This window comes from Capricornis sumatraensis, chromosome 10 (genome assembly GCF_032405125.1).
Source record: "Capricornis sumatraensis isolate serow.1 chromosome 10, serow.2, whole genome shotgun sequence".
In the NCBI taxonomy this organism is placed as follows: Eukaryota; Metazoa; Chordata; class Mammalia; order Artiodactyla; family Bovidae; genus Capricornis; species Capricornis sumatraensis.
In genome coordinates, this window is record NC_091078.1 from 97,195,704 (window position 1) to 97,256,651 (window position 60,948).

At 46.9% G+C, this 60,948-nt stretch overlaps 1 protein-coding gene and 1 pseudogene across 2 annotated transcripts; one reads left to right on the forward strand and one right to left on the reverse strand.

Moving 5' to 3' along the window:
- Positions 1–5,379: 5,379 nt before the first annotated feature.
- On the forward strand, positions 5,380–26,356 carry CDC25A (cell division cycle 25A). Of its 2 annotated transcripts, XM_068982893.1 has the most exons (15): positions 5,380–5,549; positions 6,539–6,612; positions 8,811–8,853; positions 9,476–9,512; positions 9,963–10,064; positions 12,534–12,653; positions 14,709–14,840; positions 15,702–15,776; positions 17,735–17,911; positions 21,761–21,862; positions 23,667–23,729; positions 23,825–23,923; positions 24,823–24,953; positions 25,881–25,992; positions 26,216–26,356. In XM_068982893.1, the coding sequence occupies exons 1-15, from the start codon at positions 5,380–5,382 to the stop codon at positions 26,354–26,356; spliced, it is 1,578 nt and encodes a 525-aa protein (XP_068838994.1). The 2 variants fall into 2 exon arrangements, with proteins under 2 accessions (XP_068838994.1, XP_068838995.1); XM_068982894.1 differs by lacking the exon at positions 12,534–12,653.
- An 8,169-nt stretch (positions 26,357–34,525) lies between these two features.
- On the reverse strand, positions 34,526–37,846 carry LOC138087798 (serine/arginine-rich splicing factor 3 pseudogene; annotated as a pseudogene).
- Between the last annotated feature and the right edge of the window lie 23,102 nt (positions 37,847–60,948).

Consider the following 60,948-nt stretch of genomic DNA (forward strand, 5'->3'; position numbering starts at 1 on the left):
AATCCCTGGTCAGGAAGGTCCCTGGTAGGGAAGGTCCCCTGAAGATGGAAATGGCAACCCATACCAGTATTCTTGCCTGGAGAATTCCACGGACAGAGGAGCCTGGTGGGCTAGAGTCCATGGGGTCATGAAGAGTCGGACACGACTGAGCGACTAACACACACACTCTGCCTTGAATACACTCTCTTCCCCTCCTAAAGGCTTATCTTCCTGGACAGCTTCTCAAGGACTCCCTGATGGTACTAGACCAGATCAAATTCCCTTCTTAAACACTCTCAAAGCAGTCATACTTTTTCTCCACAGCCCGTATTCAACCTACAGGTACTGAAGGGTTCCCAGAATCAAGCACAATAGTAAAGGAAATGGGGGAGGGGTCCCTACCCTTTAGAGTTTATACTCCTTTAAGGAAAGGAGGAATGCACCCTGATTAAATTATCACAGAAACAAATGTAAACACTAGGTGCCTGGAGGGTGGATGGTTAACAGGGGAATGTATCAGTGAGGGTATCTGAGGGTGGAGCTTTCCTGAAAAGGTGAGTATTAGCTGGGTGAAGAAGGGTATTCCAGGGAAGTCTCCAAGGAAGAATTAATCCTGTCTGTTTGGATCTGGAAGATTGGCAGGCTGTCAGTAGAGATTCAGTGAGTAAGCAAATATCGACTTTCCTCAGAGCAGAGCTGGATCAGAAATCAGACCTCTCAGTTCATAGCAAGGTGTTCTTCCCATCCCCCAGGGCTGCTCCAGGACTTTGGAGAGCATGCCTGAGAGAATGGGGAAAAGGATGTGGTTCAATTATTCTTTTCCTTTTGCTTTCTTTCACAATCCATGGACCCAAACATAATAAAATCACCCTCAACACTTCATCAGTCTTTTAAAAAGGAAAAAAAGAAAATGAATAGTTCTTTTAACATTTCTGACATTGTTTTCATTCCAATATTCAGATTTGATCCCATTCAGGAAATGTCTGTCTGTCTGCTCAGCTGTCTTTCCATTCCTTTACCCATGAAATAAATATTGATTATAGAATAATAGTGCATACCTATACAAAAAGTTCAAAATGTTGACCACCGTTTCTTTGAAGCTGGTAGAATTACAGATGATTTTTTGAAGTATAACTATTTGTATTTTCTAAGGCTGTAATTATTTTATAGTATTTGCGTGATACAAACCTTTGACACAAAAAGCTTTTTGTTTTTTTAGTTGAAGTATAGTAGATTTACAATGCTGGATCATGGAAAAAGCAAGAGAGTTCCAGAAAAACATCTATTTCTGCTTTATTTACTATGACAAAGCCTTTGACTGTGTGGATCACAATAAACTGGAAAATTCTGAAAGAGATGGGAATACCAGACCACCTGATCTGCCTCTTGAGAAATCTGTATGCGGGTCAGGAAGCAACAGTTAGAACTGGACATGAAACAACAGACTGGTTCCAAATAGGAAAAGGAGTGCGTCAAGGCTGTATATTGTCACCCTGCTTATTTAACTTATATGCAGAGTACATCATGAGAAACGCTGGGCTGGAAGAAACACAAGCTGGAATCAAGATTGCTGGGAGAAATATCAATAACCTCCGATATGCAGATGACACCACCCTTATGGCAGAAAGTGAAGAGGAACTGGAAAGCCTCTTAATGAAAGTGAAAGAGGAGAGTGAAAAAGTTGGCTTAAAGCTCAACATTCAGAAAACGAAGATCATGGCATCTGGTCCCATCACTTCATAGGAAATAGACGGGGAAACAGTAGAAACAGTGTCAGACTTTATTTTTAGGGGCTCCAAAATCACTGCAGATGGTGACTGCTGCCATGAAATTAAAAGACGCTTACTCCTTGGAAGAAAAGTTATGACCAGCCTAGATAGTATATTCAAAAGCAGAGACATTACTTTGCCGACTAAGGTCCGTCTAGACAAGGCTATGGTTTTTCCAGTGGTCATGTATGGATGTGAGAGTTGGACTGTGAAGAAGGCTGAGTACCGAAGAATTGATGCTTTTGAACTGTGGTGTTGGAGAAGACTCTAGAGAGTCCCTTGTACTACAAGGAGATCCAACCAGTCCATTCTGAAGGAGATCAACCCTGGGATTTCTTTGGAAGGAATGATGCTAAAGCTGAAACTCCAGTACTTTGGCCACCTCATGCAAAGAGTTGACTCATTGGAAAAGACTCTGATGCTGGGAGGGATTGGGGGCAGGAGGAGAAGGGGACGACCGAGGATGAGATGGCTGGATGGCATCACTGACTCGATGGACGTGAGTCTGAGTGAACTCCGGGAGTTGGTGATGGACAGGGAGGCCTGGCGTCCTGCAATTCATGGGGTCGCAAAGAGTCGGACACGACTGAGCAACTGAACTGAACTGAATAGTAGATTTACAAGGCTATGTTAGTTTCAGGTGTATAGCACAGTGATTCAGCTATTATATGTGTGTGTGTGTGTGTGTGTGTGTGTGTGTGTGTGTGTATTATATATATCCTTTTTCAGGTTATTACAAAACATTGAGTGTAGTTCCCTGTGCTATACAGTAGATCCTTGTTGGTAATCTATTTTATATATAGTAGTGTGTGTATATGTTAATCCTATTGTCCTAATTTATCCCATGCCCCAAGGAAAAGCTTTTTAAAAAAATATTTGAGCTTATGGTAGGCCAAAAACAGAGGTAGTGGTCATCAGTTCAGTTTAGTTCATTCGCTCAGTCGTGTCCGACTCTTTGCGACCCCATGAATTGCAGCACACCAGGCCTCTGTCCATCACCAACTCCCGGAGTCCACCCAAACCATGTCCATCGATTCAGTGATGCCATCCAACCATCTCATCCTCTGTTGTCCCCTTCTCCTCCTGCCCTCAATCTTCCCCAGCATCAGGGTCTTTTCCGATGAGTCAGCTCTTTGCATCAGGTTGCAAAGTATTGGAGTTTCAGCCTCAACATCAGTCCTTCCAATGAACACCCAGGACTGATCTCCTTTAGGATGGACTGGTTGGATCTCCTTGCAGTCCAAAGGATTCTCAAGAGTCTTCTCCAAAAACACAGTTCAAAAGCATCAATTCTTCAGCGCTCAGCTTTCTTTATAGTCCAACTCTCACATCCATATATGACCACTGGAAAAACCATAGCCTTGACTAGATGGACCTTTGCTGACAAAGTAATGTCTCCGCTTTTTAATATGCTGTCTAGGTTGGTCATAACTTTCCTTCCAAGGAGTAAGCATCTTTTAATTTCATGGCTGCAATCACCATCTGCAGTGATTTTGGAGCCCCTAAAAATAAAGTCTGACACTGTTTCCACTGTTCCTCCATCTATTTGCCATGAAGTGATGGGACCGGATGCCATGATCTTCGTTTTCTGAATGCTGAGCTTTAAGCCAACTTTTTCACTCTCCTCTTTCACTTTCATCAAGAGGCTTTTTAGCTCCTCTTCACTTTCTGCCAGAAGGGTGGTGTCATCTGCATATCGGAGGTTATTGATATATCTCCCAGCAGTCTTGATTCCAGCTTGTGCTTCCTCCAGCCCAGCGTTTCTCATGATGTACTCTGCATATAAGTTAAATAAGCAAGGTGACAATATATAGCCTTGACGCACTCCTTTTCCTATTTGGAACCAGTCTGTTGTTCCATGTCCAGTTCTAACTGTTGCTTCCTGACCTGCATACAGGTTTCTCAAGAGGCAGGTCAGGTGGTCTGGTATGCCCATCTCTTTCAGAATGGTCATATTCTTAACCAAACACCCAAAATATTTAAATACACAAGCTAAAGACAAGTCATTTTCAGGACTGACAGCTGTACCTCTGCCTCTCCCATAAAATCATTCATTCTAGGAATCATCACTGGTCCAAGGGATATTACAACAGATCTGGTCACCTATAAAGTGGGGATAATTTCTCTTTCATAGAATTGTTGTAAGAATTAAAAGAATCATTAAAAAAAAAAGAATTAAATGAATCATAAAGGCCTTCAAACAGTGCGACATAAGCACTAGGTAAGTGTTTACTATTATTATATTTGTTGCTATTTAGACACAAAGTGAAGTGAAGTATTAGTCACTCAGTCCTATCTGACTCTTTGCGACCCCATGGATTGTAGCCCGCCAGGCTCCTCTGCCTCCTCCTGCCAGGCAAGAATACTGGAGTGGGTTGCCATTTTCTTCTCCAGGGGATCTTCTGGACCCAGAACCCAAGCCTCCAGCATTGGCAACCAGATTCTTTACCACTGAACCACCAGGTGTTGCTTATCCAGGCACTCTGAATGAAGCAAGAAAGGGTGCGAGAGAAGGAAATGGTTCTGAGAAAATATACCAAAGCTAAAATAGAGGTGAGCAAACAATGCCGAGGCCCACAACGGAGGCCATAGGTTAAGTCTTGTAATCAGCAGCTCAAGGCCAGGACAGCCGGCTGGACAGGAGCCTCAGTGCTCCAGAATTGGGCCCTGCGTTTGTGAGGCAAGGCCCAGTCCTTGGGTCATCCAGTTCTCTCTCTCTCGTGATAAAACTGGGGCCTGGAGGCCCGGAGCGGAAGAGGGGACCGCACAGCTTTTTCTACCCTCCACATTTCCTCAGCGTGTGGAACACAGAATAGAGGCCGATAGGGCTTTGGCCTAACGCGGTAAGAGCCGACTACACGCCGGCGCGCTGTGGGAACTACGCTTCCCGCCATGCAACGCGTCAAGAGAGGCCTTCCGGTCTCTCCCGGCATCTCGCAGGGTCAGCTGGGAGTTTTCATTGACCTCTGAGCTCCTCGGGTTCGGAGGGCCCTCTAGGCCCCGCCCCTTTCTGAGAGAGGGCCGGCCTCACAGTGTCCCGAGAGCAGCTTCCTTCTTCCCCTCTCATTGGTTCAGCCTAGCTGCCATTCCTGTGCGAGGAGGAGAGGTTGGTTACTGATTGGTGAATTCTGTTTGGCGCCAACTAGGAAAGGGAGGCGGGGGAGAGGCAGGCCGCAGTGAGCAGCTATTACCGCGAAAGGCCACCTTGGTAGCGACGGCCGGGGAGGGAGGTGGATGTCGGCCTGGTTGTCTGCACTCCGGGGCAACAGAGTGAAAGAAAAGTGAAGAGTGTGAGCCCTGGTCGTTGCCTTGCAGCTCTAGCCGCTCTCCCTCCCCGACGCGCTCCGTTTGTTTGGATTTAATCTTAAGGTTGCCGGCGCCCCCCGCCCGCTAGCCTCGCGGAGTGAGGGGACGCACCCGCGCCTGTGGCTGGCGCCTGCCGAGTCTGGACACCCGCCTGTCCGCGCCTCTTGCCCGCGGCAGCCGCATCCCTGAACCGCGGGTCGTGTTTGTGTTTGACCCGCGGGCGCCGGCTGCGGGGCGCGCGGCCGAGGCCAGTGCCAGCGGGGCGGGGCGGGCGCGGCGGAGGCGGAGGAAGAAGGAGCGGGATCCTAGGAGGCCCGGCGCCGCCATGGAACTGGGCCCGGAGCCCCCGCACCGCCGCCGCCTGCTCTTCGCCTGCAGCCCCCCGCCCGCACCGCAGCCTGTCGTGAAGGCGCTGTTCGGCACGCCAGCCGCCGGGGGCCTGTCGCCTGTCACCAACCTGACGGTCACCATGGACCAGCTGCAGGGACTGGGCAGGTGAGGAGGGAGCGAGGAGCGGTGTCTCAGGCTTTTGGCCTCCGAGACGGCTCTCGGGTAGATCAGGCCAGAAAACCGGCCGCGAGGGTAGCGCTTGCCTCTCTGCCGCTCTGGGGCGGCCCCACCGACCGGGGCCTGCCATGTGCACCCTCCCCCCAGGCCGAATGTTGGGCTGGAGAGGCCGTTCGGACCCTCCGGGGCCGCCCTCAGCCCCGAGACGGGCCGGGTAGGGGTGGGGTACGCCTGGGCTCCCCACCTTCGCCACCCCTTTTTAGATTGCCCTGTGCTCTTCTGTCCTTACCTCACGAAGCTCTTTGAAATCTGCCTCCACGGGGAAAAACAGGCCCTCCTAGTCGCTCACTTCTATCCTTTGCAGAACCACCTCGTAGTTATCTTTGCTTTTTGTGAGTTCTGTTTCCTTCTCAGCCAAGGGACGTGGCGTTTTCTTTCCTTGCGTTTGCAAAAATCGTCGCAATCCCTCTTCCCGGGGCATATTCCTGCTGTGTGACACCCCACACACACCCAGCCCCATGCTTTCCTAAGACCAGGTCTTTTAACTCAGCTTTCCACTCGTAAAATTTTCCTGCACTTTTTCCTTATTAAAAAAATGCATCCCACCTTTGTTTTGTTTTGTTTTTGGTAAAGCTGCTTTCTCATCAGTCTTGGACGTCCCATTTTCTAAAGAAGCACATGTCTTTTCCAATCTCTGAAGAACAGGAACTTGTCCTGTTCATCCCGGCTCCTAGCTCAGTACCTAGAACACATGCTCTCATTTCAGGAAATAGTCCAGTAGTCATTGTCCTCCTGTCTACAGTGTGACCACTGCCAACCTACTCTTTTCTCATCTCCTATTTTATGTAAGTGCTAACTGGGTGTTCTGGGTGGCCAAGTGTTTTGTGGTGTGGCCTAGAAGTAATGATAATTTATGGCAGTATGGCAACTTGCCATGTCATGGGCTATCTCCTGTGAGTTACTTTTCTTGGTTTCAGTGAGTATGAACAACCCATGGAGGTGAAAAACAGCAGTCTGCAAAGAATGGGCTCCTCCGAATCAACTGATTCAGGTATTCTTTTAGTCTTTTATCATGTGTCTGCCTTGTGGGGAGCAGTGCTTGGAATTTGCTGGAACATGGGCTTTCACCTAGAAACTCAGTTTGGTGAGTTAAGGTAGCAAACAGAAGTCTGACATTGAGTGACAGACACCTGTTAGAACAGTACAAAGGAGCCCCTGTGGCAGTTGATGAAGAGAGGAAACTGTCAAGTGGCCGCAAGGAGGTGGTTGATGCTTGGTCTTGAAGATGAGTAGTAGTATGAAATTAACCATACCTCTCTTTAAGTGGCGTTCAGGAAATCTTATTGGTTAAAATTCTGCATCAAGTTATTGGAAATATAATGAGATTATTTCAGTGAGCCTGCTCTGGAGAAACTGCCAGTACATCTAATTCTAACCATAAGTTCATGTTAGCTTCCCTGGTGGCTCAGTGTTAAAAAGAATTCGCCTGCTAGCGCAGGAGATGGGTTCAATCCCTGGGTTGGGAAGATTCCCCTGGAGAAGAAAATGGCAACCCATTCCAATATTCTTGTCTGGAAAATTCCATGGGCAGAGGACCCTGGTGGGCTATAGTTCATGGGGTTGCAAAAGAATCAGACACGACTTAACCACCAAACAATAACAAAGTGCATGTTGGGGCAAGGTTTATTTGCACAGATGCTTTAGAGTAAAGAACTACAGGAGCAAAAGTCTTAAGATGTAAGCTTCTTAAGAACCAGGGATAGGATTGTTATTGTGGCAGTGTGGCAAGGAAGAGTGTCCTGCCAGGAGCAGTAACACCTAACTTCTTGTATGATTATTTAGACATCGTGGAGGAAAGATGTGTGCTAGGCAGGCCCTGATGGCTCTGAACCATGCTAAGCAGCATCTCCTTTATTCTTTTGCCTTTGAGTTGAGCACCTCACTTGGTGTTATCTTGTTGAAGGCAATCAATGCTTGCTTGTCAAAGGACATAATAATATTTTCCAACACCCTGAATTATGTACATGATCTGACAGGATATAAGATATTTGAAATAAAAAACTATTCCAGAAAACAAATACTTCTCCTTTCTATGGTTGGAACGCACAGAAAGTTAGCCTGGGTAACCTCTAACTGAATTAATAACCAGGATTTAAGACCTTTTTTTCTTTTTTTGAAGTGTAGTTGATTTACAGTGTTGTGTTAGATTTTGGTGTACAGCAAAGTGATTTAGTTATACATATATAGTTCTTTTTTATTGTAGGTTATTCCAAGATATCGAATATAGTAGTATTATACCCCGCACTGTCCCCTTTACCCTTTGGTAACTGTAAGTTTGTTTTCTAGTCTGTGAGTCTGCTTCTGTTTTTTAAGTAAGTCATGAAGTTTGGTTTAATTCTGTCTCCTCATATCCTATTATCCGAGATGGTGTTTGCAAGGAGGAAAGCATGAGTAGACACACTATGAAAATGCTTAGACTTGTGCAGATATGGAGTTTTGGCAATCATGGAGGTTAAGCTTCAATTCCGGCAAAAGTCCAAGCCATGAGCCTTAGTTGGCTCCCTTAAAGAAACAGTACTAGCAGTTTTACATACTTATTTTAACGAATGAGTGGTGTCACAGTTACAGTTCAGTTGCTCAGTCATGTCCGACTCTTTGTGACCCCATGGGCTGCAGCACGCTAGGCCTCCCTGTCCATCACCAACTCCGGGAGTTTACTCAAACCCATGTCCATTGAGTCGGTGATGCCATCCAACCATCTCATCCTCTGTCCCGCCTTTCCCCTGCCTTCAGTCTTTGCCAGCATCAGGGTCTTTTCCAATGAGTCAGCTCTTTCATCAGGTGGCCAAAGTATTGGAGTTTCAGCTTCAGCATCAGTCCTTCCAGTGAATATTCAGGACTGATTTTCTTTAGGATGGACTGTTAGATCCCCTTGCAGTCCAAGGGACTCTCAAGAATCTTCTCCAACACCACACTTCAAAAGCATCAGTTCTTTGGCACTCAGTTTTCTTTATAGTCCAACTCTCACACCTATACATGACTACTGGAAAAAGCATAGCTTTGACTAGATGGACCTTTGTTGGCAAAGTAATGTCTCTGCTTTTGAATATACTGTCTAGGTTGGTCGTAACTTTTCATCCAAGGAGCAAGAATGTTTTAATTTCATGGCTGCAGTCACCGTCTCCAGTGATTTTGGAGCCCAAAACAATAAAGTCTGAGGTGATTTTGCTTTTCTTCCCCCACACACAGGCTTCTGTCTGGATTCTCCTGGGCCCTTGGACAGTAAAGAACAGTATGTATTCACCGCCTTTAAATGTTTGTGCTTTTAGAAAAATAGTTTTTTGAATGAAATTCTTCATGCTCTGGACGGAAGCTCTGGATGTAGTGATCCCGATTAAGGCTCCCGGATCCTATAAAGTCTGGTATCTCTTGAGATGAGTAGTTTGTGTCAGCAGTTTTTCAGAACTTCCCTCCCTTTATTTTAGCCGTAATTTTGGGGTTCTGTTCTAATATCACTCAAACCCTTGCTCTGTCTCCTGACATCATTGTCCTAAGAGAACTTAGGTTTGTTTTTTATTTTGTTTTGCCTCCCTTGTAGGATCTCAGTTTCCCAACCAGGGATTGAACCCAACCCATGGCAGTAAAAGCCTGGAATACTAACCCCTAGAAAACCAGGGAACTCCCTAGAAGGTGTATATTTTAAGAGAAGATCCATGCTTTTTCACTAGAAGCCCAGTTATGGGGCTGCTTGTGAAAACAGAACAGCTTCAGAAATCTATTCTTCCATCTTGCCTAAAACGGGAATAAGTTTGATGCTCCCCTCACCCCATCAAACAGTAGTTTAGACACTAAGTCTAATATGAATACCACTTTCTTCCTCGATTCTCATGATTTACTTTCTGATCTCATTGCAGCCTTGAAAATCCCATGAGGAGAATAAATTCCCTACCTGTAAGTTCGTTCCCTTGTTTCTTTTGAGCTAATAACTGTTATCTGCCCCTTAGCTACCAGTAACCTTGATCATAAACCTTAATTTAGACAGACTTAATTTAGACAGTAATTTTGCTTACTTTGTCTCATAAACATTCAAAACATTCTACCTAAACCAGCTTCAATAATGGTTGCCTCTTGGGGGCTTTTCCAATCAGGAAGGGGGTTCTTTTTATGCAAATGATGTTATTTGGGGGTTGATTTGGTACCTGAGTCCTTGCAGAGAGGGCTGTAGACCTTGTGAAGTTAGGTGTAAAGCCATAGAGTCCTAGTCACGTTGACTGGTCACCCACTGCACTGTGAGGAGCTAAGCCTCCCTAACCTGCCACCACCATTTTTTTTTCCCTTTTACAACTGAGTTTCCATTCCATTTTCATTGATGTACCCTAATTCCTTTTTTCACTCTGACAGCAGAAGCTCTTGGGGTGTAGCCCAGCTCTGAAGAGGAGCCATTCTGATTCTCTTGACCATGATGTCTTTCAGCTGATTGACCAGGATGAGAACAAGGAAAATGTGAGTGTAGCATTAACCTACTCACCTAGGGGCAGAGCTCACACCCGCAAGTGGCTTATGGAGAGGAGACTAAACCTTTATCAAAGTCATGATGGTATTTGGAGTCAGAGAAACCTGGATTGGAATCCTACTGCTTGGTAGTTCTGACCTTAGCTGCTTTTTTAGGCTTCTATGTTTTTTGTGAAATAGGAGTAGCACTCCCTTGTAGGACTGTTGTTGGAATTAAATGAGATAATGTAGATAAAGCATTTAAAATGGTTCCTGGCAGGTAGGAGTTGCTCAAAAAGTGGCTCTTAGGGGGAATTACATCCAAGAACACTTTATGTGGAAGGGTCTGGGCAGGCCTTCCTTGCCTCTTTGTGCTGACCGTGGGATGAGTGAAAAGTTTGGGAAAAGGCTTCTTGACAGTGTTTTCAAGAACAAAGCCAACAAATCCCAGGGAATCTCGGGGTAACTGAAATGGTAGCTTAGAGGGTGAGTTGCAGTTATGCAGCCGAAAGCCCAAGAACACCCTCGCCTGGGTTCTCTCAAACCTGCCGGGTGCTGTGCACAGGGCAGAGTTCAGTGAATCAGCTCAGCTTTCCCTGTCTTCTTTCTCACTGTATTTCCATGTCTGTTTTCTCCCCTTCTTCATCCTCCACTACAATGCTACAACGCATATTTAGAATCTTCTGGTCTTATTACTTACAGAACCTACTGCCTCCATGAACTTTCCTAATGATTCCTTTGGCAACAGGATGCCCTGAGGGAGGTAAAGAAAGGACAATTGAGTTCCTGTCTTGAGTGCTTGGAACACTAAGTCTGCCTCTGTGTAGTGCTTTTAACCAAACAGTCCAAAGCTATTATTACACTGTTGCCTGGTCTCTTTCCCACATTCCCCATCCCCTTACCCCCAGCTTGGCTTCTCCCAGGGTTGCCTGCTTATAGCTTCATTCTGAAGGGGAAATAGCATAGGTTAAAGAGCTTTTGCTCTGGAGTTGTCCCATCTGGGAAGCCAGACCTTAAGCACATCACTTAACCTACAGGCCTAGTTGCCTCATCTGTAAAATGCGGATGATTGGATGGATAAATGAGCTCATGCACTGAAAGTACTTAGTGCTGTGTGGGCAAGTAAATACTCTGATATTAGCTGTGCTTGACAAGTTCTTAAGTGGATATTTTAGGGAAGGGGAATTACGAGTGTTTCTAAACTTTTAAGTAAAATGAAATCATACAGTATGTGTTCTGTTACTTCTGGCTTTCACTCATCATCATGTGAGATTCATCCATGTTGAATAAACTAAAAGGATCTTTTTTCCCAGTTTTATTGAGAAATAATTGACATATCACTATAGATTTAAGGCATACAGCATGATGGTTTGATTTACATATATTGTGAAATGATTTCAGTAGGTTCAGCTAACATCCATCTTCTCATATATTGATAGATACAATAGAAGAAAAAGGAAAAAGGGGAAATTGTCTCCTTGTGATGAGAACTCTTAGGATTTACTATCTTATCGTACAGCAGTGTTAGCTACAGTTATGTTGCCATTAGTTTTTTTCTTCATTGCTTTTATTATGGAAAACAATAACATTAAATGTTTTCCACTTCATTGTCTCCTATTGGTAGGAAGAAGATGGAAAATATAAAGTCCTCAAATACAAGTCTGGACTGAAAAGTTTCGATTCCTGTTCAATTATATTGAAATGAAATTGCTTTAGACTTCAGAAAAAAATTTTTTAATTGAAGTATAATTGATAGAAAGCTGTTGATTTAGTTTGTTGTTGCTGTTGATTTAGTTTTAACTCTGTCTTGTGTACCTGGCAAATACTCATGTGTTTGTTAGGAAATAAAGTGTTTGTGATAAGAGAAAAAAGTTCTGTTATCAGAAGTTAGCTTTTGTCTATGGCCATACTACCCTGAACGTGCTGTGCTTGATCTCATCTGGTCTCAGAAGCTAAGCAAGGTCAGACCTGGTTAGTACTTAGATTGGAGAAGTTAGCTTTTGACAGAATCTTTAAAATACTTGTTTTGTTTTGTTTTTGTTCTGCTGGGCCTTCGTTGGCCTTCGTTGCCGCATGCAGGCTTTCTAGTTGCAGCAGGTGGGGGCTTCTCATTGAGGCGGCCTCTCCTGTTGTGGAGCACGGGCTCTAGGCTAGTGGGCTTCAGTAGTTGCAGCTTGTGGGCTCTAGAGCGCAGGCTAGGTAGATGTGGCACACGGCACAACTCTGTTGCTCCGTGGTATGTGGAATCGTCCCAGACCGGAGGACCCGTGTCCCCTGCATTGGCAGTCCGGATTCTTATCCACTGCAACACCAAAGAAGTCCTGAAATTCTTAATTACACAGATCCAGTGAATTAGATGAGACATGGGTTTGGAGACAGGTGATCAGTACCCACTCTTGCCTGCCTTCCGGAGCTATAGCTGAGACCCTAGAGCTGGTTTTCACAGACAGTGGATGATGTCTCATCTATACTGTCTTACAGGAAGTCTTTGAGTTTAAGAAGCCAATAAGACCTGCATCTCGAGGCTGCCTACATGTTCACGGACTGGAGGAGGGTAAAGATCTCTTCACACAGAGGCAGAACTCCGCCCCGGCTCGGATGGTATGTGCTTTCATACTCCTGGGAGTTCCCGATGGGAAGATGAAAGCCTCCGCAATCTTGAGTTAAAGACCCTGCAGCAGCTCTAGCTGTCTTTACCTTGACTTTGTCTTTTGAAACTCACATGTTTTGAGACTCACATGTTCGGTGTTTCTGCTGTGTCTGAAGAGCAGAGAGGCAGAAGCAGGGTGAGAGGTGGTGTGTTTGAAATACTGGACTCGAGCAAAGCATATTTGACGTTGTCAATCCTGGGTCATTCTTCTGAATGTGTGTATGGTGGGATTATCTGTCCTATTGAAAACTTGCTTTCTAAGTGCTGAGAGGTGCTTCCCAGAGTGATTTTGTTTGGAGCGAGCACATGATTTCTACCAAACTTGGTTTAATAAGAACTATTAGGTATTCCAGTGAACCCATTGTCTATAAGGCTATTTGACTGTATTTGGGCCCACTTGTCCCAGGATTGTTTGTTTGTCAGAGATGGTCATTACTTCCAGATTTCCTACTGGTGATCTGATAGACAGACAGCTATGGACTAGAGAGGCCCAACTTGAGCAAAATGACCGTGTTCGGTTTCCACATTTTCCCAGGAACTTGTATCTGAAAATACACCTTTCCAGTCTGGCTTTGGGCCTGAGGTTCGGGTTCAGCCAGTAAAGAGGCTACTCAGTATTGAAGGTCACTTGAGGATTAATGCATTCATACCCCAGCCTAAAGAGATTTACTGTTATGGAAGAGAAAAAATATCTATCTCTGGACTTTTTTACTATCTTTGAAAAGTACCTAGAAAAGAATTCATTATTAATAGTGTTTGTCTCTAGATGGTGGATTTTTGAATGGATTTTATAAATTTTCTATATTAAATATATTTTTAAGATTTTTATAATTTTCTGTATTTATTTTTTACTGTGCTGGGTATTTGCCGCTGGCCAGGCTTTTCTCTAGTTTCGGAGAGCAGGGGCTGTTCTTCATGGCAGTGTGTGGGCTTGTCATTGCGGTGGCTTCTCTTCTTGTAGACAGAGAAGATCGTGTCTGTCAGTCACACGGGCTTCAGTGATTGGCATGTGGATGAGATATAGTCTTATTTTGACTCCAGGAATGGTTTCTCCTAGGGAGAGTATAATGGGCAGAAAAGCTTGGACTTTGCAGTCAAATGAGTGAGCGGTGTAATCTTGGTAACCTCTCTTAAGCATTGGTTTCCTGATTTGTTAAATAAAAATGGAAAATAGAGGATTAACTACCCTTAGTGTGTTGTGAGGCTTAAATGGGATTTTACATAAAAGGTTATATCCCAGTCTGAAAACAGGGCTTCCTTCATAGCTCAGTCAGTAAAGAGTCTGCCTGCAATGCAGGAGACCTGGGTTCGATTCCTGGGTCGGGAAGATCCCCTGGAGAAGGAAATGGCAACCCACTCCAGTATTCTTGCCTGGAGAATCCCATAGACAGAGGAACCTGGCAGGCTACAGTCGATGGGGTCACAAGAGTCAGACACGACTTAGCAAATAAGCACACAGCAGCACACCCAGTGTCTGGCCCAAGTAATTCCTCAGTTAGAACTAAGCAACTGTCATTTAAATTGCGAATCTAAAGAACAAGGATGGATTTTCTAGAACTTTCTAGACTTTATATCCCTCTGTCAGAACTGGAGTTACAGAAACATTTCTCTAGTCTGTTTTGTGGTCTCCACAGGGACTTGGTATCTTCTCACTCTTCCTCATTTTAGCAGATTATCACCTGTCACTACCCTCATGCTGATCCCTGTTCACCAGTAATAATCCTCAGAAAAAGCAAGCCTTGCCCTTCATTGGAGGCTAGCCCCAGTTCCCACTATGAGGTGAATTGCTCCCGGGGAGAGTTCTTTGTGAAGGCTATTTGGCCTGACTCGAATCAGAACTGTGTGTGGATATCAGTTCATTTATAATCTTAGGTCTTATTTTTCCTTTGATTTGTAGCTGCTAAAACTTCTTAAAACAAATATGGCATATTTTCCTCATAAAAACTAGTAACCCATTCAGAGAAATCAAAGCTGATTATTAACAAGCCATGAATTCTGTCTTCTAGCTTTCCTCAAATGAAAGAGATGGCAGTGAACCAGGGAATTCCATTCCTTTTATGCCCCAGTCACCTGTGACTCCCACTTTGTCTGATGAGGATGATGGCTTCATGGATCTTCTTGATGGAGACAGTTTGAAGGTATGGTGTGAGTATGTGCTTTCCGATCCATTTTTACTAACTTTCCCTGAAGAGCCGTCATCTGATAAAGAACAGTGATTCCCCCAACTGGCTGATACTTTTTTAAGGTTTTGTTTACTTACTTAATTCATTTTTTGGCTGTATTTGCTCTTTGTTGCTGCACCTGGTTTTTCTCTAGTTGCAGAGAGCTGGGACTACTCTTGCGTGGCGGTGCACGGGTTTCCTCACGGTGGCGGCTTCTCTTGTTGAGCACAGGCTCTAGCGCACGGACTTCAGCAGTTGCAGCTTGTGGGCTCCAGGGCACCGGCTCTGTAGTTGTGGTCCACAGGCTCAGCTGCTCTGCCCCATGTGGAATCTTCCCGGGCCAGGGGTGGAACCTGTGTCCCTTGCATTGCAAGGAGGATTCTTAACCACTGGACCACCAGGGGAAGCCCTGGCTGATGCTTTTATTCATCTGTTGGGAATTTATTGAGACTCTGCTTCTAGTCTGCTTAAATTCTATGGAGGTGTTCCAAAGAAAACACTGATGTGATCCTTCTTCTCCTGCAGGAGCTGACAATCTTTTTTTTTTTTTCCTGGAAGGACATGAATCAGGGACTGAAAGAATAGCTGCCATGTGATGTAAAGCTGAGGAGACCAGTGGCTCCTCGTGGCCCCTCAGGGGCATTCCCTTAGCTATGTTCAGATAGCATCACTCTTACTCTCTTGACCTTAAAATGTTGTGGAGAGGGGAGGCATTGACCCTTAGAAGACTTCCTGTTCACGTCTTTCTGGTATTCTGCAAGAAGAAATCTAACGCACTTAAACTAATGTTGTTTCTACTGGACCTTTGGACCTTTATGACAGTTTTTCTTTGTTTAGAATGATGAAGAGACCCCGTCCTGCATGGCCAGCCTCTGGACAGCTCCCCTTGTCATGAGAAGAACTAGCAACCTAGTAAGTTCCAGTGTGTCTGGAGGGAGTGACAGGAATCCAAATTATTTCTTTTGAGATTCTGCGTTTGAGCCTATGGGCCTGTTTGGCTGGCCACTAGTGTTTCCTGGTGTTAATGTATGCTGTTTTTTCAAGGGTGTTTTGTTTTGTTTAATACCCACCTACTTGTGTAGACTGTAGACATCTCTTTCCATCAGGGACACTTTCAAAAGCTCTGCCTGTAGAGGGACACATCCTCATGTATGTAAACATCCAGGGAAAGTGAGCTCTTATCATAGTATACATACAGTTACACACTCTTAGGTATATGTATAGACGCTGAATACGTCTTTAATCCATGCCCCTGAACTATAAATATGGAACAAATGAACTAGTCTAGTCTTGAAGCCACTTACACATTATAGTAGACCAATGTGCAAAGCTTTGAGAGATTAGACCACCCCAATAAAATGGTATGACCAGATTTACTAAGTCCTTTTGAAAGAAAACATTATTAATATATATAGTGTGAGAATGCTTGGGAAATGGCTATCAGTTTTCTAAGTTGGATGGAAGAACCATGAAACAGTATGTGTAGGTCCTTCACAACGGTAGAGTTTCACAAACACAGTAGACTCATCGTAAGGGCCAGGGGCTGAGTCAGAACTGGGGTTTCTGCCCTTGAAGAGCTTACAAGTCCTCTGAGACCTTACTGAAAGCCGTAGACCCTTTTTCCAAAAATGCTTCCAGCTCTTCTAGGTTAAAAACAAACATACTGTGATCTTGCTTCTCTGAACAACATCCTATTAAAAGGAACTTCAGAAAAACAAGCGGAAAACCCTTGGTCTCTGGGAGAGGCAATGGGGGTGACACACTTGCTGCAAACTCTTAGGAACTTTTCCAAAGAAGAGGCAACACTGAAATGTTAGTATCAGCTTGAAAGGGAGTGCTTTACAGAGGAGAGGGGTGCGGGGTGTGTGTGAAAGGATACCGAGTTCAGAAGGAAAAGCCCAGCCAGAGAGCACTGAGTTGTGAATGGGCTGAGATGAGTTTAGGTTGCTGAAGTCAGACTGTCTCTACCACTAGTCAGGTTGGCTGCTCTCAAACCCCGAGAAAGTAGTCCTTAGAAGGAGTACTATAGCACATCTTCCTGTATTTCCTTTGGCTTTGTAAGTCTTGAATTTAAAATGTTCTGCTACAGTCCAGAAAGAAAAACAGCCAAGCAGAGAGCATGGCTTCTAAACAGTTTTGAAGACACCCCTGCCCACTGCAAACTCAAACTCAACTCTGTTTTATCTCCTTAACTGGCTCTAATATATAGTATAATCCAGATGCCACATACCTTCTGGATTTAGGGGGCTGTTAAAACCTCTTCAAGCTGCTCGAGCAAGGTGCAAATAATAAAGTAGAGGGGAAGAGGAAGCCAGAATTGTGGCCCTGGCTGGAAGGTAACACTTGCTGGGAAGTATATCAGGCACCCTTTGACTCTTAGGACCCTGTGCAGAATGTAGGCTTTTCAGGGCCTGGGTAGTCTTCCTCATTTGTATCCAGTGTCAGGTTTTGAACATGTTCAGTGAACACCAGGGTCTCAGTGTCTACTGTGTGCCAAGGACTGGATACACGGACAGTGTCTGTTTCTTAATTTAGGATCTGTGCTAAGTCCCTTTGGTCGTGTCCAACTCTGCGACCCTGTGGACTGTAGGCTACCAGGTTCTGCTGTCCATGAGATTCTCCAGGCAAGAATACTGGATGGAGTGTGTTGCCATGCTCTCCCCCAGAGATCTTCCTGACCCAGAGATCGAACCCCAGTTTCTTTTGTCTCCTGCATTGGCAGGCAGGTTCTTTACCACTAGCACCACCTGGGAAGCCCACTTTAGAATGGCTTGATCTTAAACCATCCCAGGAAGTCCTTGGTCTGTCCTCTTTACCATTCAAATCAGTGTATTTTAATGAAACATGAGTCTCTTTTTTCTCCCCCAAAGGGCAATCGCTGCAAGCTGTTTGACTCCCCTTCGGAGTCGTGCAACTCTACCATCCGGTCAATGTTGAAAAGACCAGACCGATCACTAGAGGAGTCCCCAGGTGGAAGCAGGAAGCGGAGGAAAAGCGTGGCTGGGGCCAGTCCGGAAGAGGCAGCTAGTCCAGAGAAGCCCCAAGAGGTTAGTTCTGCAGCTTCTTTTTCGCTCAAGGATGTTGTATCTGTCAGTTCTAAAATGCACGTTTGTTTCTTTTTCTTTGCTGAGACTGGCTGCTTTTATTTTTCGTTTGTTTCAGTCTTGTTCAGAATTGCCTGTTGAAGCATTTTTATGATGGCTACTTTAAAATCCTAGTCAGGTAGTTCCAGCATCTGCGTCTGGTGTGGCTTTCTGTTGATTGTCTTTTCCTATTCAGGTTGAGATTTTTCCTGGTTCTTCATATGAGAAGAGATTTTTTTTCAGTTGTTTCTGTGTACTTTGGATGTTATGAGGCTATGTAACTGCTCTTTTTGTAGTATTCTGATACTGCAGGGAAAGGGGGACGGAAGTTCAGTCTCCCTTAATGTGCTACTTAGGTAGGTCAGACCTCATGGCTGCTGGGCAGGAGTGGGAAAGGAAGTTCAAGCTCCCTTCTAGACCGCCACCAACACCATCCCAGTGAGGTCGAGATTGGGGCACTTAATTACAGCTGGGCAAGGGTGGAAGTCTAAGCTCCCTACTTGCTGTTGGGTCCTGGCGTAGGGCCATAACTTTTTTCCCTTGGTTGGGTTTTTTGTTTTGTTTGTTTGTTTTCATTTTTCTTGTGTCCTGACCTATTTAGGACTACTTTAGGTTTGTGTCCTGACCTATTTAGGCTACTTTAGGTTTGTCTCACAACTTTGATTATAGTGTTTTTCGTTGTCACTTAGTATTTTATTTCTTTTTATTTCTCTGTGATGAGAACTCAAGATTTATTCTCAACTACTTTCATATACACCATACATCCGACCTAACTATAGTCATCATGTTGTACATTACATCCCTGGTACTTGTCTCATCACTGGAAGTTGTACATTTTGATCACGTTCATCCGGCCCCCCTTCTCCATTGCTTACCTCTGGTAACCCCACAAATCTGATCTCCTTTTTTATGAGTTTGGTTTTTGTTTTGGTGGTTGTGGTAGTGGTTAGCATTGTGTGTTTTCAGTTTTTTCATTCCCCGTACAAGTGATGTCATATACTTATTTGTCTCTCTCTGTCCGACTTACTTCAGTTTCACTTAGCATAATGCCCTCAAGGTCCATCCATGTTACTGCAAATAGCAGGATTTCCTTCTTTTTGTATGGCTGAATAATAATCCATTGTGTGAATGTGTAGCCCAGCTTCCTCATCCATTCATCTGTCAGTGAACACTTTTTTCCATGTTGTGGCTATTATAAATAATGCTGCTGTAATGTGAGTGCAGATATCTCTTGACATAGTGTTTTCGTTTCCTTAGAATATGTTCCCAGAAGTGGTATTGCTAGATCATATGTTTTGTGTTCAACTTTTTAAGGTGCGTCCATACTGTTTTCCATAGCAGCCATCCCACTCTACAGCCCCACCAGTACTGTACAGGTGTTCCCTTGTCTTCACATCCTTATCAACACTTGTTTCTTATCTTTTGTTTCTTTTGGCCACTCCATGGGCTTGGGGATCTTAGTTTCCTTGCCAGGGATTGAACTCAGGCCCTCAGCAGTAAAAGTGTGGAATCCTAACAGTGGGCCACCAGGGAATTGCTCTTGTCTTTTTTTTTTTTTTTTTCAGTGATTCATGTTATATATATATATATTTTTTTTTCCTTGTTTGGCTGTGCTGGGTCTTCGGTGCTGCTCAGACTTTTCTAGTTGCGGTGAGCAGGGGCTATTCTACAGTTGTGGTGCGTGGACTTGTCATCGCAGTGGCTTCTCATTGCACAGAACGGGCTCCAGGGCACTTGGGCTTCAATAGGTGCAGCATGTGGGCTCAGTAGTTGCAGCTCCCAGGCTCTAGAGCACAGGCTCAGTAGTTGCGGCACACAGACTTAGTTGCTCCAAGGCACGTGAGATCTTCCCGGATTGGGGATCGCACCCACGTCTCCTGCATTGACAGGCGGATTCTTACCACTGAGCCTCCAGAGAAGCTGCATCTTGTCTTTTTGAAGATAGTCTTTCTTACAAGCCTGAGGTGATATTTCACTGTAGTCTGGATATTGATCATCTTTTCGTGTCCCTGTTGGCCATTTCTGTACCTTTGGGAAAATGTCTATTCAGATCCTTTTCTGTTTGTAAAACTGGTTTATTTAGGAGGTTTTTTTTTTTTTTTTTTTTTTTTTGCGGAGGGGTTTATTAAGTTGTATGGATTCCTGACATTTTGGATATTAACCCCTTATCAGATAATGTGGTTTGCAGATATTTTTTCCAATTCCGGATGTAGGTTGTCTTTTCATTTTGTTGATCATTTCTTTTAATGGATAGAAGCTTTTTAGTTTGATTTGCTGCTTGTATCTTAGGTGTCAGATCCAAAAAATTGCCAAGACACACATCAAGGAACTTTTTTCCTGTGTTTTCTTCTAGGAGTTTAACAGTTTCCTGTCTCAAATTTAAGTCTTTACACCATCTTGAGTTATTTATTGTGAATAATGGAATATAGGGGCCTAATTTTCATTCTTTCACATGTGAATATTCCATTTGCCCGGCACCATTTATTGAAGACTTATTTTCTCTTCATCAAGCATTCTAGTTGATGCTGTCTGTGCTGTTTCTCTTCTAAACATGCACTTTCATTTTTCCTGTGGACTCTCTGTGTCCTAGGCTAGGCATGTGTTTCACTTCGGTAGACACTGCCATATAACTTTCCAAAATGTTGCTCCAGTTAACCCTCTGTATCTGGGGTCTCCACATCCATGGTTTCAACTAACTTTGGAACCCATGGCTACTAAGCACCACTGAGCACCAACTGTACTATGTGCCATAAGCATCCTTGGGCATCCTCAAACCAATTTCAGGGACACCAAGGGCCAGCTGTACTCACAACAGTGTGAGAGTTCAGCTCTTCCACGTCCTTACCAGTACCTGGTGGTGTTCATCCCTTTACTTTCACCCTTTCTGGGGAGTGGGTAGCACGGGCATGTGCATGCTCAGGTTGTGTCCAACTCTTATTAACCCTGTTGACTGTAACCCGCCAGCTCCATTGGATTTTCCAGGCCAGGATCCTGGAGTGGGTTGCCATTTCCTCCTCCAACGGATCTTCTTAACCCAGGGATCGAACCTGCGTCTCCTGTGTCTCCTGCATTGCAGGCAGATTCTTTACCACTTGAGCCATCAAAGGGAAGCCTGTGTAGTATCTTATTTTGCATTTCTGTTAGTCATTTTTCTAGATTTTCCTATTACCCAACTGCCTTTCTAGCCCATATTTCTATTGGGTTATCTCTTACTTGTGAGATTGCTTTATATATTAAGAGATGAATCTTTTATTGAGATGAATTATTTATCTACCCACTCTGGCTTGCCTGTTCTTACCTCATCTTTTTGTTTGGATTAACAGAATTTCTTGATTTCTTTAAAACATGTTTTAATTTACCAGTCTTTTTATGTTTAGTGCTTTTTGTGTACTGTTTAAGATATCTCGACTTCCCCCACAATTAGCCCTTTTGACATGCTCTTTGAAATATGAGCACTTCCTTGTTACTAATGACAAGGTGTTCCAGGTTTATCTTGTACATTTCTTGCCCCAGCCTGGATTCAGTCAGAAAGCTCTGGTTTCAATAAATACATGTTATGGTTCTGCATGATCTGTAGTTGGTTGAACTGGAGATGTGGAATGGTGGCCCTAACCTCTGTGTTCAGGGGTCAACTGTAGTATTTAGGGAACACATTGACAAATGGGTATGTACTGCACCCCTGGAGCATCTCAGTGAGTAGAGCTGAGAAATACTTTTTGTAGACTTAAAACTAATTTTACTCTTCCATTTTTAAAAAGGAGAAAGCCTTTATTCTAAAGCCTGATCTCATTCTCAACCTTTGGTTTGTTACAGATTCTACATCATCAGTCTTTATCCCTAGCATATTCCCCAAAAGGGACCATTGAGAACATTTTGGATAATGACCCAAGGGACCTTATAGGAGACTTCTCCAAGGTAACTGCAAGCAGAACTACATTGTGGTGCAGAATGGGGGAGGCACCTAACACCCCTCCAGCCTTCCTCCCCTGAAGTGGCTCCTAGGTTATGTAGCCTCCCCTCCAACTCCCACCGAGGGGACACAGTTTGAAATTTTAAAAAATAAGGAAACACATAATCTGGTATACCTCCATTTCTTGGGGACTGTAGACCTTACTGGTGCTGATCAGAGGTTTCAAGTAGGGAGCCAGCCGCCTGGACACCAACCCAGAAACCAGAATCTCCGGGAACCGTGCGATTGTAATAGCAGTGCTATAGGAGAGTGTAAAGAAGCAGCAGTGAAGCTCTAGCTTTACTGTGTGTAAGTCTGTACGTCAAAAGGTCATCTTAGGGGACTTCCCTGGTGGTTCAGCAGCTGAGACTCCATGCTCCCAATGCAGGGGCCCTGGGTCCAATCCCTGGTCAGGGAACTAGATCCCACACACCACCACAACAAAATTCTGCATGCCAAAGATTGAAGATTCTATGTGCCCAAACTAAGAGTCAGTGCAGCTAAATTAATTAATTAATTAATTTTAAAAAAAGAAAGTCATCTTAGAATGTCCCAGATGGAGACTAAATTTCTCCCTTGTCCAGAGGAGCACGGTCTTTGTGGGAAAATGCCCCCAGGGAGGTCCAGACGAAGGTCTGCTGATGACCTGGTACAGATTATCTACCTTTGTGCTGTGGTGAAATGTGACACCTTGCTGCGTCAGTAGTAACTTGTTTAGCCGTGTGTAACTTGAAGGTCCCCAGACCAGTCTTTTACATGTTAACGTAGCTAACATCTACTGAAACACTTACTATGTGTAAGGCAAAGATTCCAAAACAAGACATAGTTCCTTCCCTCAAGACACTTAACGTGTGGTAAGACATCATGCCACGTGGACATGTACCACCTGGTAACTGAAGTAAACATCAGTGCAGTGTAAGCATTAGACTAAGGAATAAAAGAGTTATGTCAGCTAGGCAGTTGGGGAAGCTCTGGGTCTGTGCTAGACATTTCAGCCAGGTAGGAGAGATAAGTGGGTTAAAAATAGAAGACAGGACTTCCCTAGGGGTCCAGCAGTTAAGACTCTGCACTTCCAACACTAGGGACACGGGTTCAGTCCCTGGTCTGAGAGCTAAGGTCCCACATGCCAGCATGGCCAAAAAGAATAGAAGACAGTTTTCTAGTCTGAAAGGAAGAGCAGGCCAAGACCTGGGTGTGGTGCGTCCTCGCTGGTAAAAGCTTGTGTCTGAATTGAAGCTATTGGTTGGTTGTCAAAATGACCCCACACGTGACCACAGGGTTGGGTGAGCACTCGACTCTGCCAGTCACTCGTGATTGCTGGTGTGCCCATCTTCCCCCCTCAAGGCTGGGTGGGTCTCATTTGTTCCACCTCCAGTGTCTCCTCCAGCACCTGCTGCAAAAGTCAGGTGCTCAGTAAACAGTGCAGTCATTCCTCGCTGTGTCCTGTCTGGCTGCTGACATGAGGGGTTCCTGACAAAAGCAGGCGATAAAGGAATTCACCTGAGGTTTCTGAATTCAGGTCTGGCTTGCTTGCTGGCTGACTTTGGACAAGGGACCTAGTTTTGACATCTACAGATGGGGATGATGTGCCTCAAGGGCCATACAAATATTCAGTCTCAGGATATTAATGAAGTACTTACACAAATAACCAGTATGTTCTATTAGATTCATGTTTGTTTGTTTAAGCTGACTTTTACCAGGAAGGCAAGTAATATAAATGTTGCCTTTATAAGCTTTCAGATTTGCTAAGTGTTTCTTTCTTTTCTTAAGGGTTACCTCTTTCATACCGTTGCTGGAAAGCATCAGGATTTAAAATACATCTCTCCAGAAATTGTAAGTTATCCTTTGGGGACCTGCCACCCATGCGATACTGGGATCTAGTCATTCCTGGCAGCCAGAGTTGACTCTCCTTGGCTCTTTCTCTACAGATTACATCTGTTTTGAATGGCAAGTTTGCCAACCTCATTAAAGAGTTTGTCATCATCGACTGCCGATACCCATATGAATATGAGGGAGGCCACATCAAGGTATAGATTCCTGGGGCTTGTGGGTAAGCTCTGCTACTGTGGGAGGCATAGCAGGAGCCCTGTAGACAGTATCTGTGATTTATTTTTATTTTTAAAGGAGGGGGTGATACCTGGCTGCTTGTTACAATGCTCACATGCTGCTTATGAGAATTGTAAAAAGAGGCAGTGGGTGTAAAAGGCATTCGGTTCCTGGTGCACTGAAAGAATGCTCCCTGGTGTGCACTAATCATACAGCAGACTGCTCCCTGTTTTGTCCCCCACGCCATCACCGTCAGGGGCATTTCGAGGTGGGACCCACTGACTTCTAAGCCATGCCTGGACATGAAGCCGTGAGGAGAAGCCAGTCTCTGGGAACATAGGCCAGGCCCAGTGATGCCTCTTAGGTTTATAGTTGAGTTAAGCTGTCTGATGGAGTGGGTGTTGGAACAGTTCATGTGTAACTTGGCCAGGAAGAAAGCCATTGGGTTGAAATACATTATGTATGTGTGTTAAGTTGCTTCACTGTGTCCGACTCTGTGACCTCTGCAAGAGGGGAGCCTAACCCGCCAGGCTCCTCTGTCCATGGGATTCTCCAGGCAAGAATACTGGAGTGGGTTGCCATGCCCTCCTCCAGGGGACTTTCCCAACCCAGGGACTGAACCCATGTTTCTTATGTCTCCTGCATTGGCAGGTAGGTTCTTTACTACTAATGCCACCTGGGAAGCCCGTTGAAATACACAAAAGGTAATTTAAAGACAGTGTTTGAGTCTGCCACTCTCTTAAGGCCATGAAAGTCCCTACATTGACAAATACCGCTCACACAGCGCAGTCATAACAGAATCTTGAGGTACCCATGTGAAGACCAGTCTCCAGGGATCATTAGCACCAGTGTGAGACCTAAGCCTCTGGTATCTTCACAGGGTGCAGTGAACTTGCACATGGAAGAGGAGGTTGAAGAGTTCTTACTCAAGAAGCCTATCGTACCTACGGATGGCAAGCGTGTTATCGTGGTGTTCCACTGCGAGTTTTCTTCTGAGCGAGGCCCTCGCATGTGAGTGGGCTAAGTATCGTTCATGTGTAACAGATGTTCTCTTAAATCCTTACCTGTTGGGCAGTCAGTTGATTTCATGCACTGCTTCCTGGAGTGTAGTTTTAGGCTTGACCTAATGGTTTCACCATAGCTGTTGTTAAGGGCTTAGAAGGGCTCTGTGGCCTCCCCAGTCCAGCCTATTACACTAGTGTCCCCTCTGCAGCATGCCCCAGGGATCGGGCATCTGCTTCATCACCCCCACTCCTGCATGAGTCCTGGCCACTGCTGGGCTTGGCCCATCATTCCGCCTGCCTTTCTGTTGAATTAAACTCTGGCTCTTTGGGTTCCCCCACTGCCCCTAGTCCTGCTGGTGGGGCTGCTGCTCTCGGGTGACATCCTTCAGGGACAGTGTGGTGACTCCTTATGCAAATGCCAGGAAAGTGTGATATCCTCTCGGCAAAACCTACCACGACGCCTTCAAACACTTGTCAAATCCATGTTCGCAAAGAATGGGGTTATGTTACTTTCAGGTTATTGCCACACTAGAGGTGAAAAGAACTACGCCGTCTGCCCCCCATACACAAGCTTTTATGACTAAGGCCCTATTATAGTTTACTACAGAGATAAATTTTATACCAAAATAAGTGGAAGTATAGCTACAATAAAGCATCACTTCAGATTTAAAATAATTGGTGGTGGTGGTGGCAGAGAGGATGCTGGGTGGGAACCAAGACGCTGTTTAACTTGGAAAGTGGGGAGGAGACCGTCCGCCTTCCAAGACAAGGCCGTGGAGCTGGCTGTGCGCAGGGTCCCTGAGGGTCGCGGCAGCGGCAGAAATCACATCTGGCACTGTCTCCAGGAGTGCAGGCCAAGCTGGGGAGATGTGTAAGAGGTACTGCTTTCCCCGTGCAGAGCGAATCAGACTCTGGCTCTCCTTGCCCTTTACAGGTGCCGATATGTGAGAGAGAGGGATCGGCTCGGTAACGAGTACCCCAAACTCCACTACCCAGAACTGTATGTCCTGAAGGGCGGATACAAGGAGTTCTTCCTGAAATGCCAGGTGAGATGGACTCTCTGGAGGGCACAGGCCACCCCTCACCACCCCCTAGTTGGTGGTCATGGGTGTTTCCTACCCAGGGTCTGGGGGTTTGCCCTGAGCAAAGAAGGGGCCTAGAACTGCCCCCCACCCCACCCCAGCAGAGCCTTGTGGCCCCCGGCAGAGAGGGAGCAGGAGTGTGCATGGAAGGCCAGTGTGCCCAGATCTTGTCCTGTCTTCCCTCCAGTCTCACTGCGAGCCCCCCAGCTACCGGCCCATGCACCACGAGGACTTTAAAGAAGACCTGAAGAAATTCCGCACCAAGAGCCGGACCTGGGCTGGGGAGAAGAGCAAGAGGGAGATGTACAGCCGCCTGAAGAAGCTCTAAGGGTCTCGCGGCCAGGCGGCAGCAGCCTCCCAGCCCTCCCCACTCCCCTCTTTGCTGCAGAGAAACTTGAGCAGAGGGGCCAGCGGCACGACACTTGGAGAGAAGGGCGGAGGCCTCCACGTCTTAAACCTACCTCCCACCCTCCCGAGGTTGGAGCCCGGAGCCTCCCGCCGCCTCTCAGTCCCTGGAAGACGTCCTTATTCAGCAGGGCGCTCAGCCAAGGCTGTCACGTGCCACAGCAGGGTTCCGAGCAGCAAGTCAAGGCGTTCTGCCTCCTCCCCCATGGTTGGATGGGCCCCCTGCGGCCTCGCTGGGCACTGGCCTTGTCTCCTGAGGGGAGAGACGGAGAGAAGACTGCCAGACGCTGCTGGCCAGACACCAAAGACGGCCCGGGAAGCACAGGTCTTTGTGGGCTAGCCCACATCATTAATTTATTCAACTTCACCAATCACTTTTTTTTCTTTCTTTTCTTTTTTTAAAAATCAACTCCTGGAGACTTTTATCTAATTGCTTCTTTCAATTAGAATACTGCCATCCTAGGTAGGATTTTATCATCCCGGGGACTACCTCTGCCTTTCATTTTTAAAGAAAAAAAGAATAAAGGAGGGGGAAGAAGAGGGACATGAGTTGTGGGACAGAGAACAAGGGGCTCTGTCTGTCTCCCCCGGGAGGCGCTGCAGTGCTGGGGCCGCTGCTATTTACAGCCAAGGACTGAGACACTGGTGGGAGCAGGCGCCGGACTCAGACTTGGCTTCAGGACATAAGCTAAATCTCCCAGACCTACCTCGAAAGGCCCCTGAGACCTACTCTGGGGGAGTGACCCTGCTTTTCCTCACCCCAGCTCCCTGTGATGTCACTGGGCAAGAGTCACGATCAGGAAAGCACTAGAGGCAGCTTCCGTGGGGCCACTCCCAAGTCATGGTTGGAATGTATAGAATAGGTATCCCAGTGTTGGGGGGCAGGGATGGGGGGGCTCTGTGGGATAAGGGAAGGGAATATACTTTTGAGTGTCTTCCTTCATCATTCTGATACTCTTTGACAGCTTCTGTTTTTTTAAAAAAAAATAGCCCTTTTATGAGTCAAGGAGTATGGAATTCATGTTGCCTGGGCCCCCCAAGTATGGGGAGGGGCTGGAAGCCCCGGGCATTAGAAAGGAGTGGGTGCTGGCAGAGATGACTACAGCGTGTGTTTCTCGGGAGGCAGCAGCGTGATGGGTTTTGAAGGTAAAACTTTGAGTTTATCATGTTTTAATTTGAGGGACAGGGAGAGATGGGTTATCACCAGTTCCCCCTCATCTCACCCCACAGAAGTGGGGATCTCAAAGGAACACCTCCCAAGGAGCTGGGGCTGAGTGGATTGATTCGAGACAGGGCTGTTTGGTGCCTGTTCATCCCTACCCTTAGGCACTGGCTTCCTCACCATCTCTGCTCCACTGGGGTGTTGCCAAGTTTTTCTTATATTCAAGAGTCAGTCTCCCCTCTTGCCTCAGCTTCCTGTTCTGGGGGTGGGGAGGAAATCAGTGATACTGGAGATGACTGGTTGCTATGTTATGGGTTTGAGTTGCTTTTGACTATAAAACAATCTTGTTAGAAAAAGTATATGGGGAGGAGGGGAACAGGAGAAGGCCTCTACCCCCGCATACACACTGAGACCCATCTGAATTGGTCTCCAATCTTGTTTGTAGGGATTCTGTTGGTTGAATGCCTGAAAAGGGAGGTGGGATGGCCTTCAGATCATACCAGCTCAGCTAGCATTGCTAACCAACTGTTGCAGGCTCTGAAAATAAAAACAGTCTTGAACCCATGCTCTCTGCCTGCCTCATGATGGATTTAAAGGGAACTGTGAGTCTCTAAAGACCTGGGACCACACCTGGCTAAAAGCACTGGCTAGAGGCAGTGACATTTTCTCAAGATGCCAAAGAGCTGTCATGTGGCCTGACATCAGGCTTGGCCAGATGACCTTCAGTTACTCCCCTGAGTCCAAAAGCAAGCTTGTGATTCAGATTGATTTACAAGATGAAATGGGGATAGGAAAAGCCTGCCTGGACTTCTTGACATTCCCTGACAAGATGTATTAATTCATAGGATTGAGCAACAGGCCAGAGGAGGGACCAGTGTAAAGGAGATAGGAGTTTCAGTTGTGTTCTGAAGCAGCCAGAGAGGACACTGCAGAAGGAAGTCAGGCAGATGGTGAGTCATGGGCCCACACGCAACCAGAGAAACTTGGATGTGCGATGCTGGGGGCTGCTGCCAGAGTGGATAACAGCTGGAGCAAAAGTCTATTACAAAATAGAGTAGAGCCTGAATAGCAGTGAATTTGTATTCCTTTACATTCCACCCATTGTCCCACCTCAAGCCACACCATTTTTGGGATCTTAGTTGCCCAATCAGCAGAGAAAGTGTGGAGTCCTAAACAATGGACCATTCCCTCAGTCTTCAGACACAATTCCCTTCTGGTTTGCCTCTTTAGTAGAGGCCTGATCCCAGCCTTTTAAAAATAAAGATTATAAGATGATTTGTTAAGGAACGAAATTTGTGATACCAAAGTCCATTGGGTATTACTGTTCATGTGCTCAAAGATTTGGAAGGGAGAGCACATCCCCAGAGTGAGCACTAGTCTCCCCACTGCCTCTCCCAGATGGTTTATTAACCCAGGCTTCCCTGGTGGCTCAGAGGATAAAGCATCTGCCTGCAATGTAGGAGACCCGGGTTTGATCCCTGGGTTGGGAAGATCCCCTGGAGAAGGAAATGGCAACTCACTCCAGTATTTTTGCCTGGAGAATCCCATGGACAGAGGAGCCTGGTGGGCTACAGTCCACGGGGTCACAAAGAGTCAGACACGACCGAGCTACCGACTCTTGGTGACCCTATGGACTAACCGACGGGCTCCTCTGTCCATGGGATTCTCCAGGCAAGAATACTGGGGTGGGCTGCCATACCCTTATATGTATGTATGTATGTATATATACACATAAATTTAAAGAGAGTTTTATATATATATATATATAGGCAGGTGATTTTCAACCACGTGTAAAATCACATGGCTGTAGTCAGTGTAACCCATCCCGTACTGCAGTTCCTTCCCAAAGACCCCATATTCCTACTGAGAAGATTTGAACATTCTGATTAGTTAGACCACAAACTAAGTTGCGTGGTGAAAATAGTTCAATATCTACAATATCTACAACTATATTTGTACACATTTAAAAGCATATAAAATACCCCAAAATATTGCATCCTTGTTAATCTGCTATTCCCCAATACAAAGTAGAAAGTTACCCCCCCCAAAAAAAAAATGGAAGCATATTAAATGTTAATTTAGATATGCTTTTTCTCAGTCTTTCACAATGAAATGTTATTAGAACTCTTCAACATCTATTTCTGTATCATTTGCTAGTCTCCTTGGACCTATCTTTTACCCAGTTTATATCAAGTGACAGCACTTTATTCATTTATGAAAAACTGCGCCAAGACAAAGTATCCATTCTGGTAATTAAGGTTTTCTTACTTGTCAGGTCAGTGTATGTTAATGATTTCTATAAGATGCCTACCTTTTTTAATGAGAAATTTCAGACATAAATGTAGACTGAGTAAACTTTTCTGCCAGTCACACAGCTTCAGTATCAACGCAGCCAGTCTTTCCTCCTCACCTCATACCACACATTGCTTTTTAAATTTACTTTGAGAAAGTTCTTTGGCAGTCCAGTGGTTAGGACTGCACATTTCTACTGCAGGGGGCACAGGTTCAATCCCTGATCAAGGAACTAAGATCCTGCATGCTATGTGGCACAACCAAAAATAAGTGAGCAGGTAGTACTTCTGGATTATTGCAAAAGCCAGCTGGTCTATCTGGCCTGTTGTCACAGTCACCTTGCTAAAATAAAGAATTAGTTCAGACTATTCTTCCTTGAGAATTTAATTGCCTATAAAATGAAATCTGAACTGTAGCCCGTGTGCTAAGATATAACCCCAGCCTTATCTACATTCGTCTTAAGCTTCCATCACAGGGTGGGATTCTGTTTTCACCCTGCCCTCTGAACTTTGCTTGTTAGAGCTGGAAGCACTCCATGGAGAAAGTTTACATGTAGTAAACAGTGGGCACCCACAAGTTTGAGGGCTGGTTAACTGAAAACCTTGGGCAAAACAACACATTTAAAAAAAAAAAAAAAGAGGGCACCTGTGTGCCAGACATGATGCTTTGGTTCAGGTAAGAATTTTCAGAGGACATAAGAATGTATAAAAAATAATTAAACACTCATATTCCACACACAGCCTAAGAGTAAACAGCATGGCTGAAGTCCCCTGCCTATCCCAGCCTGGTTATAAACCCTCTAGTCTTCCCCCATCCTTGAGCTAACCATTATCCTTCACCAGCATGACTTATTTCCTGAGCAAGAGGTACATAATGGTTTTTCATGTTTAAAAACTTCACCTAAGTCTCCATCCTGTGTGCATTCATCTGTAACTCTGGTTTTGACTACTCTGCCGCTCACACTGAACCACGTAAGGGCACTTGTCCAGGAAGGTCATGAGTTAGTAGTGACTCACCGGATCAACCTCTCCAGTAAGGAAACTGCAAGTAGGCCGCTTCTCTCTGGGGCCTGATCTCAGGGATCACAAAGGGCCATTGAGGTGCCCTGTGGCCACCTCTGTCCAAACATTTGGATACCCCGCTACCCACTTCAGGTCTACTGGGAAGGAGGACTTAAACGTGGAAGAAGAGCTGGGTTGTGTTTTGTTTTTTACTGCACTGGGTACTTCTTGCTGTTTGAGGGCGGCAGATAGGGGCTTCTCATCACAGCGGCCTCTTGTTGCAGAGCATGGGCTCTAGGGCACTTAGGCTGAACAGCTGTGGTGCGTGGGCTTAGTTACCTAGAGACGTGGGGTCTTCCTGGGCCAGGGATCAAACCCGCGTGCCCTGCATTGTCAAGGCGGATTCTAAGCCACTGGGCCACCAGGGAAGCCCACAAAGAGCTGTTTCTATTATGCGCTCGTTCAACAGACATTCGAATTGTGCCAGGCCCTGGAGATAAGGAGGTGGATACGATGCAGGTTCCCCTTCAGAAAGCTCACTGGCTAATGAATGGAATAGTCACTTAAAGATCAGGAGCCTTTGGGAGTAACACTTGGGTATAACAGAAGCTACAATAAAAGATAGGTTCAGAGGAAATGGCACCCAAGAGGAGTGACAGGAAGCGTACAAGAGGTGACCTTTAAGCCTCATCTTGAAGTCTCAGGAGAGGGCATCCCAGGAAGGACTAAATGGCACAAAGGTGACAGCACGCATTCATTGAACGTAGGGAGGCAAGAATGAGGTCTAGGGGTCAGGGGCAGTGAAGAGGGACATTCCTTCAGTGTGGAGCTGGGGGCTCTGTTTCAGGGATGTCTGAGAGCAGGACTTCTCAAAGAAACGCAAGAGGAACAGGTTAAAAAGATTCTGACTCCGTAGGGCTGGGGCCTAAAGTCTGCATTTCTAACAAGCTCTCCTGATGCTGCAGGACAACACTTTAAAGAACCAGCTTGTGAGAAGCAGTCCAGTCGCTGAGTGAGTCCAGAGGCTGGCTGGCTGGTGAGGAGAGATAAGGGCACTGGAGAGAAGGGCAGTAGGTGTGAGGATCTGGTGAGGCTGGGGGGGGGGGGGGGTGGGGGGGGCCCTCGCTCCTAAACTGAGGAACTGGGTAGACCCTTGGCATGTGTGCGACTCTGCAACCCTATGCACTGTTGCCTGCCAGGCTCCTCTGTCCATGGGATTTCCCAGGCAAGAATCCTGGAGTGGGTCACCACGCCCTCCTCCAGGGGGCCTTCCCAACCCAGGGATCAAACCCGTGTCTCAGGTCTGCCTGCACTGGCAGGTGGGTTCTTTACCACTGGCATCACCTTGGGCCTCCCTGGTGGCTCAACTGGTAAAGAATCCGCCTGCAGTGCAAGAGACCCCGGTTCAATTCCTGGGTCAGGAAGATCCCCTGGAGAAGGGAACAGCTACCCACTCCAGTATTCTGACCTGGAGAATTCCATGGACTATTCCATGGGGTAAGAGACCGACTGAGTGCCTTTCACTTTCACCTGGGAAGACCTTTGGCACTTAGAGCAAAAAATACAGGAGGAAAGGAAGTATGTGCACTGAGGAACTTTATAAAATTACTGACCTGTATCCCTCATAAATATGAGTGTCACACACAATAGAGGCTAACTTTTCAGATTAAGGAGACTCAAGACATGACAAGTAAATGAAATATGTGAACCTGAATTGAGTCTGGGACAAAACAGAAACAAAAAATGCTAGACAGGACATTTTGGGGACAATTATCCAAGCTGAAATGCACAGTATTAATTAGGTTAAAATATTGTCTCAATGTTACATTTTCTGAATTTTATAATTATATAAGGATATCCTTATTGTTAGGAAATGACACTGAAGGTTAAGGACTATGATGTAACCTACTTCCAGATGGTTTAATAAACTCTAAGAGTGTGTGTGTGATGGAAACAAAGGATAAGAAAGCAAATGGGGCAAACGTTAAAAATAAATAACTCTCAGTAAGGAGGGTAGGGCTTCTCCTGCAGCTCAGTGGTATCTCCACAGTTGGTAAAGAATCTGCCTGCAATGCAGGAATCCGCCTGCAATGCAGGAGACCGGGGTTCGATTCCTGGGTCGGGAATATCCCCTGGCGAAGGAAATGTCAACACATTCCAGCATTCTTGCCTGGAAAATCCCAAGGACAGAGGAGCCTGATGGGCTACAGTCCATGGGGTCCCAAGAGTCGGACATGACTTAGAGACTTAATCACCACCAAAGCGGGTAAGGGACTTCTTTGTACTATTTTTGCGACTTTTCTCGAAGTATGATGTTATTTCGAAAGAAAACGTAGGAGGAAACAGCAGTGCTGAGCACCGCCTACGTGGACAGGGCGGGTTAAGACAGTGGACTGTACAGATTCTGGGTGGTCAGGGGGTGAACGCGAGGGGATTGCCCCGGAGAAGTATCCACACTGGGGACAGCAACTTGTCCCAGATGTGCAAACGGCAGTTGAAAGGACTGGCGTAGGACAGAGGTCTCGGTGGCGGCGGAGACCCGAGAGAAGGGGAGCAGGAGGCGGGAGGAAGGTCAGCTCCAGCGGGGAGAGGGAGGGAGAGGGCGTGGGTCCGAAGGCCCAGTGCCCCCAAGGGAGGGCCACAGAGATAAGGTAAACTCCGCCGCCTGGGGCCGGAATGTCGCTGAGACCTTGGTGAACAAAGGCTGCCCACATTGGGCGGGGGCGGAGGCGGAGGCGGGAACAGCTACTGGAGCTGGGTGATCTCGGGCAGTTCTCAGACCCTGTGACAGTGACCTAGCGGCAGGGATGGCGGGTGGGGATTACCTTGGTGATTCTAAGATCTCAAGACTGTGGTCTTTCTAATTTCCATGTGATGACGCCTGGAAGTCGTGTAAGGCCCAGGGCTTCCTGTTTGCACACTCTGAGAACCAAGAGATCAGCTCTTCGGAGGCTAGCACCTTCCAGGGATGGACAAGGGGGTTCAGCAATTCTTGCGGCAAAGTCAAATCGCCCAGCCTGGCGCCTCCGCCCACATTTCCTTTGTTCTCTCCTTTCTCTGGGCTTGTAGGCGCGATCGCGGCAATAACCAGGCTACGCCACCAGGTGGCGACGGTGCCCCAAAGTTAACCTCCTCAAGCATCTGCCTTCCAGCCGCTCTTCCCGGAATCAGCGACTGGGAGGAGCTGCGGGTCTCCAGGAGCCCCCCACCGCTCCCTGGCTTCCAGCTGCATTCAAGACCGTCCTGCCTGCTCCAGTGCAGGCAAAGCTGTGGCTCCCTTTTCAGCCTGCAATTCCTAGTAGCCTAGTTTGAAAGTATGCTTCGTGTACCACAAAGCAGGGACACCAAAAGGGGAAACAAAAAGAGGATTCAGGTGGGTTATCAGTGTATACTTTTTCAATAAATACGTCAAAGTAGTCATGGAAGAACAACTGATCTTTGTTGGGTCTCTCTATACCTCATTGTAGTTTATTTTGGATGACACGGACCAGAATCCATCTCAGTCTTCAGTATCTAATCCCTTCCCTCTTGGGTGGTCCTGACCAACTGCTAGGCCCTAACCAAGAAATAAGAAGATCTATGTTTCAATCCTGGCTCTGCCCCTAACTAGCTGTGTGGCTTTCTGGGCTTCAGAGGTCTATTTCCTTTCATTTGACCTAGACCTGCTAGGTCTAGAAAGATCTAGAAAGAACCAGACAGCTTGTGATTTCTCTTCTGAGACAGTGATCGCTCTCTTCTCCTGTCTCTAGAAAGGGACCTGCTCTGGCTGCAGGAGAAGCATCTCCATCTTGGAGATGTGCATGGAGATGAAGAACTCCTCCCGTAATCATCTGGAGGGCAATGACCCCAAGAAGGAGGTGGGCCATGATTCCTGCTTCTCTTTTCACCATTTGAGAGCTCCACTCTTCCTTGGCAGCCACAGTGTTCTGTCTAGCTCTCAGACAGCATCATCTGCACCTCCAGGATCTTCAGATTCAACAAAAGCCAAGCCAGGAGGGTCATACTTTGCAGCGGTCTATAATTAGCCACAGTGAAAGTCACTCAGTCGTGTCTGACTCTTTGTGACCCCCATGGACTGTACAGTCCATGGAATTTTCCAGGCCAGAATAATGGAGTGAGTAGCCTTTCTTTCCCTTCTCCAGGGGATCTTCCCAACCCAGGGGTCAAAGCCAGATCTTCCACATTGCAGGTGGATTCTTTACCAGCTGAGCCACAAGGGAAGCCCATAAGAGCCAGAAGCTTGTTCCAATTCTGTCTTGTTACCACTGTTTCCAAGATTACCTGCATTAACTTGACAGTCCAATGGACCAGAATCGCGAAGTCTTTTGAGACCTTGCATTAAAAATGGGGAGGTTCAAATCCACACACCCTAGGCTGGGTCTTCCTGGTCCCCTCCCGCCTGGCACCCCTGGATGCTCTCACACACTAGGCATCCATGAAATTGGCAGCAGGTCTTATCTAATAAAGAATGGGCTTGGACAGCACCCCCATCCTTCTGACCCAGGACTCCTCTCCCTTTCTTGTGACCCTGTTCTCACCTCTGCTGACATCCCCGAGGAACGCCCTTCTTTTCCAGAGAATTCATTTATCCTTGTAAAAATGAATAATATAATTATTGAAATTTAAAACTCAATTGATGAGTTAAATTACAGATTAGACCCAGCTGAAGAGACAATGCACTGGAGAAATATTCCAGAAAATTCTTTAGAATGTAACAGTAAGACAGATGGTTATCGTGCTTATAGTGATGAGGAGAGTAAGAAAGGGAGAAGAAACAGAATATAATGAAAAGGTCTCACTACAGCAAATTTGAGTCCCCAAAGGAAAGAATAGAGAAAATGGAAGAAAGTTACTTTTTAAAGGAAGAGTGCCTGATGAAAAACTTGAATCCACAAAATCAAGAAAACCCATGAATCCTAAACAGAGTAAATGAGAAGAAAGCCACAGCTGGGCACATAATGTGGGCAGAATACCAACGATGGAGGATCTTGGGCTCATTCTGGATTGAAAGCCAGAGCATTTAACACAGGGACAATTTAACAGCTGTTCACCAGCAACAATGGGAGACTTGAGACCAGAGGAGGCTGTCCACAAACGGTAGATGGTCAAGTTAGAATGTGTAACTGGCGAAACCACCTTGCAAGAATGAGAGTGAAAGGAAGAGAATTACAGATAAACAAGAACAGCGAGTTCCCCACCAAGAAAACCAAACTAGATGAACTTCCAAAGGATACACTTCAAAAGCATGGGAAAGAATCCCAGAAGGTCAGTAATGCAACAGGGCCTGGGGACCAAGCACAGTGGTCAATACACAGATGTGAATGTGGGAACAGGGTAGGTGGGCACTGCCGGCTCACACGCCCCCTCTAGGCTGTGTGCTGCAGAGACCAGGGACCATGAACACATAGCAGACAGACAGACTCTGAGAGTGCCCCACAGCCTCACAAGACTTCCGCTCAGAATCTGCGCCATCCTGTTCCCTGGAGACTGTTAGGAGCGTTATTTTCAGAGAGAAGTCTGGTTAGGTTAATGAAGGTAGTTCTGACATCTTCTTTCAATATAATTCTTGTAAGTGGTGTGTTACACATTATTGCGATCTTTGGTATTTTTCAAATACAAAGCAAAAAAAGTGATTTTTATATTGAAACCAAAAGCAATGAATCTTGGGATCCAATAGTCATTTGATGCTTATATTCAAAACAAACACCCATGGCTTCAGGTTAAAAAAAAACAAAGGCTTTGCGTTGGCTGCCAAAGCAAAGCCATCCTCCTCAGTCTAGTTTTAGCGGGGTTTTTTTTTTAAGACATCTTGGGACTTGCCTGGTGGTCCAGTGCTTAAGACTCCGTTCTTCCAGTGCAGGGGGCCCAGATTCGATCCTTCGTTGGGAAACTAAGATCCTCCATGCTGCATGACTTGGCCAAAAAAAAAAAAAAGACAATTTCATTACTGTTGAAATTGTTTCACTGTGAAAAATAAAAACAGGATGGTAATGCTGTTAAGTGTCATGGTCCTTCTCACCCTTCTTCCTAATCACACATGTCCCTGCGAAGAGAGAGCCTCTGTTAAGTTTGTCATATCCTTTTCTGGATACTTTTCTATGTACTTATAGTATTGATATCAGGAGAAGGCAATGGCACCCCACTCCAGTACTCTTGCCTGGAAAATCCCATGGATGGAGGAGCCTGGTAGGCTGCAGTCCATGGGGTCGCGAAGAGTCGGACACGACTGAGCGACTTCCCTTTCACTTTTCACTTTCATGCATTGGAGAAGGAGATGGCAACCCACTCCAGTGTTCTTGCCTGGAGAGTCCCAGGGATGGGAGAGCCTGGGGGGCTGCCGTCTATGGGGTCGCACAGAGTCGGACATGACTGAAGTGACTTAGCACTTAGCACATATGAATATGGGTGTGTGTCATTTGTATTTGTATTCATACACACACATATATCTTTGTATAAGTAGGTTGTATATATGTGTCTACCTATATAGTATATGTATATATAGATATTACACTAATAAATCATTTATCTCTCTATATATACTATATATATAACATAAAAATAACAAAATTTTTATAATTACATTTTATTTATTATTAATTGAAGGATCATTGCTTTACAATATTGTGTTGGTTTCTGCCAAGCATCAACATGAATTAAATTTTTTTTTGATATGGCAATTTCACTTCTAGGAATTTATTCCTCTGTAAATACTTACATGAGGTATATATACAAGAATGTTCACTGAAGTGTTACTTGAATATAAAAAATCAGACATATATATTATATGTGTGTGTGTATATATATATATATAGAGAGAGAGAGAGACAGAAGAGAAAGTTCTTTTTCTGCGGAAGTGCACATCTGGGAAGTCTTGCCCATCCGAGTGCACAGCCCCGCTGTATCCATGGTAACGGTCCAGGCTGCCATATGCATGACTGCCGTAAGCGTAGACCGTCATCGCTCAAATGCTCCCCTAGGGCTGGATGTCTCGATTGTTCACTTTTTTTTTCCCCCCTTTTAGTATTTACACGTGATGCTTCAGTGAAGATTCTTGTACATACATTCAGCGCAAGCAGTTAGGCAGGATAAGTTCCTGCAGAGGATTTGTTCCTGGAGATCAAGCGGTGGAGACTTTGACATTTTAATCAGCCTGGCCCACCTGCCTTCAGCGCAGCCGTGTTCATGTCCACTTCCACCCACCAATGTAGGAGCGTGTTGAAGGCCCACCCGGTTTCCAGGCTGCTGCCACCCTTCTCTTAGTCGACTCCTCTCCCCCACGAAAGTGGACAACTTGCCCTTTTCCAAACGCCACGGCCACCTGATGTTCACATACAGGGCACTCAGAGCGCCACCCCCACAGAATGCTTCCTTCCTGGGCCAAGTTGGGGAAACCCAGTGTTAACTTCCACATACTTTCCTTATTACAGGGCTTCTCCAAATCCTTCACCTGTGGGACACATTTCCAGAGAGGAGAGAGTGTTTTCCAAACCTATTTGCTCATAGCCCTTTTCCCGTGGAGCTGGGCTGCTGAGGACTGGTTTTGTGGTCACTGGTGTCTCCTCTGTGGTCATCCTTGCTTGATTCTCATGCGGTGGGGTTGCTCCCATCTCAGGGATGAGGACACTCATGTTCATCAATAGGTGAGTCACTTTTGCTTGCTTGGCCACCAACAGCAGAGGTGGGAGTTGATGTTTGCGCTTCAGTTTCCTTACTTAGTCCTCCCACATCCAAGCCGCCTTCCTGACTGTCAGTTCTGGATTTGGGCTTCAGCTCCCTGAGCCCAGAAGCCACTTCTAGGTGACTGAAATACCACTCGATTCCCGTGAGACTTCACTTTCTAATTTATCTGGGGAAATTCTCCCTTGCCTTCTCTTCCTTGGGCTCATGCTGGGTTCTGAACAACTGGTTCAGAATAAGGGGAGAAGTTGGGAACGCTTAAGTTCAGAGAGGGAAGTAAATTGTGCCCGCACCTGGGCAGAGGACACCTCCTGGCCACTCATGTTCCAGGGATGCTGGGTCTTTCCCCTGACACGCATAGGTGTTTGTTTTCCTGAGTCCCAGTCCTGGGCTTCCCTGGTGGCTCAGATGGTAAAGAATTTGCCTGCAATGCGGTAGACCCGGGTTCAGTCCCTCAGTTGGGAAGATCCCTGGGAGAAGGGAATGGCAGCCACTCTAGTATTCTTGCCTGGAGAATCCCAAGGACAGAGAAACCTGGCGGGCCACAGTCCATGGGGTCACAAAGAGTCGGACACGACTGAGCGACTGACACACACAGTTCTGGGTGAGTTAATGCTGTGATTCAGCTACAGTTCGTCTCAGCAATTCCCAGCCTGGGAGACACCCTGTCTCTCCCCTACTCCCTGCCTCACGCCTACCCTGCACCTTGAGGGCAAGGGCAGCTGGGCCGGTGGAAGCCGGGGCTGCTCACCAGCCTGGCATTTGCCGGCACCCAAACAACTGGGTTGTGGAGGGGGGAAGCTTGAGAAGCCCTGGCAGCCGCCAAGCTAGCCAGGCGAGTAGGGAAAGCAGCCAGGCGGGGCCGAAAGAGGGTGCGACGACAGGTCTGGGAGCTGTGAGGCCTGCCCAGACATCTGGCTGGCTCGGGAAGCCAGGTGTGCTGACGAGTGTGGGCTGACCCAGAGCCCAGGCCACCGGGCATCTGATGAGCAGTGCTGGGTGAGGGAATGGGTGGATGGAAAGCTCACATTCATTATCTGCAAAACACAGCTAATAGCAGGGTGGTATGAGAACGAAATGACAGTACACGTAAGGAGCTTAAGACAGTTCCAGTAAGTGCTCAAAAATGCCAGATCTGACTATTGTGAATCCAGCACAGAGGGTCCAGTGGGTTCATCTCTCAACCTCCACAGAACTCGGAAACAACAGAGAAAATCCAAAGGGCAGCAAAAATCACCTTCCACGGAGTCCTCAGGAAACCCCATTATTGAGCCCATTTTGCAGATGGGTAAATAGGCCTGGGGGCTTCCCAGGTGGTTCAGGTTTAAAGAATCCGCCTGCCAATGCAGGAGAGGTGGGTTCAACCCCTGGGTTGGAAAGATCTCCTGGAGGAGGAAATGGCAACCCACTCTGGTATTCTCGCCTCGGAAATCCAACGGACAGAAGAGCCTGGTGGGCTACAGTCCATGGGGTTGCGAAAGAGTTGGACACAACTTAGCCGCCAAACAGCAACAACAAACAGGCCTGGAGGGGCTGGAAGTTGCCACAAGTAGCAGCTGAGGCTGGCATGTAGCTCCAGAGGGCCTGATCCAAACCCCGCTCAGGGAGAGCTGGTTCCTTTGCTCCCTCCACCTTCTCTCAGCACCCACCACCTTGGGCAAGCCTGCTGAGGCAGCAGAAGCGCAGGGGGAAAACAGCCTGAGAGGCGGGGCCACCTCCTCCCCGCCCCCGCCCCGCCCCGAGTGCCCTCTCCAGGCAGCCCCCGCCAGACCCCTCCTCCCTCCCGAGCCCCACCCCTCCCCCACCCCACCCCACCCCCGCCTTGTGGGGAAACCTAGGCTCTTGGCTCTCCTACTCCAGGAAGCCTTCCCCCACCCTGACTCAGCTGCCTGGGGGCTCCAGCAGCACTCTCACCCCTGGGCGGCACCATGGAAGTAGAGGGGGGCCCCACCCTCTCCCTGTGACTTTGGTGAACCAGAGAGACCGGGAGTTACTTCCTGAGGTGTTGGCTGCGCCCGGGAGACAACTGGAAGAATTCTTTGCAGAAAGCTTCATCTAACAGTTGTCACTGAGCACCGTGCACTAGGCACATGGGCGCTGCCGCTGAGAAGCCTCAGGCTGGGGGATCCTTGGCGGGTGGCCCATTCAAGGTGTTGGGTTCAGTGACCTTGGATGGTGCTACGGTGGCCTAGAGCAGGGACCCAGGTTTCAGATCTTCAGATCAGAAGAGCAAACTCTTCATATATTTATGGATTGATTTGGCTACGCCAGGTCTTTGTTGTGGCACGTGGGATCTAGTTCCCCGAGCAGGGATCGAACCTGGGCCCCCCGCCCTGGGTTCTTGAGTCTTGGCCACTGGACCACGAGGGAAGTCCCAAACTCTTTAAAAAGCTCCAGGTTGCTTCCTTCCATGTAAGGGAGTCCTCACCCTCAAGGAACTGCTATGGTTCTGTGGGGGTTCCTTCTGCCCTGTCACCCTTCCGACAGGGCTAGTACCGTAGAAAAACCGTGGCTCTGTGTCGTGTCCACACCTGTAAAGCGTGCACGTTGCATGGTGTGGAGGAAAAGCTTGTAAACCACTGGGCACAGAGTGGGCATTACATACACAGCTTTATTTCTCAGCCTAGATGTTCATTTTCCTTTCAAATGCAAGACGCCTCAACTTCCCAGGCAGCTTGGTCTCTGTCTGAAGGTCGCGGCAAGGTCTCATGTTCCGGTTTGCCCTACTGGCCTTTCCTGCCTGCTTCCTGCCTCCTGTCCGTCCCCAGCGTGCCTCAATGATTTGCCTGTTTACAGCCCACTGTTCCTTCCTGTGAAACACCTTTCTTCCCCTGCTTTGCATAGCAAACTTCTGCCAGTCCTTCTCACCCGGCCCAGTCCTCCTCCCCAGCATTCTCAGGCCCCGGGGCAGCATTCATCACCTCTCCTCTGTTCTCTCATGGGTTTGGCCGTGAGACTGTGTGCTCAGCCGTGTCCAGCTCTTTGTGACCTCGTGGACTGTAGCCCACCAAGCTCTTCTGTCCATGGGATTTTTCAGGCAAGAATACTGGAGTGGGTTGCCATTCCCTTCTCAAGGGGATCTTCCCAACCCAGGGATCAAACCTAAAACTCTTGCATTGCAGGCAGATTCTTTACCTGCTAAGCCATCAGAGAAACCCTGGCCATGTGACTATATCATGTTTATCTTGGCTACCATTTCTCTGAGTTCTTATCTTCATGTTTCTCTGGCTCTCCGTATTCTCAACAGTGTTGCAGAAACTGAGCTGGGTAGAGGAGTTGTGCACTTTTTAGGGTGGGGAACAGGATCACCCCCAGAACCTGCAGCTTAGCTGGGCGATGTTCGTGGATTGCTCAATGTCACACTCGATGACTCCTCCTAACGCTGGTGTCCAGGCAGGAGCTGCACGGGCCTCTAGGTACTGAGGCTCCCACCTCGCCTGGGAGTGGCCAGATGGCAGTGAGTCCTGCCCCTGCACGTGGGTGGGGCAGGGCCAGGAGCCCATGTGTCTCCGTGACTGTGAGAGTAAGGCCTTCTGTCCAAGACTAGCTCAAAGGCCTCCTTGGCCAGGACTCCATCTGAACACAGAAGTCTTAGATCCTGGCCCTGAGCCCCCATAGAGGCACTGAGGCTCTGCAGAAAGTAGAATTACCCTTTAATTAGGATAAATGTTCATAGGTCTCCCCAGCCAGGCAGAATCAAATTCAGGCCAGGACATAGCACCCATGGCATGCTCTCTGGCTTCCCAGAACCTCTGAACACTCCCCACTCTGAGTCCCACTCCTCCAGGTAGAAGCCAGACCTAAGCTTTCTCAGCCTCTTTATAGCTGGGGCACCGCCTGGGCCCTGGGCCCTGCTCCGTCATTGGCAGCTGAGAACCCAGCTGGACACGGGCATCATGCAGAGGCTGCACTGTGTTTTGGGCAGGCGCCTCCTGGCATATGGAGATGAATCAGAACCAGCAACTCCAGTAGGGCCGTGGGGAAAAGACTACAATGAGGGGAGGCGTCCTGCGTCCCGGGAGCACAGACTGTGGAGACTGGTGGGGAGAGGCCCAGTCTTACTCATTTATTAATGACCCTGTCCTTCCAGCAGTGAAGTGTCCCATAAAGTAAAATGGATTGTATGTCTGAAAACATTCATTGGAGGCTGTTGTGCCACCGTTTAGTTGGGATCTTGGATAAATCACCACATCCTCAGAGCCTCCGTTCTCCTATCATCAGACTGAAAGTAGGAGGAAGGTAAAACAAGGCAATGCATGGAAAAGAGCTTTAAAAATGGTCAAGCACTGTACTAGGTTTTAAAGTTTACTTATGTATTTTTTGATTGCACTGCGTCTTCTCTGCCGCGCGTGGGCTTTCTCTAGTTTTGGCAAGAGGGTGCTACCTCTCCTCGCCGTGTGCAGGCTTCTCATTGCGGTGGCTTCTCTTGTTGCAGAGCACGGGCTCTAGGGAGTGTGGGCTTCAGTAGTTGTGGCCCAAGGGCTTAGTTGCTCCTTGGCATGTGGAATCTTCGCCCAGGGACCGAAGCCCTGTCCCTGCCTTTGCAGGTGGCCTCCTATGTACTGCGCCACCAGAGAAGTCCCAGCACTGTACTGGTTTTATTTCTAGTGCGTTTCATAGATTCTGGCACACTGTTGACACTTGAGGGTTTCTATTGACTAGATGAACAAGTAAATGAATGAACAAACCAATGGATGAGCGAATGGATAGCAGGAACTCAGGAATTGCTTTTTTTTTTTTTCAAAATACTTGATTTATAATAATTTCCCCCATTATTTGTCTTTCCTGTTATTTATTTGGCTGTGCTGGGTTTTAGTTGTGACATGTGGGATCTGACCAGGGATTAACCCTGGGTTCCCTGCTTTGGGAGTATGGAGTCTTAGCTACTGGACCACCAGGGAAGTCCCAGTAAATGCTTTATTAAAAATAAAGTATAAATAAGAAAAGTGCCACTTTTGACACGTTTACTGTCAGCCAATGGGCTTTCCTGATAGCTCAGTTGGTAAAGAATCTGCCTGCAATGCAGGAGACCCTGGTTTAATCCCTGGGTCAGGAGGGAGGATAGGCTACCCACTCCAGTATTCTTGGGCTTCCCTTGTGGCTCAGCTGTTAAAGAATCCGCCCGCAATGGGGTAGGCCTGGGTTCGATCCCTGGGTTGGGAAGATCTCCTGCAGAAGGAAATGGCAACCCACTCCAGTATTCTTGCCTGGAGAATCCCATGGAGAGAGGAGCCTGGCGGGCTACAGTCTATGGGGTCGCAAGAGTCAGACACGACTGAGAGACTAAGCACACAGCACAGAGTGAGCTGAGAGTTTCACAAAGCTTCTCTCACTTAATTTTCACTGTAACCTTGTGAGATGATTGTTTCCACTGTAAGGATGAGGAAACTGAGGCCCAGAGATGTTAAGTAGTTTGCCTAAGGTCACATACCTAGTGGGTGGCAGGGCTAGGATTCGCGTTCCTGGCTTCATTCTCAGCTACTTGTTATAATCCATTCTGCACTATTGCTGTTTCTGTTGTTCACCCCACGGACTGTAGAACACCAGGCTTCTCTGTCCTCCACTATCTCCCGGAGTCTCCTCAAACTCATGTCCATTGAATTGGTGATGCCATCCAATCATTTCATCCTCTGTCATCCCCTTCTCCTTCTGCCTTCAGTCTTTCCCAGCATCAGGGTCTTTTCCAATGAGTCATCTCTTCGCATCAGGTGGCCAAAGTATTGGAGCTTCAGTTTCAGCATCTGCACCATATGCACAGGCACTTTCCAACCTGTCACCCAGCCTCTTATTACTACATAAAAACACAACTCTAATCCACCATTCTGACGCATCTCTATAACTCCTGGCAGGGCCACCGTTTGACTTGACAAATCCAGAGAGCGAGTCAAGAATGGCAGTTTCCTGAGAGGCCGTTTCCCCTAAAGGGTCCTTGTTTCTACCCACAATGGTGCCAGAAGTGAAGTCTTTACCTCTCTCTGAATCTCTTTGACCTGGGACCTACGTATCCTCCACGGGTTGCCAGAGCAGCTGCACCCAACCAATCTCTTCCTCTTATCTCATCTGCCCCTGGAGGTCAGCGGGATGAAAAACATCACCTTCATCATAAGAAAGAGCCCAAGGTCGCTGCTGCCACAAGTCCGCACAGGAATGCAAGCCCAGATATTTGAACTCTGAGGCCAGAACCTCCTCTCCTGAATGCTTAAGATATGAGCCAGAAACTACCTGGACACAGGAGAGGTTTCCTGGAATGGGAGAAGGGGAACTGGCTCAGGGCAAAGGGCCTTAGCCAATCAGCCTTTGCTCCACTGATTCCTTTGGGGCCCTTGCAAGGGACAGTGTATGTGTCCAGGATAACAGCTTTGGTGTCCCTCTTGTGTGGCAGATGTAAGGATTCGGAAGTGGAGAGGAAAAATACTTTCCTGTACAGCAGCTGGGATGCCCCTGAGAGACAGGAAGAATCTTGCTGTGTCAGATATGAAGTCAGCCAAACCAGGGGAGCTGAATAGCAGCAAAAATCAGGGGGTGTTGGGATTAGAAGGCCAGTGTTTGGGTCCTCGGTTTGCTGTGACCGCTGCGCACATTCACAGGATGCTCCTTTTGGACCAGATTGTGGTGCATCCATGGGGACACCTCAGCTCGGTGATGCTCAGGAGGGATGAGACACTCCAGGACTATCAAGAAATCTGGGTCAATCCTGTTTTCATTCTTTTCCCTGCTGGCTGCTTTGAGCAGTTTAATTTAACTGAAAGGCAAAATCCTTTAATCACCAGATCTAAATCAAGGCATGACATTTGGGGTAATAGCGGGGGAGAGCAATGACGAGTGGGTAAGGTGAGGCTGCAGGGAGACAAAGCCTGAGGAGGAGTCCAAGTTTGGTCTTAGCTGCTGGCAGGAGAGCCTGGCCCTCCCTTTTGCTCTTAGTCGCTAACAGTATTGGTGGCAGACACCCTGAGGACTCAGGAGGAGAGACTTGGTAAATTATGGTTTACCTCTAAGGACAGCCTTTGGGAGCACATGTCCACACAAAGGGCTTGTATGGGAAAGTTCATAACAGCATTATTCATAATACCAAAAACTGGAAACACTTCAGGGGCCCATCATTGCACTCAGCCACTCAGTCGTGTCTGACTCTTTGTGACCCTGTGAACTGTAGCCCTCCAGACTCCTCTGTTCATGGAATTTTCTCGGCAAAAATACTGCAGTGGGTTGCCATTTCCTACTCCAGGGGATCTTCCCGACCCAGAGATCGAACCCGTGTCTCCTGCCTTGCCCGCAGATTCTTTACCACTGTGCCACCTGGGAAGCAAGATAATAAACCAACTGTGTTGCCCCCACACAGTGGACTAGTACTGGGCAATAAAGAGGAATGGACTCCTGACATGCTACAGCAGGGATGACCTGCAAAAACATTATGCTGACCGGAAGAAGCCGGACACAAAAGACCACAAATTGTTGAGTCTGTGTACATGAGATTTCTAGAAAAAGCAAAACTTAGAGACAGAAAGCAGATTAGTGGTGGCCTGGGCTTGGAATGGACACAGATTGACCACAGATGGCCCTGGGGGAATTTTTTGGAGTGGTGGAAATGTTTTAAAACTGGATTGTGGAGATGGTTGCACAATTCTACAACTTCACTAAAGCTTATCAATGTGCACACTTCAAACGGGTGGATTTTTTGATATGCCAATTATACATAATAAAAAGTCCATCCTGGAGCTCCCCTGTATGCCAGGCTTGGAGTAGAGACCTTCCACCTCGTCCTCACGGAGGAGAAGAAGGCTTGTGTACAGTGGTTCTCAAAGAGTACCCTCTGGAATACAGGAGCAGCAGCCCCTGGGGGGTTGTTAGAAATGTAGATCTCACAACTGCTGAATCAGAAATCTGAATGGGAGAGTCAGAACTGATGCTCTGGTGGTGGGGCCCAGCAATGGGAACTTGGACCACCCTCCAGGGGAGTGAGAACCATGGTCTGATGAAAGGGGGAGAGAACAGGAAAGTCGTGGATGTTGCGCACCCACCGTGTGCAGCCGCTGGCCCGGCCCTGAGTGACTCATCCTCACAGCATCCATCGGATGTCAGTATTATTGGCCCCATTTTGCAGACCAAGAAACTAAGGTTCAGAGAGGCTGAGAGACTTGCCAGTTAATGAGAGGGCAGAGCTGGGATCCAGCAAGTTTTGGACTTGACATACTTGCTGCACTCGTGTGAACCCTGGAAAATGTGAGCACCGTGTCCAGGGCCTGGAAGTCCCGGGGAGGGGAGAGGAGATGGCGATAAACACAGCCCCTCAGGTTCTATCTTGGCAGAAAGCGTGGGTAGGAAGAAATAAACAGTCAGCAGAGCACTGAATCCAGCCCAGAATTTTCCTCAGGGCTGAGGCAGCGGTCTTTGTTTAAAGTTGTATTGTTTACTCCCAAGAGACGTGGGGGTGGGGGAATATAGAAGGAGCTGCTTGGACGGAAGCCCAGGAGGTCCAGGCTGAGTTCCTTGGAAGCCTGGAATGTGAAGGGTTGGGGAGAGAAAGAGAGAGAGAGAGAGCGGAACTCGGGGATCCTGGCCAGAGAGCCTGAGAGCCACTGGGGACCCAGGAGGGCGGGTCTGTGGTTTCCAGATGCACAGATGACATCATGTCTGCCTGGCCTGCAGACTCCAGGCCTGTTCCGAGTGGCCCTTCCATGCTGCCGTGCCAGCTTTGTCCTGGAGCTGCTCAGGAAACTGAGGCTGAGCTGAGGCCTCCCTGCTTAAACCCAGCACCACCAGAAGGTTGGCTCAGTGCCCTACCTCAGGCTGCCCCACGTGAGGGCTCTTCCTGAGGCCTTTCAGCTCTGGTAGCTGCTGTCCGTTTGCCGTGCGTGGCCTCCCACACAGGGTTCACAAGCCCTGCCTTTCCCACCGTGATCCCATTGAGCATCAGGCTGGATCAAACAGAGAAACTGTTCTAGCCCAACTGTTTAAATAGGCAGAGAGGAAAATAAATAAATAAATAAATAGGCAGAGAGGGAAGGGACTTAACTCTAGGTAAAGGTGAAGAGAATACCAGAATCCAGACCCTCTGGCCAAGGAGTTATTTGGTGCTTTGTTTTAGCCAGGCAGCACTCGAGATCTTCCCCAATGAGGAATCGAACCCATGCCCTATGCATACGGAGCCCAGAGTCTTAATTCACTGAACCACCAAGGAAGACCACTGGAACTGTTTAATAATTATAACACCTATCTCTTGGCTCAGACAGTAAAGAATCTGCCTGCAATGTAGGAGACCCAGGTTCGATCCCTGGGTCAGGAAGATCCCCTGAAGAAGGGAATGGCTACCTACTGCAGTATTGTTGCCTGGAGAATTCCACGGACAGAGGAGCCTGGCGGGCTACAGTCCATGGGGTCACAAAGAGTCAGACACAACTAAACGACTAACACTTTCACTTTATTTTTTCACAATACCTGTCATTCGTGTAGAGTTTGGTCACTGACAATGTGCTTTCATGTGTTATCTCCTTTGACCGTCTCACTAACCCTTTGCTTGATTTATAGATGAGCAGCTTGGGGATTATAGAGGTTAACCGACTTGCTCAAGGTCACTGCCTGCTAACGGACCAAGCCAGTGCTCACCGTCAGGTGCTTTAGCCCTCACGTACAGTGTTTCATTCCTGATGATGTGAGTAACATCCCCGGCACCCAGGGAGGAGCCAGAGGAATCACGAACCACAGCCCCCTTTTTGGTTCTACCTTGGAACAAAGTATGGGTCTTTTCCTTGCCCATAGGCTGAGCAGGGTCTTCTTCAGTGACTTTCCAGACTGAACTGGGCAGGCAAGTCCCCAGTTTGAGCAAGTGACCTAGAAAAGAGCTGCTTCTGACTGCTGAGAATGGGACAGGACTGGTGAGTGTGTGACCTGCCCCCAGGCCCACAGCAGCCAGGGAAACAGCTCTCTGCTCCTGCCCGCTAGGTTCCTTTCCATTGGTCTTCTCCATTTTTTGGTGTATTATGAATGACAAAATCCACAACCTCTCCTGGTCAACCTGCTCTCCCTTCCAACAAGGCTGAAACATGATGATGCTGGTGATGAGCCTTGATTCTACTTCCCAAGGGCATGTTGAGTGAGTTCTGGTGGTTTGATACTTCATCCAAAGACCTCACAGCTCATCATGAAGGAGCTTGGACTGGAGCCCAGCTACAAAGCGATGCTGGTGTGTACAGCATCATATTCTCTCCCACACTTTTAAGGAAGGCTGCTGAGCCCACCCGTGGGTCTCAGGTCTGGGACAGGCTGGTACAGAGCATGGGTGCCTGCTGTATCCCTTCATGGGATCTCAGACACATTGTCTGGAGCAGGGGCTTCCTCCCATACATTTACTGTTAACCAAGCCTCTGGGCAGTGTTTGTCCCACCTGGGTGCCTGGAAGAGCCAGACCAGACCGTCACGTTCCTCTCTGCAGGTGGGGTCTTGGACCTGAGTGCTGATAGCCTGGGATTCCCCGCTGACATCATTGCTGATCTCTGGCTGGGTTCTGGGGTGATATGTGTCAGGAGAAATGCCTCGAAGTGGTTTTCAGCCAACCTGCTTGAACGGGGAGGGATGTGGCCTGTCCTGACGCCAGTGTCACATGTGTGTCCCTAGCTATGGCTGCAGACTCCCTGAGTTCATCTCCTTAAACTCTGCCCCCACCTTTTATTTTTCTTATTACAATTTTTTTAGTTGAAAGAAAAAGTGAAAAAAAAAAAAAGAAAGGAAAGAAATTTTTTTAGTTGAATAAATTTTATGTATAACATTATGTAAGTTTAAAGTATATAAGGTGTTACTTGGCTACATCTATATATTGCAATGTGATTGCTTTTACAGCAACATTTATCACATTTATAATGATAGTACAATATTACCGTTTATCATACTGTGCTTACCCCTTATGATGGGCTTTCCAGGCCAAGAAAAGGTGCTGCTCAAGGTTATATCCCTTCTCTGTCTAGAGAACTCACAATCCTCCCACTCCTGCATAAGGAGAGAGGGAGTCAGGGCCTAAAACTTCAAGGAAGGCAAAAGCCACAGTCATAGCCATAAGGAAGACCCAAGTGAGCCCTTTCATTGTAGAGAGAAACTGAGGCACTGGCAGAGGTAGAAGGATTCAGCATGTCAACGCTGAAGCATCAAGAAATATTCGCTATGCTTAAGGTAAGGATGCTCATAAAAGAATCATTTTTATCAAAAAGCATTTGGTATTTCCCTAGTGATCCAGTGGTTAGGACACCATACTTCCACTGCTGAGGGCCTGGGATTTATCCCTAATGGGAGAACTAAGATCTCCTTGCAGGGGAAAAAAAAAAATTATTAAATGCAATGGAATATTATTATTTAGCCTTGAAAATGAATGCAGTTCTAATGCATGCTGCAACACGTTGTAGCCAATGTGGAGATGAACGTTGAAGACATATGCCAAGTGAAATAAGCCAGTTAGGCACAAAAAAAATACAGTATGATTCTGCTTCTGTTTGATACCCAGAGTCGTCAAAATCACACAGAGAAGGTAGAACAATGGTTACCAGGGGGTGGGGTGGGGCAGAGGGACTGGAGGGTTATTGTCCAGTCGGTACAGAATTTCAGTATGGGATGGTGAAAAAGTTCTGGAGAGGGATGGTGCTGTGGGTTGCAGAAGAATGTGGAGGTGCTTAATGGCACTGAACTGTAGACTTTAAACATGATTAAAATGGTTCATTTTATTCTATATGTGTTATACAACTTAAAAAAAATAATAAGAAGAACGCTTAATGCTTGAGTCCGAACTCTACCACCGAGAAAGTTCAGGAAGATAAGCTATAACTTCGGTAAGTCTGGCAAGTAAAATCCTGGTCTAGACTTGTTTGAAATCCCACCTCCCAGTGAAACTCTTCACTGTACTATTGTGATTTATAATAAATGTATATTTGGTCTTCGTCTCCATTCCTGGCACAGAGTTCCTAGATCCCTTGGAATTTCCTAAGCGGAAAGTGCGATAAAGATATCTTGATATTCATAACAAACTCTGGTCAACCACACCCGAGTTTATGTTAACTAAGTGACTTTTGGAAAGTACCTAAGGATGGAGGTCGGTTGCCAGGGAAACTAACCAGGTGATTAGACGTTGGAACTTTCATTCTGCCCCCTTGAACTCTGGGGAGGGGAGAGGGGCTGGAGGTTGAACCAATTGCCAGAGATTTAATAGATTCCATCTGTGTAAAGCAGTCTCCATAAAAATTCAGAAGGAGGGGTTCAGAGAGATTCTGAGTTGGTGAATTCATGGAGGTCCTGAAAAAGTGGTGCTCTAAGAGAAGGTATGGAAGCTTAAGCCCCTTCCCCAGTACTCTGACCTGAGTATCTCTTGCATCTGGCTGTTCCTAAGTTATATTCCTTTATAATAAACCAGTCATTTAGGAAGTGAAAAGTTTCTCAGGGGACTTCCCTGGTGTCCAGTGGCTAAGACTCCATGCCCCCAACACAGGGGACCTGGGTTCGATCCCTAGTCAGGGAACTAGATCCCATATGCCACAACTAAGAGTTCACGTGCCACCAGTAAGGATCTCGCATGCTGACATTAAGACCCAGATGCAGCCAAATAAATATTTAAAAAAGAATTCTTCTAAGTTTCTCAGAGTTCTATGAGCTGCTCTAGCAAGTTGATCAAGCCCCAAGAGGGAATCCTTGGAACGTCTGCTCTGTAGCTGGTGGGTCAGAAGCACAGGTGACAAGCTGGGCTTTGGGTCAGTGTCTGGAGAGGCTGGGGGCAGTCCTGTAGGACTGAGCCTTTAACCTGTGTGATCTGACGTTATCCTGCTCTCTCCGGTCGGTTCGTGTTGGAAATGAGTTGGACTATAGGACACCCAGCTGCTGCTAAGTCGCTTCAAGTCGTGTCTGACTCTGTGCGACCCCATAGACGGCAGCCCACTAGTGTCAGAGAGTTGGTTGGTGATGTGTGGGGGAAAAATACATCAGATTTGATGTCAGAATCAGAGCACTAAAGCAGGTCGAGGTGTGCCGGTTGATGGGACTTGATTATTACTCAGCATGTGTGTGCTATAGGTCTCCTTATGACAGGACTGCACTGAGCACAGGGTTATTACTAAGACTTTGTTTTGTTTGATTAAGGTATAATTTACGTACAGTAAAATACAATGTGATTACAGCCCAATTAATTTTACCTACATATACACCCATTTAACCACTACCCAGATCAAGAGAGTTAAGCAGCCCAGAAAATTCCCTCACACTCCTCCACCCTTGGCAATACCCTCCCCCAGAGGGAATCATTAATTCTGCCTGTTTTGCATGGTGTATAAATGAGATCACTTATTATTACATTTATGAACTCCTTTGTGTTCAGCTTTTCATTCCATAGAATGTTTTTGAGATTTTATGTTGTTGCATGTGGTAGTTCTTCTTTTATTTTGTTTTTTAAAATTTTTTACTGCTGTGTAGGATTCCAGCTATGACTGTGCCACAGTTCATTCACCCATTCCTTTCTGGATTTTTAGGTTAGGCTTTTTACAAATAAAGACGCTCTGAACATTTTTGTGTAAGTGTACTTTTGGACACAAGCATCCATTTCTGTTAAGGACCTATCTGGAGAAGAATTGCTGGATTGTAGAGGTATTGTGTGATTAATATTATTAGAATTATTCAATTATTAGTACAAGGAAGATGTTAAGTGGGCAAGCTAAGGTGGAGATGAAGCTTTACAGGAGTTCAGAATTGAGAAAGCTCATTTCCAGTGGCGCAATCAGAAAAGACTTCATGGAAGAGGCATTTTGGTTCAGGGCTGGAGGAGAAAGGTCAATTCAAAAATGTTCAGGATAAAGCTATAAGGGGTAGGTTGCAGCCAACTTTCTAGATGAGGGCAAAATGTGGGCCAAAGCAGAATCTGTAAATGTTTGGGGTGGTGACCTCTTAAGCTCCTAAGGACAGTGGCCGCGCTGGTCTAGCCAGGTCACTGCCCTGTCTGCAGCGTCTGGGCTGGCACACAGGATACTCAGCAGAAATGTACTGCTTTGAACACTGAGTGTTTCAATATGGCTGGAGCAGAGGGAGCTTATTGAGAAGCAGTGTGGAGAAGCATAATGTCTTAGTTATCCTCTGCTATGCAACAAATTATCCAAAATTCAGTGACTTAATTTGATAAGAAACATTCATCATCTCTAGCAGTTTCTGCGGATCAGGAATTTGAGGATGGCTTGGCTGGCCAGGCCTGGCTTGAAGTCTCAAGTGTTGTGGTCACACATGGGCCGGAGCCATAGTCATCTGAAGGCTTCACTAAGCCTGGGGCATCCCCTTCCACAGGGCTCACTCACTTACCTGGCAAGCTGGTGCTGGCTTTGGTGGTGAGAGATGTCCCTTTCTCCTCCTGCGAGTTCCTCTATGGGACTGCTTAAGTGTCCTAAAAACATGGTAACCAACATCCCCCACAGTGAGCGGTCCGAGAAGGAGCCAGGAGGAAGCTATAACCTCTTTATATGTTGGCCTCCAAAATCCGAGCATCGCTTCTGCCACATTCTAAACAGCAGAAGTAAGTCATTAAATCTGGCCCACATTCAGTGGGATGGGAATGAGGGTCCACCTTTGAAAGAGAAGTAACCAAGAATTATTGGAAATATATATTTTTATATATTAAAATTAAAAAAAAATCTCTGAATCTTTTCTTTCTGTCTTTATTATTCTACTGGGTCTTCACTGGTTTGTATGGGCTTTCTCTAGTTGTGGCAAGCAGGGAGTACTCTTCATTGCAGCGAACCAGCTTCTATTGCAGTGGCTTCCCGAGATAGGGAGCACAGGCTTTAGGAGCAAAGGTTTCAGTAGTTGGGTGCATGCGCTCAGTTGCTCCACGGCCTGTGGAATCTTCCTGGGCCAGGAATTGAACTCATGTCCCCTGCATTGCCAGGCAAATTCTTTTCCACTGAGCCACCAGGAAAGTCCTGGATGTGTTTTGTGCAGGCATGCTAAGTCGTTTCAGTATTGTCCCAACTCTTTGTGACCCCATGGACTGTAGCCCACCAGACTCCTCTGTCCATGGGATTTTCCAGGCAAGAATACTGGAGTGGGTTGCCGTGCCCTCCTCTAGGGGATCTTCCTGACCCAGGGATTGAACCCTCTTATGTCTCCTGCATTGGCAGGTGGGTTCTTAACCACTAGTGCCACCTGGGGAGCCCAGACATAGTTTATGTAACCACAGGTAACGAGGGTGGGAAGGCTTGTCTGCTCAGAGCTCATAGACTTTCAGAGGTGAGCAGGTTTCCAAGTGCCCAGCCTCTCTTGGGGATCCAGCCGTCCTGTCCCCATGTCATCTATCCAGGGGATCATGAGCCCTGGCAGCAGTTGAGGCAGTGAAGTGTACAACTCAGTGAAGACACAGCGCCGCATGCTGTGGATGGAGGAATCAGAAGTGGCTTGGACCAGGGCAGGAGGTGCTCATCTGGTGAACGTGTAGCCCGAGGACATGAACCTCGTCCCCCGCAGGAGAGTCAGGGAACATCTGTCGAGGTGGCGTCTGAGCTGCATTCTTCCAACACTCTTATTGAGCCCACAAGCGCGGTGCTGGCGATACCCATGGAAGGTTGACGGCACACTGTTTGCCTGCACAGAGAATGTGGAAGCTGCTCCTGGGAGCCGTGGCCTGGAGGGACCCCCACCCACCAAAGAGAGTCTTCTCTCCTCTCTGCTGCCGCTTCTCTGAGCATGCTGTATGCCAGGCCACTGCTCAGCTTCCTAACTGCATCTTTGAGAGACCCTGGAAGGCCCTGTCTCTCTCTCACCAGTGGACTCTCAGGTGAACTTTCAGGATTCGCTCACTGAACGGCCGAGTTTGAGGAACTCCTACTGCCCCTCAGTTCGTTTTAGTTCAGTTGCTCAGTCGTGTCCGACTCTTTGGGACCCCATGAATCACAGCACGCCAGGCCTCCCTGTCCATCACCAGCTCCCAGAGTTCACTCAGACTCACGTCCATCGAGTCCGTGATGCCATCCAGCCATCTCATCCTCTGTCGTCCCCTTCTCCTCCTGCCCCCAATCCCTCCCAGCACCAGAGTCTTTTCCAGTGAGTCAACTCTTCACATGAGGTGGCCAAAGTACTGGAGTCTCAGCTTTAGCATCAGTCCTTCCAAAGAACACCCAGGACTGATCTCCTTTAGGATGGACTGATTGGATCTCCTTGCAGTCCAAGGGACTCTCAAGAGTCTTCTCCAACACCACAGTTCAAAAGCATCAATTCTTTGGTGCTCAGCTTTCTTCACAGTCCAACTCTCACATCCATACATGACCACTGGAAAAACCACAGCCTTGACTAGACGGACCTTTGTTGGCAAAGTAATGTCTCTGCTTTTGAATATGCTATCTAGGTTGGTCATAACTTTCCTCCCAAGGAGTAAGCGTCTTTTAATTTCATGGCTGCGATCACAATCTGCAGGGATTTTGGAGCCCCCCAAAATAAAGTCTGACACTGTTTCCACTGTTTCCCCATCTATTTCCCATGAAGTGATGGGACCAGATGCCATGATCTTCGTTTTCTGAATGTTGAGCTTTAAGCCAACTTTTCTGCTCTCCTCTTTCACTTTCATCAAGAGGCTTTTTAGTTCCTCTTCACTTTCTACCATAACAGTGGTGTCATCTGCATGCTGCTGCTGCTAAGTCGCTTCAGTTGTGTCCGACTCTGTGCAACCCCATAGACGGCAGCTCACCAGGCTCCCCCGTCCCTGGGATTCTCCAGGCAAGAACACTGGAGTGGGTTGCCATTTCCTTCTCCAATGCATGAAAGTGGAAAGTGAAAAGTGAAAGTGAAGTCGCTCAGTTGTGTCCGACTCTTCGAGACCCCATGGACTGCAGCACCAGGCTCCTCTGTCCATGGGATTCTCCAGGCAAGAGCCATTGTCATCTGCATATCTGAGGTTATTGATATTTCTCCCGGCAATCTTGATTCCAGCTTGTGCTTCACCCAGCCCAGCGTTTCTCATGATGTACTCTGCATAGAAATTAAATAAGCAGGGTGACAATATACAGCCTTGACGTACTCCTTTTCCTATTTAGAACCAGACTGTTGTTCCATGTCCAGTTCTAACTGTTGCTTCCTGACCTGCATATAGGTTTCTCAAGAGGCAGGTCAGGTGGTCTGGTATTCCCATCTCCTTCAGAATTTTCCACAGTCTGTTGTGATCCACACAGTCAAAGGCTTTGGCATAGTCAATAAAGCAGATTGATGTTTTTCTGGAACTCTCTTACTTTTTTGATGATCCAGTGGATGTTGGCAATTTGATCTCTGGTTCCTCTGCCTTTTCTAAAACCAGCCTGAACATCAGGAAGTTCACGGTTCACGTATTGCTGAAGCCTGGCTTGGAGAATTTTGAGCATTACTTTACTAGCATGTGAGATGAGTGCAATTGTGCGGTCGTTTGAGCATTCTTTGGCATTGCCTTTCTTTGGGATTGGAATGAAAACTGACCTTTTCCAGTCCTGTGGCCACTGCTGAGTTTTCCAAATTTGCTGGCATATTGAGTGCAGCACTTTCACAGCGTCATCTTTCAGGATTTGTAATAGCTCAACTGGAATTCCATCACCTCCACTTGCTTTGTTCATAATGATGCTTTCTAAGGCCCACTTGACTTCACATTCCAGGATGTCTGGCTCTAGGTGAGTGATCGCTCCATCGTGATTATCTTGGTCATGAAGATCTTTTTTGTACAGTTTTTCTGTGTATTCTCGCCACCTCTTCTTAGTATCTTCTGCTTCTGTTAGGTCCATACCATTTCTGTCCTTTATCGAGTCCATCTTTGCTTGAAATGTTCCCTTGGGGTCTCTAATTTTCTTAAAGAGATCTCTAGTCTCTCCCATTCTGTTGTTTTCCTCTATTTCTCTGCGTTGATTGCTGAGGAAGGCTTTCTTATCTCTTCTTGCTATTCTTTGGAACTCTGCATTCAGATGCTTATATCTTTCCTTTTCTCCTTTGCTTTTCACTTCTCTTCTTTTCACAGCTATTTGTAAGGCCTCCCCAGACAGCCATTTTGCTTTTTGGCATTTCTTTTCCATGGGGATGGTCTGGAGATATGCTGCTGGAAATCAGTGGAGAAATAATTCCAGAAAGAATGAAGGGATGGAGCCAAAGCAATAACAATACCTAGTTGTAGATGTGACTGGTGATAGAAACAAGGTCCGATGCTGTAAAGAGCAATATTGCATAGGAACCTGGAATGTTAGGTCCATGAATTGAGGCAAATTGGAAGCGGTCAAACAGGAGATGGCAAGAGTGCACGTCGACATTCTAGGAATCAGCGAACTAAAATGGACTGGAATGGGTGAATTTAACTCAGATGACCATTATATCTACTACTGCGGGCAGGAATCCCTTAGAAGAAATGGAGTAGCCATCATGGTCAACAAGAGAGTCCAAGTGCAGTACTTGGATGCAATCTCAAAAACGACAGAATGATCTCTGTTCATTTCCAAGGCAAACCATTCAATATCACAGTAATCCAAGTCTATACCGCAACCAGTAATGCTGAAGAAGCTGAAGCTGAATGGTTTTATGAAGACATACAAGACCTTTTAGAACTAACACCCAAAAAAGATGTCCGTTTCGTTATAGGGGACTAGAATGCAAAAGTAGGAAGTCAAGAAACACCTGGAGTAACAGGCAAATTTGGCCTTGGAATACGGAATGAAGCAGGGCAAAGGCTAATAGAGTTTTTCCAAGAGAACGCACTGGTCATAGCAAATACTGCTTCCAACAACACAAGAGAAGACTCTACACATGGACATCACCAGCTGGTCAACACTGAAATCAGATTGATTATATTCTTTGCAGCCAAAGATGGAGAAGCTCTATACAGTCAGCAAATACAAGACCGGGAGCTGACTGTGGCTCAGATCATGAACTTCTTATTGCCAAATTCAGACTTAAATTGAAGAAAGTAGGGAAAACCACTAGACCATTCAGGTATGACCTAAATCAAATCCCTTATGATTATGGAAGTGGAAGTGGAAGTGAGAAATAGATTTACTGCCCCTCAGGAAGCAGCAAATGCCACCTGTAGGCCTTTTCCTTTCTCCAGCCAAGACTAATGAGCAGCCCTTCCCACCCCCATCTTCCCATGTGTGCACCCGGACCCTGGGGCAGGCTCCTCAGGGCCTGCATGGACTCTAGCTGTGGGGATTATAGTATATATTTGTAGAAGTCAGTGCTGGCATATAGAACACTGAGTAACTGTTGCTTTTGATACTTTGTGAATTTCTGGCATTTGGCTGTGTGACCTTGAGTAAGTTATGTAGCCTCTCTGAGCCTTCAGTTCCTTAACTGTTATAAGGGAAACATTCAAGCCTCATGGTGGGAGTTAAAGATGAAGTGTGTGAAACTCTGAGCTTTTCCTTGAACTCAGTAAGGGTTGGGGAAATGGGGCATTTCTGTCCTGCCCTCCTTGCAAGGCTGGCATGAGGATTGAAAACAGGTGTTGTGGGTGCTGGACCAAGGTGGGCTGTGACTGTGATGTATCCTTTTCCCTAAGTCACTGCCTGTCCTCTGTGAACTTGGGGAATGAGGGGAAGTTGTGGAGAAGAGCCGGAGGATTAGTACCTGTGGCCCCAGGTTGAGCTTTTACATACCACTTTCTCGTTATTCACACAACCAGGGCTGTGGGAATCCTAACCCCTTTTCACACTTTCAGCCCCCCTCCAAAGCTCAGAGGCTCTTGACCTGCCTGCAGGGCTCTTTGAAGCCTCAGTCGAGATCAGCCAGGAGCTGGAGCTGGACAGCACAGCGACAACCCTGACTGGGGAAGAAAGAGGTAGGATGGGAAAAAGACAGTGAGGGCTGCAATCAGGGAGATACTGCACATCAAGGGGAAAATGAACATCTGAGACAGAGCTTAGGAAACTGGTTGCAAGAAGACCGGAGTTCGGGGTTCCCTGGTGGTCCAGTGGTTAGAACTCCATGCTTCCACTGCAGGGGCATGGGTTCAGTCCCTGATTGGGGACCTGAGATTCTGCAAACCACAGTCAGTCCAAAAAAAAAAAAAACAAAAAATCACAGTAGAGAAGTCTTGAAACCGGAAGAAACCATGAAGGATAATGGGGCCAACACAACTGATTTACAAGTGAGGGATCTGGGCTGCACAGAGGGACGGCGGCAACAGCAAGGGCTGGAAAGCAGGCTTTTTGGCTCCCGGTGGGTTCATTCTGGAGGGCGCCGAGGGGGAGCTGCAGCTTCTAGGTGCTGGCTGAGGGCCAGAGGGGAGGTCAGTGGGCAGCCTAGGACTTCCAAGGGAACAGGAAGTCTTTAGGGAGGTCAAAGTTCCTGAAGAGCTGGGAATTAGGACTAACTGAATTATCTCCCAGATTCACTTTCAGACTTCTCATCTCCAGGAAGGTCATGCCTTGACCAATTTTTCTGTCACAGAAGTTGCCCTCCTTGTCAGCTCATAATCATAGCAATAGAAAACTTTGACCAGCACACACACGGCCTTGCTGTTCTCCCCATTGCTGGCTCTGTCTCCCGCCTTCCTCGACTCTAGCTGTCAGATGCCAAAGCCTTACACACACACACACACACACACTCTCAGTGGTTCCCCATTGTTTACTGAGTCAAAACCACATGCTCTTGTCTATCTTTTAATTCCCATCCCAGCCTGAGCACAGTTCAGCTCACCGGCCACCTCTCTTTCCACTCTGCCCCCAAAGTCTGTCTGCTCCCTTGCAGCTTCCCAGAAGGACCTAGCATTTTCACACTGCCCTATTTTTATCTGCTGGATTGCCCTTTTCCCCCTTTCCCTCCTCTGCCTTTAATATCTTATCTTCCAGGCCCCTTTCTTAGGACTCCTCCTCTCTGAGACTCTCCTTGACCCCTGCCACCCTCCTTCCCCAGCAGAAGTCATCACTTTCTCCTCTCTGCTCCCACAGCAGAAAAAGCTGGTTATTTCTCTACCACATCATTCATCAAAGTCTGACTTACACTCCACAACACTGGCTTTCCGCTCCAATGTTTTCTTATGAAACATTTCACATGTACAGCAAAGCTGAGCGAATTTTCCAGTTAACTCCCATTTCTCTGACGTCTGTTTCTACTGTTAACATTTTATCATCCTTGTTTGATTATATATCTGTCCATCTTTCCATGCTGCTATCCATCTATTAATCCATTTATTTTTGATACATTTCAAAAGGTATTCTAGACATCAGTACATGCATGCCTGCTAAATTGCTTCAATCATGTCTGACTCTGCGACCCCATGGCCTGTAGCTGCCAGGCTCCTCTGTCCATGGGATTCTCCAGACAAGAATACTGCAGTGAGTTGCCATGCCCTCCTCCAGGGGATCTTCCCAACTCAGGGAGATGTCTCTTACATCTCCCGCACTGACAACCAGGTTCTTTCCTACTAGTGCCACTTGGGAAGCCCAGAGGTAAGTACACTTCTTGCTAAATACTTCTAGAAGTATACCATTAATCAGAGTTCAATTGTTTGGTACAATTTTTTTTTCCTACTTTGATGTGAAATTTATATGCAATGAAACACACAAATCTTAAGTGAACAATTGCTGGATTTGGACACATGCATACCACTGTGCAATCCAGCCCCTCTCATCATATAGCATGTGGTCATCACTCAGCATATTCCCTCCTGCCCCTTCCCAGCACCCCCCTGCCCTGCCTTCCTCCTAGGCAAGCACTCTCTTGATGGTTTTTCCTGCCTTTCCTGTCCTGGAACTTGATATAAATGACTTCACATAATATGTACTCTTGTGTAACACGTCTTCCACTCAGCATGTTTTCGAGATTCAGACAGGTTACATAAAATCAGTTGTTTGTTTCTCTTTATTGCTGAGTAGTTTTCTATTGTATGGATGTACTATAATTTTTGTTTGTCTGCTCATCTGTTGATGGATGCCTGGGCTGTTTCCAGTTTGAGTCTGTTAAGAATATATTTGCTGTAAACATTCTTGCAGAAATCTTTGTGTGACGATGTTTGTTTTAATCTGGGGACTGCTGTGCTCTGTGCTGTGCTTATTCACTCAGTCGTGTCTGACTCTTTGTGACCCCATGGAGTCTAGCCCACCAGGCTCCTCTGTCTGTAGGGATTCTCCAGACAAGAATCCTGGAGTGGGTTGCCATGCCCTTCTCCAGGGAATCTTCCTAACCCAGGGATTGAACCCAGGTCTCCTGCATTGCTGACGGATTCTTTGCCATCTGAGCCACCAGGGAAGCCCAAGAATACTGGAGTGGGTACCCTATCCCTTCTCCAGGGGATCTTCCCAACCCAGGGATTGAACCAGGGTCTCCTGCATTGCAGGCAGATTCTTTACCAGGGAAGCCCCAATTTGGGGAGGTGAAAGGTAAATACTAGGACTGGAATTAAGTTTGTCTTTATTCCTCTGGATTGTGAGCTTTTAAAGAGCT

Bases quoted from the DNA above. Each gene is read 5' to 3' on its own strand.
- CDC25A (XM_068982893.1), top strand. From the start codon at position 5,380: ATGGAACTGGGCCCGGAGCCCCCGCACCGCCGCCGCCTGCTCTTCGCC. The intron at 6,613-8,810 runs GTATTCTTTTAG...CCCCACACACAG, and splicing joins CTCCGAATCAACTGATTCAG to GCTTCTGTCTGGATTCTCCT. The intron at 12,654-14,708 runs GTATGTGCTTTC...TCTGTCTTCTAG, and splicing joins ACTCCGCCCCGGCTCGGATG to CTTTCCTCAAATGAAAGAGA.